Below are 60,948 nucleotides of genomic sequence, written 5' to 3'. Positions count from 1 at the left end.
AAAGCTCACAAGGACAGGCAACGTTTGCCTGATGGTGCTAGCATGTGTCTGTGTCTTTCTTCCCTTCGTTCTTGTCTTTTTGACCCCCGTAAAGCTTGGCCAAAGAGCAACAACAACCGAAGCCTGTTTCGCCGACTGTAGGCACAGGAAGTCAACACTCGCGGGTCACGAACAACAAGAAATACCGCGCGGTAATGCCGTGAACGAGCAGCACGAGTCATAACCAGTCATAACTGCTCATTTCCCTCCATGCCAGTCAAACTTATCCACTTATCCTTGCTGCTGCTGATAACGATGGAGCTTCGATGGACGTGGCTCTCAACAGGAACTGGCGAAAAAAAAAAAAAAAAAAGATTGACCTCCTTTTCTCACAACCTTATGACATTAAGCTTCTGAAGACCCCCCGCCCTACCCTCCACATCCACACACACAAAGCGCTTCTGATGTTATTTTTTTATTTTATTTTGATAAAAAAAATGTTTTCTTGCTCGCAGGTAGATGGTGAGTAAACTCATGTTCACATTGACCTGAGTCGACAGCTATTTTTCCTGTTTTTGTTGCGTATTTCAAAGACTCGGTGGTGTTGCGCGGCTCCGCCGATAGCAAGGCGCGCCAGCGTGTGGTTGCGTTTAATTATCGCCTACTATTTTAAATACGAAGCATTTCTTTGCGAGCCAAAGGCATTTTGACCGCTTCTTACTATTTTTCTATCTAGCCGCCTAGATTACGAACACTGATATAGCGAATTATCGGTTACGGCCAACTAAATACGACTAGCAGGTGCGCGCGTACGTCACTCTCTCCTTCACCCGCCGGAGCGCCGCAGCTGCCGGCTGCCTCCCGTGTCCGCGTTTCAAACAAACGTTTACACCAGTAAACGTTACACCGAGTTTCGCTTCAAACGAATCTTCCAGCGCTCACCGCAGCACCCGCGTTAGCGCCGTTCAACCCGTGACGCCACCCGTGCGCAACGCTGCTGCTTCGCATCCCATCAGCGTTCCCTTCGAGGAGATGGTCATATTTTTTTGCACATGCTTGATGTGGAAACTTGTGGATCACCCTGAAGTGATTGCATATTACATAATTGTTCTGATAAGTCTTAGGAGCCCTCACTTTTGGAACATATGTCTGCGCTTCGCGTGCAATTCAATGTGGGATGGGATCCACTGAAACTTTACATTAAACCTCTTGCCGATGAGGTGTTAAATGTGTGCCAGATTGCCATGTGAACTTTTCTTGAGGTGGGTTGCGGTGCAGACTTCTTAACACTGAGTCCATCAGCATTGCTACATCTTGTGCAGAACAGGATCGTAGTTTTCGCAAAGCTGCGGTGATTGCTGCACTTTGTATGTACCATTGTGGACGAAATGACAAGATCAAGGGCATGACACGCCAAGGCAGGGTATGCATGAAGCCGCTGCGCAGCTATTCATCTGTGTGCACGCCGATCCGTTCGTGTACACTTGTAGGTGGCTGCAGTACATGGTGCTCATGTGGTCCAGCACAAATGGTGCATTTCGCCGCTAGCTTGGGTACACTGAAGTTACAGGTAACATCCACAAAAGACCATGGCAGGTTGATAGGGCTCCAGTAAGGCAATATTTCAAGCCTAAATATCGAAATATGCTCAGCGCCACATAGAATTGTGAGCCAGTTCTTGCCCTTAGCCGCCGGAGAAGCACCGTGCCTGCAGAGGACCCACCCAGTCCTAATAGCTGCGTCACCAAGGCCCGAGATGCCAAAAGGCAGATCAGAAGAGGCTTCATTAGTGACCTTCTCATTTGTTTTTGTTTTACTTACAAATCTCAAAGGCTGTGTGTACATGTGTGCATTGCATAGCGTAGTGTAGTGCTACACTATTTCGAGGTGCGATGCACTGCAGGCACAATCTTATGTTCACTCAATGTGCATCGCCCACATAAATTTGACAGGTCAAGAAATGAAGTTATTGCCTGAAGGTAAAACACATCTTACATTTCATAAACACAGAACATTTGTAAAACTGCATTGTTGTTTCTTATAGTTCCTTATGCAGCGTTTTGCATACTACACCAGGAACTGTACCTTACACACATAACTAAGCACATCTGCCTTCAAGGAAAGAAGAAATTTCGTAACTTTCATTGGTTCAACCCACCAATCAAAAGAGTGTGACGTCACTGGATAAACCTGCCTTGCTTATTCTGTTCAAATGTTCTCCCTTTACATAACAAACAATTCATGCAATAAAGGAATTGTGAACTTGTTTCCATGTCGTGTTTGTTAGGATGTTCAGCTGCAGAAAAAAACGCTAGTTGCAGAGTACGTAAATATTGGTTATTGACAAGCACAGCTCATCATTAAAACCATCATATACGTTCTCGACATAACCATGTGAAAAAAGAATAATAAGATACAGTAATGAAAAACACTGACTCGCTCCAACATTGTTTATGCCACTTTTTAATTGATAATCACCACATTTTGGAATATGGACAGGTGCTGAAGCAAGTTTCTGGTGAGTACCAAAACGGCATAGGCAATTAATTGGAACAAGGAGAACAACATTTCCTACAGCATGGAACTCGATGCATTTCCATGCCAGAGGCCTGAACACACGGAAGGCAGAGCACTTTTCACTGTATGGCATTTGAAAAACTTGTTGTGCAAATCAGTTGTGGGCCAGGTGATTAATTGGAACCTCGTGGCTTCGTGCTACAAATGGGTGTTTGTCATTTTCCCTATCTGAAACACTTGTTGACATGCTACTGCCATTGGCTTTTCGAAAAAAAAAAAAACACGAAGGAGCTTATTTTTTAGTGCAGTACAATGCTACACATCAGTGAAACAGCATTTCACAAGAGACTTTATTCAATACAACTTTGGCATATACTACATAAACACATGGATATCAGTACATCACTTGCACATAACATACACACAGCCAGCTGGTATACTTCATTAGAAACAGTGAGACTTTGTGCCTTGCTTGCGGTTGTCCAAGGACCATCCATGTCCTCGCTGTTGTTAAAGTGGCTCAGGGTCAGATTTCACAGGGGCATAGACCAACTTTTAGCCACTGTAGCTCAGCACCTGAAGCCACAGAATGAGATGCACGTATCATATGCTTTCTCAATGTTCGCTGTCATAGTTTAATCATCAGGCAAAAAGTTTCTGCTCTTGTGAGTACACAAATGGCGGATAAGGGTGGCCTTCTGCACAAACTCCATGGGGCACAGGTGGCACTGGTAAGGCTTGTCGCCGGTGTGGATGCGAACGTGCGTGGACAAGTTGCCCTTACGGTTGAAGGCCTTGCCGCAGTATCCGCATTTAAACGGACACTCGCCCGTGTGTATTCTTCGGTGTTTTGACATGTTAGAGGTGTGACTTGTAGTGTAGCCACACACAAGGCACTTCCACACACGCTTTTCTCTTGGTGAGCCGAGATGAGGTGACTGGCCAGGGTGATGGCATAAGGCAACCAAGTCTGCGCAAGTTAAAATGGCGTATGTTAAGCAAAAGACGAGTGTAATGCTGGATACTTCATTGTCTGAAGTATCCACTTGTTCGGAGGCAATTATCAAGAGCCTTGAGACAAGAAATCACGCAACAGGTGGCATAGAGTGCTTTCTAAAATTGCACATGCTTTCTTCAAATGTTCTACGCATCTACGCAGTAGCATAACGGCCCAATGTGACTTCACAAAACTACAGCGGCCCCTTTCTGTTAAGGAATAGCACCGATGAGCTGTGACCAGAGGCTTGACTCCATGAAAGAGGCCTCTAACTGAGACTATAACACTAATTATTATTTTCTCTTCGTTGTTTTTCTCAAGGCTATCATAATCTGTACCATTAATATCCATGCAATCGTGTACCTTTTATGAAGGAATAATAACCGTTAAGTACAAGACAATGAACAGTAATCTAAATAAAGTAGAAGTTCAGGGAAAGATGGAATCTTGAAGCAATGAAAAATCCTTGAAACATGGACTGTCGTTAGAGCCAACATTTATACAAGCGGACTTGTCTTTTTCGAGGAAGTTGGGTCTTCTTGGGCAGTTGCAGCCTTGAATAAGACAAGTCCACTCGTCAAAACGGCTCCAGCGACACTCCATGTTCCAACAATTTTTCTTCGCTTCAATGAACAGTAGTATAACGGGAAGCGATAATTCTCCCTACAACTTTGGCATAAACTGGCACCTACGAGACAGTAGCATGAAACTGTCAGCAGTGTGCCCATCTTTTTTTAAAGCCTCCTCTCACCACGTGAGATAACGCAGAACATATTTGGCAATATCAGCATGCAGCAGTTGTCAGCGTATGGCAAGCACGAGATATATTTCAGGCATTCATGAATCGTATGCGACGTAAATTTAACAAGGTATAGCTGCATTTCTATACGCTAGGTAGTAACAGCAGTACAATTTTAGATCTTTGTACAGGCAGGGTAGAGTTCACAGAATGCAGGTGACACAATGAAGAGTCAAATATCAGCCTCATTTTGCTGGCCAGGCATTACAAATCTACAGCATGATATTGGTCGCATACTCTAGTACTGGTAGGGCCACAGAAAGGCAGGCTGTATGCCAAAACTGCACAGCATTGTGGGTGGGACGAGAAGTAAAATGTACAAGAAAAAGGAAAGGAGAGGCCACCTTCTTGAGATATGAGAATACTCATTACTAAGTGCCAAGTCAAGCTCCTATTGCTATTGGAAGAACAGTAGGTGCATAGTGGCACTGGGAATCGAACCCAGTACCTCTCACATTTGAGATGGACACCCTACCACTTGACCAGCACTGTGGTGCGACACAATGTTTGTGTCCAGCACCGGCGTACTGCATGTGACAAATACGTTAAAATATTCTTATGAGGTGCTACAATGTCTTTACCAGCACACTCAATGTGAAGTGAATAAATTTATTATGAAAGTTCAGCGAAAGCGTCCATGTAATCATCACCATCAATGATCATCTCAAAGGGGGACCCTCAACAGAACAAAGAAATCTGTAACCGCATCCAAGTGTAACAGCAGTAGACATTTCAACTTTGTTACATCACGTCAGTATACATGACAAGAACACCTTCTTTCCCTGCACTTCGTGAATATACAGCAAAAAAAATAAAACAAGTATTAATCGGTGTTTTCAAAAGACATTGCTGCTGACAAGCTTGAAATAGGGACATTTGAGTATAGTTTATCATCAGTAAAGCCTGCCTCATTTATTACATTTTCCCTTCAAGATTCTCAGAGATGCCAGAGTGTGAATGCTACACAGGCACAACATGCACATATCAAGTTTAGAGGCACATGAAGAACAATATCGCGTCACCTTAGGAACTAACCCCCCTCAAAAAACTCTGTGACGTTCTTTGAAAGCGGTTAATGAAATATCTGCTTATCTTGCAGTAGTACGGGGACGAAAACATTTGTTCGGATATTGCTGTGCCCACTGACTCGACAAGGAACCACAAATTTCACTAAAAGGTTGCCCATCGTTTCATAAGCATATTTAAGCGGCTCTACTTCACTAATGACAACCTAACATCCTGTAAAATGATATTAATTGTCCACATCCTGGAACATCACAAACAAGAAGTCTGACAGCAAGTAAAATGGCGAAATAAAGAACCGCAGTCACAGTGCACTCTAAATGACCAACTGACTCTAGTGACCGATTTTTCTTGGCTCAAGAGTTAACAAACCCCTGTGCATTCTAAATGCAGATCATGAGCGACCAAGTGTGACCGGAAAAAGTTGTGCGAACAAATACTAGCTGCGACCAAGTAGTGCCGTCATTGGAGCCAGTTGATCCTACCTAAACACGAAATACAGGTATAAAATGTCCAGAAGCAGGTGGGAATGTGGCGGTTGTAATTTTACTATGTAGCAATCGCTGCAACAGTACCCCCCCCCCACCACCATGGCATTTCACTGCCTTCGTTTGCACTTGCGATGGGCTATTACACTGATGCGCTTCTTGCTTACTAGCTGACGGTATGTGTACTTTTCTACCATTAGAAAAATGAATAAGACATGCAACGATGACAATAACAACAACAACTTGCCGAACATATCGTAACTGGCACGAAGCTGGAAACATGAAAAAGGGCCGGAGGAAAGAGGCAGAAGAGCGCCAATTAAAAAACTAAGGCACACACTCGCCCAAAAACAAGTTCTAGAATAACAATAACACATGTAATAGGAGAGAAAGAAAAAAGAGAGCACACCGTTTCATAATAAAATAGGACATGGGTGCCACTTTTTCCTAATCACCTCAGAAGCAGAGCTGTTCTGAACATGAACGCTAATGGTGTTAAAATATTTTGAAAGCTTCAACAGTATTGTCTTGTTAACCCTGTGAGGTACTTCGTATGCAATTGTGTACACATGTTTCTACCAGTTGTGTTGACTAGTTGCTATGAAAGAGCAAGATACATTGAGGTTTGAATTAATGGAACCTTCTGCGTAATAAATGTGTCTTCATTTAACTCAATTTTTCCGTGTTGCATATGATCATTTTGCTGAAGGCACTGCCATATTCGATGAGTCGTTTGACGCACCACCCTCCGCGAGCCAGGTCAAAGGTGTAATTTTTCTCTGCTTGGAATAAATGCAACTGGAAACGAAATAGCACTGTCTTTCTAAGAAAGCCTGAGATTTTATTCTATTTACACAAAAGCAGAACATGAATGACTTCAAGATAAATAGATATTTAATTACAAGTTAAGACTGATTATTATAAAACACATGAATCAAGGTATTATGACATTATTTTTGTTGCAATTTAATATTGAGTGCCTTGGAATAATGTTGTGTAAATTTGATGCCTTTACTGACAGTTCTTTACAGGCCACACTTCAAAGGGCTAATCAAGGTGACAGTGCTCACGGACTGAAATGCGACATCCAAACCTTTAGTATAATGACCAGTATGTGCAATTGTACGAATTAGGCACATCATGCCGGAAAGAATCTGGCAGCTAGAGGCAAAGAAAACGCACATGAAAAACACATGAAACACACACATGAAAACCTTCAGGAAGCCACTCAATAGCACAGAAAAAAAGTTAATTACAGCATGTGTCTTTTCCTTAAAGACACCATAACTAAACTCACTGCTACAGGGAAGTGATCATAGAAAAAGACTTTGTGGTTCAGATTGAATATTCAGGCTGGTCTGTCACACAGAGCTGATATAAGTGGAAAACGGTAGGCGCTGACTTCTGCTATAAAACACGAAGTGGCTTATTCCCAGACAATGACACTGACACAGTCCTATAAACATCGGCGAACCAGTACATCACAAATTACTTCATTCACTACACGTTTGGGACTTGCACAAACACATGGATAAAAGTACATATAATAACTTGCACACACTACACACTTGCATAACTACACGAGAACAGCCTTTAACATTCATCATAACATCCAATGTTTTGTGTCCTGTGTGTACTTGTCCTTGTTTCTTGCAGGTTCTTCACATCGCTGAAGCAGCTCAGGTGAAGATTTCACTCAGTCATGGACAAACTAGACCCGATTTTAGCCCAGCACTTGAAGTCGTTGAATGAGACGCAACATGACGTGACTTCTCAGTCTTTTCTGTAAAAGCTCACATAGGAGCGTCTTCAGGCAAATGTTGGCTGCGCTTGTGAGTTTTCAAGTGGCGCACAAGCTCATGCGTCCATGCAGAATTCCACGGACAGAGGTGGCACCGGTAAGGTCTCTCACCGGTGTGGACGCGAATGTGCCTGACCAAGTTGCACTTCTGATTGAAGGCTCTGGCACAGTAGTCGCACTTGTGTGGACGCTCGCCCGTGTGTATTCTTCGGTGTTTTGACATGTCAGAGCTGTGACTTGTAGTATAGCCACACACAAAGCACTTCCACACACGCTTTTCTCTTGGTGAGCCGAGATGGGGTGGCTGGCCAGGGTGATGGCATAAGGCAACCAAGTCTGCGCAAGTTAAAATGGCGTATGTTAAGCAAAAGATGAGTTTAATGCTGGATACTTCATTGTCTGAAGTATCCACTGGTTCGGAGGCAATTATTAAGAGCCTTGAGACAAGAAATTACGCAACATTGACGCAGACTGCTTTCTAACATTGCACATGCTTTCTTCAATTGAATGTTCTATGCATCTATGCAGTAACGAAGCATTAAAGGGACTGTCTACCGCTCGGAAAAAATTTTCTGATTGTGGTGAAAATGAGAAGATTGTTCGTCACATCGGCAGCAATGAGCATGCTTTTGCCCCATAAAAAAAGGAATTACATTTTTAATTTGATGTTGAAAATCGTTAAAGAATGACCGCTAGCGTCAACCAACAGCGATGTGGTCAATCTACTGGTAGGACAAGAAATCTTCGCACATAGACTCGTTTTGCTTAAAAACAAACATGTATAACTTGAAATTGTATTTTACGCACTTGTGGCAGCTTTTGGTTGCGTCAGAGAGTAATTTTTTGCCTTTTTTTTATCACGCATCCAAAAAGGCGCCCGGTGGCGCTGCTTGCAGCGCCGTCTTCGATTTCGTCTGATTCAACTCCTGCGCTATGCCACGCGGCCCTCCACGCTGGTCGTACTGTGCCGCTGTATTGTTGTTAGGATGTCTCACATGTGATGCGCTGTGAAGGCGTGCATTCATAGTCTCTTTTTGATGAATCAACTTGGCTTGGATTGCGGCAGTAGTGCTAAAATAAACGCATAGACTGCGATTACAGCAAAACAAGTGTACTGTAATCATATAATAAGGTTTCATTTAACTGCTAGCGCGCTGAGAACCACTGTTACATTCATTACATTAGTGTTCAGGAAAAATTAAGTAATTCTACAGAAATCGCATGTGCTTTTGGTTTTATTTTTTGCCTGCACTACAATCATCATTGCGTCCACCAACCAGTGTCATGGGCATGTTTTAAGCCAATGGAAGAAGACCGAACGCAGATAGAAAAATTCTGTTTTAAAGGTTACTATCCAAAGAAACCGCTGCAAGTTTGGACACTTCAGACGGTACGCTTTCTATTGTGGTACAAAACAGAAAAGTGATGAAGGACGGTAGACAGTCCCTTTAAGGCCCACTGTAACTTCACAAACTACAGTGGCCCCTTTCTGTTAAGGATAGCACCGATGAGCTGTGACCAGAGGCTTGACTCCACTAAAGAGGCCTCTAATTGGGACTAAGACTGCTTAACATTTTCTCTTTGTTGTTGTTCTCAGGGCTATCGGTAATCTGTACCATTAATATCCAAGCAATCATGTGCCCCTTATGAAGGGACAATAACCGTTACGTACAATACAATGAACAGCAATCGAAATAAGGCAGAATTTCAGGGAAAGATGGAATCATGAAACAATGGAAAATCCTTAGAACATGGGGTGTCGCTAGAGCCAACGTTTCAGCAAGCGGACTTGTATTCTTCAAGGCAGTTGGGTCTTCTTCTTGAGCAGCTGCGGCCTTGAAGAAGCCAAGTCCGCTTGTCGAAATGTGGCTGCAGTGACACTCCATGTTCCAAGGATTTTTAATCATCTCAATGAACAGTAGTAATATAATGAAAAATGATAATCCTCTCTACAACTTTGGCATAAACTGGCATCTGGGAGACAGTAGCATGAAACTGTCAGCAGTATGGCCTTCTTTTCAAAACCTCCTCTCACCACGCGAGCTAACGCAGAACATATTTGGCAATATCAGCACGCAGAAGTTGTCACCTTATGGCAAGCATCAGATAGAGTGCAGGCATTCATGCATAAGATGTGACCTGAATATAACAAGGTATAACTGTATTTCTATATGCTAGGCAGTAATAGCTGTACAATTTTAGAACTTTGTACAGACAGGGTAGAGCTTACAAAATGCAGGTAACACAAAGAAAAGTCAAATATCGGCCTATTTTTACTGGGCAGACATTACAAATCTAAAGCATTATATTGGTCGCATACTTTAGTACAGGTAGGGCCACTGCCAGGCAGGCTGCATGCCGGCACTGCGCACGGATGACATTGCGCCAAAACTGTGCAATGTTGTCACGGTCCATCACAAAACGGGTATGCGCCACAAAAATTAGGTAAATCCCACTACTCGCCACTGGTCCACTAAAAATGAAGAACAGCGACAGTCAGCCCAACAAATAGCCAACGACGTTAGTGGAGCTGAAACACCCTTGTCTAGATGCCGTAGGGAACTGAAACTGGGCGTGTAGGGAAAAAGAAGCACCATCTTAGGGATGTACAAATAATTATTGCACTTGTTCTTTTATATGTTTGCTTGTCTTTTGTCTTTAAACATTACTTATAAACAACCATATTTAAAACTTCATATCAACAATTCTTGACCAATCTCCCAGTGTGGGTATGAGCCATGTGTAGAGGCACATCATCATCATCATCATAAGCTGCATTCCGACACTGTTCTCCGACGACGTTAGTGAAGCACGAACACCGCTTCCCTACATGCCCGATTTCAGGCTTGGCACCACTAGTGCCTTATCAAAGAAATCTCTCTCCAAACACTGCATGCTTCACACCTCCCCAGTTTTTTTTTTGTTAAGCTTTTGAGGTGCTTTGGACGCGATAGTGTACACAAATTTGTTTCTACTAGTTGTGCCAACTAATTGCAATGATAGTGCAGGATACATTGAGGTTTGAATCAATGGAACCTCTTGCTTAATAAATGTCTTTATGTAATTCAATTTTGCTGCGTTGTATATGATCATTTTGCTGAAGGCACTACCATGTTCGATGAGTCACTTGATGTGCCACCCTCCGCGAGCCAGGTCAAAAGTATAATTTTTCTTTGCTCAAAATGAATACAACTGGAAACGAAATAGCACTATATTTCTAGCCTGAGATTTGATTCTATTTATAAGAAAGCAGAACACGAATGACTTCAGGATAAATAGATATTTAATTACAAATTAAGATTGATTAATCTAAACCACACAAATCAAAGTTATGACATTATTTTTGTTGCAACTGAATATCGCGTGCCTTGAAATAATGTTGGGTAAATTTGACTAATTTACTGATCGTTCTTTGTGGGCCGTGCCGGAAAGGCCAATCTAGGTGTACAGTGCTCACGGACTGAAATGCGACATCAGAGCTCTTAGTATAGTGACCACATCATGCCGGAATTAATCCGGCAGCTAGAAGTAACAAAAACAAACATGAAAAACACATGAAACACACACATAAAAACCTTGAGGAAGCCACTCGATAGCACAAAACAAAGTTATTAACAGCATGTGTCCACTTCTTAAAGACACCATAACTAAATTCACCGCTATAGGGAAGAGATCATAAAAAAAAACAGACTTTGTGCCTCTTCATTAAAAAAATCATATTCATTAAAAAAAACAGACTTTGTGCCTCTTAATGAATATTCAAGCTAGTCTGTCACACAGAGCATATATAACTGGAAAATGATAGACACTGGCTTTTTTTGTGATAAAACATGAAGTGGCTTATTCTCAAAGCGCAGCACTGATGCAGCCCTTAAACATTGGCGAACCAGTACATCACAAATTACTTCATTAACTACACCTTTGGGACTTGCACAAACACACACTTAGTCAAATGCATAACTACACGAGATCAGTCTTTAACATTCATCATAACATCCAATGTTTTGTGTCCTGTGTGTACGTTTCCTGGTCTCTCGCAGGTTCTTCACATCGCTGAAGCAGCTCAGTGGAGGATTTCACTCAGTCATGGACAAACTAGACCCAATTTTAGCCCAGCACATGAAGCCGTTGAATGAGACGCAACATGATGTGACTTCTCAGTCTTTTCTGTGAAAGCTCACATAGGAGCGTCTTCAGGCAAATGTTGGCTGCGCTTGTGAGTTTTCAAGTGGCGCACAAGCTCATGCGTCCACGCAGAATTCCACGGACACAGGTGGCACTGGTAAGGTCTCTCGCCGGTGTGGACGCGAATATGCCTGATCAAGTTGCTCTTGTTATTGAAGGCTCTGGCACAGTAGTTGCACTTGTGTGGACGCTCGCCCGTGTGTATTAGCTTGTGATTCGATATGTAAGACTTGTTTGTTGTAGCGAAGTCACACAGAGGACATTTCCACACGTGCTTTCCGCTCGGAGAGCCCAGAAGACGCGACCGGCCAGAGTGAGAGCACACATCGACCATGTCTGCAAAAGTCAAAAACGATGCATCTTTAGCAGAGGACAAAGTTAATATTGGAGGTCAAGATAGGAAGGCTGGCGAGCATGACTGCTACTCATTGGGTGAAAACGTGGAACTGAAAGCACAACACCTATAATGGCAATACACGCGTGAGAAAGTACAGTAGGGGTGCATTCAACGCTCTTCATAAATGTCCGCACATGGGGTCCTCTGATGGGGTCAATTCTAAAATATTCAGTACGGTGAAAATTGTTGACATGATACCCCAGTATGCTCCACAAACACGAGCGCACACGTGCAAGTTTGGAGGCATAAAGCATGGAATATCGCTTCATCTTGTTTAGTAGCTTGCTGTCGAAAGACTCAGCTGCAATATTCTTCGGAAAGAGTAGACGAAATCCAATGCTTATTGTCTAGCATGCAGAGAACAAGTTTTCTTCAGATATTCCTGAACCAATACAAATGGGCAGGGAATCGTACAAAGATTGCCCACCTTTCCTCAAGCGTTATTTAAAGGGAAACTAAAGTGAAACAATGAGTCGGTCTAGATTGATAAATTGTACTCGGAGAACTCCAATGTCGTTAATTTCACCATCATATGATTATTGATAAAGAAGAAGTTCAAGGTCAAAGTATCGTTTTAAAATTTTGCGCCGAAATCTCCATGGGTGACGTCACGGATTTCAAATTGTATTTTTTGTATTTTGGAACAATGACTCAACAAAATTTCCTGAAACTTGGTATGTTATGTCTATGCCCCCCTCAGAGGACAATGTACTTCATTTTTACCAATTAGGAACTGCAGAGGACCTAGTACACGCTGTCAAAATCTATGATGTCACGGCGTTTGGTGCGGGAGCTTCAAGGTGGCGTCGCCATCCACATTTTCATTTTGCGCGTTTTCTCACTTACCAAGCATCTTAGCCTCTGGTATTTCTTCTTTTTCAGTACTCAAAAAAAGAGTATAAAAAATATATAAAAATACCACTTCTCGCGGCAAGCGTGGCGATTTTGAAGTTGTGAAAGAGTAATTTACTAATACGAGAAAAATCGTTTCTCTCTTTAGTGCCCCTTTAATCAGCCATTATTTCCTGTCAAGAGTGTTGCATCAGAGAAAATTTGGCACAGTCTACAACCTCGAAAACATGACAAAATAAGATTCATGGCAGCAAGCAAAATGGTGGAAAAAGAAAACGAGAGGTAGAACAACACGATGAGCATTGCACATTTCTGGTTGATCCCAATGGGTTTGAGTGACAAGAAAGTGTTTTGTACACAAGGGCCTCATCAGCAAAGATTCAGTGCTCTTTATATATGGCATTCTCAGTAAGCATCGGTTGCACGAGTCCTCATCAAACAATGAAGGCCAGAGGAAACTCGCATCTTAAGTGACACAATGTGACAAGCTCTGTTCACATAACTAGCTGTGACCAACTACAGCTGCGATTGGGGCCAGGCATTTAGAGGTGTCTAGATAACCAAACTGTTAATTAATAGAAACAAATGGGACAGGGCACACCACACAATTTTTGAACTGGCAACTCATTACTCAAAACAGCGTTCAAACTCCATGTGGTGTGCCTTGACATGTTTTGCCTCTGTATATAACAGTGCCACTCGCCTAAAAAGAACAAACGGTGACCATTTCAGATGCCGTGCAAGGATAAGGGATAGTAATTAACTGTACAGCGTGGAGTACAACATTCGAACAGGTAGAGAAGGAACACAGACATTGTGCACATTTGTCCAACTGTGTCCCTGTGCCATAACATTGCGTGTTGCCCCCTCTGGTGTTTCATCTGGCATTTTCCACGCTGTAGAGTGAGCCATGCCCCATAAACATATCCAAACGTATACATTAGAGGAAAGGGCAAGAATGCATGCAACACGAGTTACAAAACTGCACAGGTCTTGATGCGCCAACAAAATATCGCTACGTGAATGTCAAAAGTTGTGCCACAAAGCAGGTGAACTGTTAAACAATTTTAACATGGGTCCAGGTATGGCCAGTGAGAAAGCTGTCAACCATGCAACCACTAGAAGGTTTGGAGTGGACTGCAATATGGCAGTCTTGTGTGTCGAGGTTCTCCATGCGAATTTCGCCAAGTACACTTAACATTTTTTTTCCCCCTACCGTGATTACCTACAACTGACAGACAAACTAAATGTACTGATTTCAGTGCCTTGGCAAGAATGAGTAACAAGGCCACAGGAGAAACTGCGGTGATGCAATTTAAGTGGACATGTTCATTGGCACTAAGGTCTAAAGCTTTTCACATATTGACTGCATTGCTTGTTTCATTCTGTCTTCCATCTGATGGTCAGTGGAACAGTTGAGGCATCTGCACAGAATGAGTGCACAGCATATGTAAAGATTTCAGCGGAATAAAACTAACATGAAAATGTACATCACATGCGAGAATAGATATTACAGCATTCTGAATGAATCAACATGTCAAGCATATTATTAAACAGCATATTATTAAACATCTCCCGTTTATTGTGCCTGCAATGGCGGCTACGGTTCTCTGCTGCTCAGCTAGGAGTTCATTGCCCCATTCCAATAACCTTAAAACCCAAATATGTTTGTGTAATTAGATTTACATACATACATGTTAAAGAAGTTCAGCATTATTAAACATAATCTACTCCCTATGATACTCCAGTGATATAGTAATCACAATGAATCCCAGTCCCACATTATGGCCCTTTCCAAAATAAATGCTTTAAGTTTGCAATTTGCCATACGCTTACATGCAACATCTATAGTTGAGAAAAACAACCTGCTCACGAAGCTTGTCTTCCTGATTTCCATGAAGCGATCAAAAGTTCTTGGAACACGAGGTGTCACTGGAGCCAATGTTTCAACAAACAGACTTGTCATCTTCAAGGCTGAAGAAGACAAGTCCACGTCGAAACATCGGCTCCAGCAACACACTGTGTTGCAAGGATTTTTCATCGCTTCAAGGTTCCATCTTCCCCTGAACTTTGACCTTATTTTGATTTCCCTGAAGTGGTGCAGAAGCTTCTTCTCGAAAAGAAACGTTCATCATTAACATAGACATGCAAATATTGAGTCTGAACGTTTGACAAAGAATTAAGTGCAAAACAGATATGAAGAAACCAACAGGATTAGTTAGGCCTTAACCAACTGCAGCTGCCAAAAGTAGCTGAAAACAGCCTTTCCAGTAGGCAGCCTTACGACTGTAAGGCTGCCAACTGGAACGACTGTTTATCTGAAAACCGAGACAGTTGTGAGATGAGGTTCTGTCCAGCTTCTTCCTCTGTTCTGCCTATTTCTCACATGAAGGAAAAGTAATACAACCCGAAGAATGAGCTATGAGCGCTAATCCTTGGTGATACATATATACATAACTTGCAAGTGACGTCAGTTCCTGTCTTCCGTCCGCCATCACCGAGCACATACGTCTCAGTGGCCGCGCTGTGTTTACGTTCGTGCGCGGATCGTTCGGCGTAGTACGCGTGTTTTGATTGTTTGCCTTGCGCTTATGACGAGCGAGAATCGTTCAGGACATTATGCAGCCTGCAGTGTCGTCAGTGGTGTCGCACGTAATGGTTGAAACAACTTCGCACGAATCACCTACAGCGGCGCTCTTCGCCGCCTGCATTTTGCGGCGCTCAAACTGCACAGATTTTGTCGCTGATTGCTGCATAAAACGATGGCCCAATAACATGTTTGGTGCCCAGTCGGGGTTCGTTTCACCGAAGAGCTAAAAGGGCCTCCCGAAAACCAAGGCGCGATCGCTGTGTCAAATTCGGCGGAAAGGTGAGGAGATTCGGAAGCATTACGTACTTGCCTGTTATGAAGTGACACCTGCACACACAAACGTTGTGCAACGTCTGAGGTCCTTCCTGTTTACGCGCGTAGTAAGCCATGTGCTCCGCTTCTCGGACAGCTCTTTCGTGCGGTCGCACGTGTTTGTGATCACGTTTGGCAAACAGTACGCCTCCGTGTCTGTTTCTTCTTATTATTATTATTGATTTACACTTCTCGTGCAGCAGCGAAATATCGCACAAATCGCCGTTGCGATGTGCAGCGTTGACGGGAAATGCGAAAGCCGCACAGCTTGAGTCGGTGTCGTCTGCTGCCATGTGCTCGGTAATGGCGGCGCATGCCACGGAATTGTATCCCAGAGTTCCGCGGTGTGACGTAGTTGCAAGTTATGTATATTTAGGATATCATGAGAGTTCGTGGTTAGGCTTTCACAATTAAAGCAAATTCGTAGCTCCAGCACAAAACTATATGGAAGTGTTAGTTGCATTTGCTTCTATCAAATTGTTACAGATGCTCAAATGAGACGCGCGTTCGGATTTTGCATGAGGTGAAGCGCAATTTCTGAATTTAACATCATCCATGTGTTGCACGAACATAAGACTCGCGTTGTGTGCTGCAGTCTGAAGCATCAAAGGCAAATGTTGCAGTGTGGCAGCAAGATTCTTCATGGCATTTCAAACATCTCAAAGATTCACATTAACATGACGGACGCAACGAAAGAGGTAAAACCGCGTCGCTGTCACATCGCAGTCCGTACGCACACCCAACAAACGCGTCCGATTTGCGTCGCAAAAGAGAATTAAATATAAATTTGTAAAGCACAGCACGATTCGCAAAGAAGGCGAGTTCCTACGCAGAGACGCGAGCAGAAAGAAAGAAAAGGGCAACGACAGCGCGCGAAACGAAAGCTCTATCAGACCACAACACAGGATTACTTCACAGCTGCAATCAGTCATGAACGAATAGCATCAACCACACTAGACCAGGCTCAGCCAACATTTCTTGCGCAATTCGGTGAGTCTTTCAAGTGATTTCTGTTCTCTTCTTGAAAGCTCGAAAGCCGATTGCACACCCTTGTGTTGTAGTTAGCACGCAGTCGTCCTGTGTTTTGATCCCGGTGAAGCTTGGACACACAACAACCAAAGGCTGTGTCGCTCACTGTAGGCACACAAAGTGAACACTTGCTGGTCAAGAACAACAGCAAAGACTGCGCGGTGCTCTTGTAAACCACCAGAACGTGCTGTCTTTCAAACGACTGCCGAATTCCCACCATGCCAGACCTGGCCAGACGCCAAACTCCACGCTGCTGCCAATAACGATGGAACTTTGATAGACGTGGCACAAAAGGTGACGGGAGAAATCTTTTAATTGCTTACGTTAGTTATTACAAACACTTTTTCTATTAGATCTTGATAACATTAACTTTTGGAGACCACGCGTAAAGTAATAAAGACCATCGTCCTGAAGATCATCGTAAAGTAATGAAGCTTTTAAAAAATTTATTGCAACAAAAAAAAGTTTGTTGCTAATAGGTAAACGGTGTCTAATTTGGCCTCAGGTTGACTCAGGCGGCACTTCTTTTTCTTTTGTTTTAGTTACCAATCTCAAAGGCTATGCATGTGTCGCAGTCGCATGTGTTGTGGAGCACTGATCTCCTAGTGGAGATCAGTGTTGTGGAGTAGTAGACGTGCGTACCAAGGTATGCATAGTGCAACCTCAGCAGTGTTGCGCGGCGCCGCCGCAAGCAGTGGTGTCGAGTGGCGCTGTCGTCGCACCAGGCTCCAACAGGGTGCCCTTAAAGGTGCTCTGAATCAAGTGTGTGGTCGCGTTGAGCATAGTTGAGTTGTCGGTCGGCACTGTTCTTGTGACGTTACCTCGTCACCCGCGCTGGCGGGAGTTTCACCTGCATATTCTTACTCGATGCTGCAGACGCAGCAAGGGACCACAAACCTCACCCAAAAGCTATTCATCATTATTCAGCCATAATTTCCCGTTGACAATGTGATATCACAGAGAATACTGTTTCTTGTCCGCATAATAGAAAGCAGCTCAAACAAGAGGCGTCACACTGTAGTCCGAATGACAAAATTACATTACCAAATGGCAGAGAGTTTACATATTGCTCTGCACGTTACGGGCTCTGGATTTGGAGCTCCTCATTCGTGCCATTCTGTTAGCCAGCCACTGCGTGATTCATCTTTACACGATGTAGGTCATGCGAAATTTGAATAAATAGTGATGACACATAACCAGACAACTAACGTGAACAAAGCTAGCTGTTACCAAGCAGGACTGTCATTGAGCCCGGTTGGTCACACCTAAACGTGGTTTTAAATACAGGGATAAAAGATTACGGAGCTCCACACACGGCACGAAATACGTAGCCCCTGTTTGTGCTTAAGTTGTTTTTTGTGCTTGTGCCTTATGTATGGTGCGCCTTGTCCAACTTTGATGGTGTACATATATAGTTCTGTTTGATTCGCCTGCAACACACTGAACTAGTTAAAAGGGGGGTATGAAAAGCTTTGAAATTGTTAAGTTCGACTTCAGCGGTACACGCATGCACAATGCAAAGCTAGAAGTCAATCTAAAGGCGCCAATACATTGCGGGCATAATGCTTTATCCGCTTAACGTGCATTTCTCGTGCAAGTTTGACAGGTCGTGAACCTAATATATGGTCAAAGTACGAACATTAATCCTTTCAGACGCCACCTATGAAGAACTGTCTGTAAATGCGTCAAATTGATACAATGTTATTTCAAGGCACTTGATATTGTATTGCAAAAAAAAATAATGTCGTAATACGTTAATTTATGCGTTATAGTAATAAGTCCTAATTACTTTGTAATTAAATATCTATTTATGCTGAAACTATTCATGCTCTGTTTTTGCATAAACAGAATGGAATCTCAGGTTGGAAATATATAGTGCAAACTTGTTTTCGGTTACGTCCATGTTGAGCAAAGAAAAAATGTACTTTTGATGTGGGTCGCGGGACGTGCCACGTCGAACGACTCGTCGAATATGGTAGCTCCTTCAGCAAAGTGGTTGTATGCAACAGTACGCTAAAAAATGAAGTTAAATGAAGACAAATTTATTATGCAGCAGGTTCAATTCATCCAAAGCACAATCTATCTTGCTCTTTTTTAGCCCCTAGTCGATAAAAATAGCAAATACAAGTGGTGTACACAATTGTGTACATAGCGTCTCAAAGGGTCAAACAAGTACCACATAGCATTAAGACAGCACTTACATGCAACTTTGTTGTCCCTTCCTGTTTTTCATGCATCATGTTGCACACTACAAATCTGGACTCACTTGGACTCAGACTAACTGAAATTTTTCTTAACCAGACTCACTTGGACTCAAGCTCGCGAAAATATTGCTTGCTCGGACTCACAGCTCACTCTGAGTCTGAGTGAGTCGACTGATGATTCAATTAGCGTATAATTAACTTTTTCGACTATAGTGTCACCAGCTCTTTAACATCAATATCTCATATAATTGGTTCTCTACTTGGCACGTTTTGATCTTGTACCTTCATTTACGAGTTATCAATGATTACAACCCAGTAAGGACATTTTTATTTAAAGAGATGACTCACACGAGATATTTTTATCAAAAACTTCCCGCGAAAGGTTTTGCTGGTTTTGCCCCCCTCCGTAACTCACGCCTCTGATCAATAAATATTGAAATGGTGTATGAACGCTAGTGCTTTTTGATGTATGTATGAGTAGATGCGAGTGTAAACGGGAGTCATCATAAGGATGATAGTAATGCTTAAGTTGAGTATGTAGCACCATAGGTCGGCAAAAAAATGTGGAGCTCACTCAGACTCAGACACACCAAAATTTTCCTCATCTGGACTCACTCCGACTCAGACTCACGAAATTATTACTCATCTTGACTCACTCAGGCTCAGACTCACGGCTCAATCTGAGTCTGAGTCAGTCGACTCATGAGTGAGTTTACAGACTTATGGTTAATTAAGCAACACGAAAAGGCAGTTGCATTCGCTGGGACTGTCTTCTGTCACAGCTTGAAAACCACCACAAAAAAGGCATACCCATGCAAAAAACAGCAATAAAAAACATTCACTCACTCTATAATGTTGTTTATACCAATTTTTAATTCATAATCACCACACTCCAGAATACAAACAGCTGCTGAAGCAAGTTTCTGGTGAGTACCAAAATGAAAGAGGCAATTAAATGAAATAAAAAGAAGAACATTTCCTACAGCATTGAACTCTGTGTTTCTTCACCAGAGGCTCCGACACATTGGGTGGTGTGCAATATCTGCAATGTGGCATTCCAGAAAATTGTCGATATCCCCACCTTCCGGCTTTTTGCGTGTTCCAAATTTTGCTCCTCAGATATCGCAAATTGAGTGGGTCTTGCATTTAAGGAAGCAGCTCGGGCGCTGTGGTCAACCAATGCAGTTAAGAGTTAAAGACTTCACATGCAACACAATCTTTCTTTTTGATTTTTTTTTTACTAATTGAAGGCATGTGGGTATGTGTACTACCCTCCAAGCACACAAATGGCACAAATGCACGACAATGAGAAAAAATATGCGCATGCCAGGATGGAAAGAAAGCACAGAAGGAGCGCACTGCTTCATCATAAAACAGGTGCAATGGCTTTCTCTGATGGGTTTCTATGCTAGCTTTCTCTCAATATCAAAAGGAACAGTGCCAAAATATTTTTATAAGCCTCAAAGGTGTTTTGTTAATCTAATAGTATGTGGCCGTCAGGGTGATACATAGAGAAACAGTGACCACAAATTCAAAGTTGGTTGTGAAACAAGAATGTATCAATTCACCTTAACAAAACCAGGCAGTGCCTAAATCCCGTATATACAAAGTTAGGGAGTGTGTGACATGGACAACAGCAACTGGTGTATGAAATTATCAATTTGTGGAACACGCACTCTTTCTTTCTGTATAATGCTATGCGTGTTTGCAGACCCCAGAATCAGCGCTTTACTTGCCTATTCTTATCTCCTGTGTCGTCCTTGTCTCTGATTTGAGCTTCCATAAGCTATCCTTGTCAAGGATGTGTTCAAGGTGTATCCTTATCAAGGAATAAATATAAGGCAGGCATCAGATGCTGAAAGTCTTCGAAGGTACTCTATCACACAGGAAAAAAGAAAAATGAAAAGCTACATGTGTCCACTCTTGAACGAAATCATAGATAAACTCAATGCTACGAAGAAGGAAGGGATCAGATAAAGACCAAGGGCTCTAGCTCTCAAATGAAATCGTAAAACCACTCATTCACACAGGAAAAGTATAACTGAAGAATCATATGCAACTTCTCAACTGAAACATAACTTGGCCTGTTTTTAACTGGATGTGCTGAAGCAACCATAGGTGTGCGCAGGGGGGGGGCAATGGGGGCGAGAAGGGGGGGTGCAAAGTCAGCCCTATACATTGTAGGGGGGGCGAGGAGAGGGGCGCAAAGGCAGCCGCATACATTGACATAATACGGAGGGGGGCGCTGCGACAAACCTTCGCCCCCCCCTGAAGGGGAACCCTGCGCACGCTTATGGAAGCAACCCAACACATATCAGTGAAACAATAGCACATGTGAGAACTGACAGAACCACGAAGTGCAGTAGAGGTTATCTGAACAAAAATAAGTGCCTCAGACAGGCCTGGCCAACGTTTCGATAGGTGCTCCTATCTTTTTCAAAGGCACCTCATCCTCCTTGGCATACTAGTTTTGAGAGGTTTAGTCAGTGATGTCACCTCATACAGTGTCAGAGTCTGTACTCGTCATCGAGTTAGTGAGTCACGTCGCATCACATGGTGATGTGATGTGACTTGCTAACCCTTTCAAAACAAACACGCTAAGAATGATGAGACGTCTTCAGCAAAGATAGTTCCACCTATCGAAATGTCGGCCAGCCTGTCTGAGGCACTTATTCCTGTTAAGACAATCTATACATCACATCAGGAAGACAGTACTACAGAAGTTGCTTCACTCGGTAAAACGTTCGAAGATGCATAAACACATGGATAAGAAAACATAATCACTTGCACATAATAAACACCTCAACCAATTGCATACAAGTTTCCGCATATAGGTTTCGTTACAAAATCCAAAAGTCTACACGTCTTGTCTGTGCTTGTCCAAACATCGCCTGGGCCCTTTCTGTTGTTGAAGTGGCTCTGTAGCAGATTTCACTGGAGCATGGACAAACTAGCCTCAACTATATCAACTTTAGAACAGCACTTGAAGCCACAGAATGATATTCACATAACTTCTTGGCCTCTTCCTGCTACAGTTGAGCACTCCTGCTAGTGTCGAGTGCAGTTGAGTGCAACTGCGAGTGCAGTTGAGTTTCTACTACGTGTGAGCACCATCAGGTATAAGCTCACAACTCTTGTGTTTTTTCAAGTGGCGCACGAGGTCTTTGTGCTGCACGAAGTCCAAGGGACAGAGTTGGCAATGGTAGGGTCTCTCACCAGTGTGAATGCGCATGTGCGTGACCATGTTGCACTTTTGATTGAAGGCTTTGTCGCAGAATTCGCACTTGTATGGGCGCTCGCCCGTATGTGTTCTTTGGTGTTTTTGCACATCGGAGCAGTTCTTTGTAGTGTAGCCACACACAAGACACTTCCAGACGCTCCTTCCCCTTGGATGGGCAGGGGGACGGCGCACAACGAGCACCCCTGCGAAAAAGTCAAAATGATGCATTTCCAGCAATGAACAGAGTTGAAGGGACACGGCAGAGAAAAACGATTTTTCTCGTATTAGTAACCCTTTCACAATACAAAAATCACCGCACTTGCCACAAGACAACGCTTGGAAAGCGAGAACACGCACGAAAAGAAAATGATGGTGGTGACGCCACCTTAACATTGCCGCACCAACCGCTGTGATGTCATAGATTTTGACGGTGTCTGCATGGGCCTACGTAGTTCCTGATCGGTAGAAATGAAGTACGTTGTCCATTGAGGGGGCCAGAAACTTAACATACCAAGTTTCAGAAAATTTCGTTGAGCCACTGTCGCCAAAATACGAAAAATACACTCTGAAATCCGTGAAGTCATGCAAGCAGATTTTGGCACGAAATTTAAAAGTGAAACTTTGACCTTGATTTTCTCATCTATAATTGAACCTGTGATTAACTGTGATGAACCTGTGAACGTCATTAGAGTTTTCAGAGCACAATTTATCAATCCAAACCGATTCACCGCCTTAGTATAGTGTCCCTTTAATATTGGAGGGTAAAATAGGCAAGCTAGCCAGTACAACTACTCTGCAGTGGCATGAAAGGGTAGCGACAGTAAAAAGTGAAGAAAAACAAAATTATGAAATGAACACCCACCTAAATGTTAGAAAAAGCACAACTCTTATAACCAGAATTACTGTTTACATGTGAGAAAGAACAGTAGGGAAACACTGAAATTTTCCTTATAAATATGCCTCCACAAGTGCATCAGAATCATTTCCGTCGATGGGGTCAGTTCTAAAATACTCAAAGTTATTAACAATGCATCTTTGCACACTTTTGTAAGGTGGTTGTTGCAGTGTTGTATCGTTTGTTCATGCACATTTATGTTGCTTCCAATGATTACTTCATTGTCTTCTTACACAATGCCCCTCCTGCATGGGTCTTTCACTGCAGTATTTCTGTAAATAAATAATAAATACACGCATAAATAAATTATACTCCAAGGCGTGAGGCACTTATATGCTACTTATATGTGCCTGGTTTGTGACTTAAGAGAAATCAGAAATGTGATTGAAAGGTAGCCAGTGTTCCTTGAACAAGTGCAGGAGATTTGAAAGCTTCACCTATCCTTGTGCATACTTGTCAGGCTGTCCACGTGTCAAAGCAAGTACCCATCTTTTTCTTTGTTATTTCAGAGCAGAAAGACAATTAGGTGGTTTTTAATAAAAATGCTTTTTTATTAATACTAGTGCTTACCGTTCAGCATCACACACTACATTTGTGAAGCGGCTAACCTCAATAAATACTGTCTGTGACACCTAACGGCAGGATTTCACAGCACTGACATCAGACGGAAAATGGTCCAGTATCGGTGCATAACATGACTCCAGCTAGACGATTGTATATATACATAGATGCATTATTAACACATGGTTGTTAGGAACAAGAGTCTTTCTTTAAGTGTCTGTTTGCACTTCGTTTAGTATATAAAGGACTAGATAACACTCCAGAGCAACAATACACACGAACGCTGAGGCCGATCTTTCTCACCTGCTCATCCACAATGCCGCTACACTAACACGGGTTCGGATAAAGCTAACGTAGAAGCATCAAATGTCCGTTGCACATTGCATAACGGGTAACCTCACACAAGAGAACTGCAAAAGCATGGTAATTACAATGCGGTGATATTACAGAGTGCCTTGATCCTCAGTGAGGATGTCGTCAAAATGCTATGACAGTTGAATCTCCTCTGACATTCTTTCAATTTTTATATTCTTAAGGAAACACCCTTTCCAACTATCCGCTGGTAATAATGAATAATAAATAATAATAATGCAGTTTTTCACTGAGCCATTCTACATTCAATTAATTCCTGCCAATGACCGCATAATTTGCCACAAAGAAGATATAAATATTCATCAGACTGATGTTTACTGGTGCAATGCGTGGTCCAATGACGTTACGTATATAAGTGCAAGCATATGATCAAATGAAGATGAGGCACTGCTCCCACTTTCATAAATAACGATCCTCTTGAGTATGCAGCTTTACATAGATACCTTAACATTCCCGGGACATTTACATATCTTGCGTAATTAGCATCACTAATAGAATGCTAGGATGTCTCTGTCAAAACATTTCGTAAGTATCACACACAGATTTGCAATGTACACAAGAATGGTTCATGCAAAACATCACTCCTTATCAACTGATTAAATATGGTCCTAAATAACATTGTTTGCTTCGCGCCCGGCAACTACAACCAGCCAGCCGACAAAACTGAGACGACAAAAAGCCTCGATGTGCCACATGTACCATCCCTTCACAAGACATTTCCTTTAACTGTGCACCACTTCACAATGCACACCAGTGATTTCCACATAAGTTGTTGCCACGTTTCATTTCGAATTAAAGAGACCCTCATCAAAAAGGCACACAATTGGGCAAAACCAGGCAACTTCTTGTGCACTGCTTTATCCCATGTCACAACACCTTGTTTTGTTGCCTCTGGTTTTTCATACAATGTTCTCCAAAATGTATAATGAATTGTGCCTTACAAACATACCTAAGCATCGGCTTTCATGCAAACGGAAAGAAGACATCTTGTATCTTTGATTGGGTCAACTAATAAAGTAGGGTGTGTGACATAGTGAAGAAAATCAGCCCTGTTAATTTTGTTTGCATGTTACCCTGCCTTGCTTCTTGGGGTGTTAAGCAAAAGGAATAGGTATTTGCATTGGCCTGGTGTAGCTTTTGTCATGGCTTCTGAATAGGCTACCATGAAAAAGATATAACAAGACAGGGCATGCAAAAATGGACACAAGAAAGAATTCCAGCATAGAAATATCCTGTGCGACATAGAATATAGCAACTGGTGCATGAAATTTACACGTAATGTAATAAATACACTTTCGTTTCACACACACACACAAAAACAGGCATGCTGACAGCAACATAGTAAAAGTGGGTCTAAGGAACACCCTTATCGAAGAATGGAAAGAAGCCTGGCATCACGTATGAAGATCTCCTGGAAGCGACCAGATGGTACAGAAGAAAGTTAATAACAGCATGTGTCCCCTCTTTAAGGACAGCATAATTAAACACACTGCTACAAGGAAGGGATCACAGAAAAACCAAGGGAATGTGTGTTGAAATAAATAAGGCCAGTCAGTCACAAGGAGCAGGTATTACTGAAGAACAATATGTACTGGCTATTACAAAAAAAACTAAACACAGAATGGCTTATTCTCAAAGTGCAGTAGTACTGACGAAATAATAATGTCAGTGAACCACTACTTCACAAATTACTTCATTCAATACAGCTTTTGTATAGGAATGAACACACGGATACGAGTACATGATCCCTAGCAAATACCACACACTTGGTCACAGCCTACGACATTCATTATAACATCAATAAGTTTTGTTTCCTATTTTTAGATGTGCTGGAGCCATGTTCTCTATGTCTTTGCAGTGTAATAGATTTCAATCAATCATGTACAAACTAGCCCCGACATCAGTTCTTCTAGTCCAGCACTTGAAAGCCCAAAATGAGATGCACACATCACATGCCTTCTCGGCCTTTCCAGTCAGAACTCATATAGGAGCACCATCAGGAAAATGTTCACTGTGCTTGTGAGCTTTCAAGTGACGCGTAAGCTCGGGCTTCCACGCAGAGCTCCAGGGACAGAGGTGGCACTGGTAAGGCTTCTCGCCGGTGTGGATGCGAATATGCCTGATCAAGTTGCTTTTGTTATTGAAGGCTCTGGCGCAGTGGTCGCACTTGTACGGACGCTCGCCCGTGTGGGTTCTTTGGTGTTTTGCCATATCGGAGCTGTTACTTGTAGTATAGCCACACACGAGGCACTTCCGCACGTTCTTGGCCGTGACGAAGGCAGGGCGACGGCATACGACGACCATGTCTGCAAAAGTCAAAACCGTGCATTTTCAGCAAACGACGGAGTTAATATTGGTGGACAGCATAGGTAGTCTCGCAAGTACGACTACACCACACTGGGGGTGAGAGCGTGGCGTCAGTGAAAAGTGAGGAAAGATGGAATTATGAAAAGAACACACGCGTAAATGTTAGAAAAAGCACAACTTGCAAATAGTATCACATTTTCGACTTCGAAGCGAATTCAAACAATGAAGACCAAGTGCGAATGGAATCGTATATTTGTCGAATATTCTCAAATACAAATAGCACAACTAGTGGCTATCGCAAAAAATAAAAGAAAACAAGAAAAAAAATTTTTTTTTCACCAACCAGACATGAAAAAGCTTGCTGTAAAGCAAATGATATACAGGAAATATATGCATTGTACAACACTATCATCTGAAAGTGCACATATGTAGTTATATAATGGTATCATGAAGGATGGATAGCTGCTTGGTATATTCTGGAAGCAGCGACACCGTTGTGCATGTCACTATTCCTCCAGACAACAAAAATACCCTCTCAATAGACACAGCATGAACCAGTCTAGTGGGTACCCGTCAGACTGCCCATGCATCAAAACAAGTGCCTCTTTGTTCATTTGCAATTTTAGAGCCGAAAGACTATGCGGGGATATTAATACAAATGCTGTTTGTCAGTACTTGTGCACATTGTTCAGCACCATCACACACTGCTAGTGTGACGTTGCAAATCACAATCAGTACAGTCCATGACACCTGACAGCAGGCTTTGGTAGGACTGACAGAGATAAAGAATGCTGTAGTATTGGTATACTGCACACACACACACACACACACACACAAGAATGTCAGTGTGAAAGCACTTCTAGCCATCTACCAGTTGAGATTTCGCGGATGTCAGGAAGGAACCCGAGGCTTCAGCTAAACTTATCAATAATGGACAGGCTTGGCAGCGGCAACAAAATTAAAAGGAATTCAAGATCTTTTAACAGTTCAAGCAATCAATGAAGGAACGTGACATAACTGAGAAAACCAGCCTTGCTTATTTATTTTGCTTATTTCCCTGCCTAGTTCGTTAAAGGTGTTAAGAAAAATGGAAAAGTATTTGCATTTGCTGGGTGTAGCTTCTCTAAAGCTTGTTAATAGCCACCACAAAATTACAATGCCATGTGATAAACAAGCGACAAAAAACACTGACTCACTCTTTAACATTGTTTGTGCAACTTATAATTCTGAACTGCCCAACTCCAAGAATTTGTATCAATCCCTGAAGTGTCCTCCAGACCAATAGTGGAACGGCAGAGCCAATTAAATGTAGGTTAAATTGTAGAACTTGCGCCCCTCCCGACAATGCAATAAGGCCTCAGCAGTTTGCTGTCGGGCACCACACGCTGCCCAGATATCGCTGAAAGAGTTAGGCACAATATCAACTGCAAAAATAAACAACCGATGAGTTTTTTTTTCCACAGTTGTTTTTCTTTTGCAGTGCTCAAAAACGGGCAAAATATTTTCGGATCATATTGCAAATCAGTTCTGCGGAATCCCCCAAGGTGGCGGAAGGGTTTAGAAAGGGGGGAAAAAAGGGGGAAAATTTTTTCTCCTTTTTTTCGCTTTCTTAACTCTACCGCCACCTTGCGGGATTCCGCAGAACTGATTTGCAATGTCTCCAGTTGCTTCGAGTTGTTGATGAATTCGCCCTCGCGCTGCCAATCGCTAGCTTCCTGGTTAGCTCAATTGGCAGAGCGACCGCCTCGGAAAGGCGTTGGTCCCGGGTTCAAAAACCCGGACCAGGATGAATTTTTCGGCAACTAGGAGGCTTTATTTCTGAGAAATCCGTATGGATTTCCTTGTGGCTTCTTGCTACAAATGGGTGGTTGTCTTTTTAACTTTCTTATTTTCGGACCAGAACGGCCAGAAAGTGGGTAAAGGTTTCAGATCACAAAGGTTTAATGGTCTGGGGAGCACCTTTGTTCTCAACATCAACAAGAATGGTATCAAAATATTTTTAGAAGCTTCAAGAGACCAATTGTTAATTCAAGATTACATGATGTGGGACTGTGAGTACGCGCAGAGTAGAGAAACGACTCGACGGCGTGGAGCCCAACCGTCAAGTGAACATTTATCTTTTTCTTCAGCCTCTTCGCCCTTCCCCTCTCATCACCCCAGGTGGAATGGGAAGATGGCGAAGAGAAACTGGTTCCACAGAGCGCTCGAATCCCACTACTGCCTGCGGATGATGGCCTACTCGCGGCCGCTGCAATGGTAACGGTAGTATCATGCCGAGTAACTACGGCTACAACACTCGATGTTACCTTAGCCTGCAACAGGTGGAGCTTTGCATGGCTTGTGAAAATGTTGTCACTTGTCCATCATAACATGAAACCAGGTAGCTATTCAATCCCAGCGTAGATAGCATGTGCGTGACATGGGCGCACAAAATTTACACAAAATGTAATACGTTCACTTTCATTTCATGTGCGAATACGTATGCTGACAGTCGCCTAGTGAAGGAAGGACCAAGGAGCATCTTTATCAAAGTACAGAAAGAAGCTTTGCATCACACATCAAAACGTCCTGGCATTAAGCCACTCCATGGCGCAGAAGAATGTTTATAATGTGTGCTGACAGTCACTGAGGACACATGCTGTTTATAACAGCATGTGTCCCCTCTTTAAGGACAGCGTAGCTAAACTCAACGTCACAGGGAAAGAATTCTAAAAAACAGAGCATTCCTTTCTTGAAACATATGATGAGGCCAGTGAGCCACACGGAGCAGGTGTTAACCTTAGATGATATCCACTGACTAGTGCAAAAAGAGACCAAGTGGCTTATTCTCAAAGCGAAACACTGATGCAATTCAAAACATCAGCAAACCAGAGTATCATAAATTACTTCGTTCAATACAGATTTGGGACGTGCATGAACGCAAAAATAAGAGTACACAATTATTTGCAAATACCACAAACTTATTCGAATGCGTACCAACAGGAGCACAGCCTACGGAACATTCAAGATAACATCCAATAAGTTTCGAGCCCTGTTTAACCTTGTCCTGTAGTCACGTATGTTCTTTATGTTGTTGATGTGGCTCGGTGGCACATTTTACTGGCATGGACAAACTTGCTGCAACCTTGGTTCGTGCCAGCTCTTGAAGCCGCTGAATCAGATGCACACATGACATGCCTTTTCAGTCTTTTCGTATGTGGTTCACGTAGCCAAACCATTGGGCAAATGTTGCCCGCCATGGTGATTGTTCAAGTGACGGTCAAGCTCAGTCTTTCGTGCACAATCCCAGGGACAAAGGTGGCACTGGAAAGGCTTCTCGCCGGTGTGGATGCGAATGTGCGTGACTAAATTGCTCTTGTTATTGAAGGCTTTGCCGCAGTAGTCGCATTTGTACGGGCATTCGCCCGTGTGTATTCTTCGGTGCTTCGACATGTTAGAGCTGTGACTCGTAGTATAGCCGCACTCGAGACATTTCCGTATGGGGTTTCCCCTTGGCCGGCCAATGCAGCGGCGTACAGCGACCAACTCTGCACAATTCAAAACGGCGTGGTTTCAGCGAAGGACAGAATTAATATTGGAAGGCAAGGTAGGGAGGCTAGGGAGTACTACTTCTACACAATGGCGTGAATGGGTGGTGGCAGTGAGAAATTAAGAGAGATGAACTATGAAAAGAACATGCATGAAAATGCGAGAAAGAGCTCTACACTTACAACCTGTGATTGCAACACACATGTGAGAGAGAGAACAGCAGGGGCGCATTCAAAATTCCTTATAAATGCCTGAACATTTGTAACATAAATGTTTCGATCGATTGGGTCAATTCTAGAATGTTCACTAGGATTAACATTGCGTGTTTGCGCACTATCGTGAGGGCAGCCACACAGGGTGTTACCCAACTTGCTCCTTCATGTGATAATAATAATTTCTGGGGTTTTACGTGCCAAACCCATGATATGATTATGAGGCATGCCGTAGGGGAGGGCTTTGGAAATTTTGGCCACCTGAGGTCCTTTAATGTGGACCTAAATCTAAGCACACGGGCATCTAGCACTTAGCCTCAATCGAAATGTGAGCACCGTGGCCAGGATTGAACAAACGACTTTCAGGTCCGCAGTCAAGAAGTGTAACCCCTGTCTCACCGTGGCGGCCATGTCAAGTTTCTCAAAAGCGACTCATACAGAGCAAATGCCAGTCAAGGAGTGTTGGCACACTAACTCAAGGCATACAGCTGTATCATAGTCTGCAGATGCCATTGCATGTATGCCACACAAACACATGCAAACACGCAAGTTTTGAAGCATAAAGGTTACAATATCACTTCATCTTATCGGCTACTTTTCTCTCAAATGAGTCTGCAGCATTCTTTGAAAAGGGTAAATAAAATCTGACATCCAGTGGTTAGTGTGAACAGTACATGTTTAGTTCGATTATTTCTGTGCCCATACAAATGGGCATAGGACCAGAAAACTGGTACAAAAGTTGCCCACCCTTCCTTAAGCACTATTTAATCAGCTATTATTTCCTGTAGAGAGTGTTATATCACAGAAAGTTTCTTGTAGTCCACAACCTCAAGAGCATGACAAAAAGAGAAGAGCCATCGCAGCAAGCAAAATGGTGGAAAAAAACAACAACATAAGGTACAGCCACATTATGACCATTTCACATTTCTGACCAATCAGGATGTGGCTGAGCAATACAAGCTGCCTTGTATGCAAGGAACTCATCAACATAGATTCAGTGCTCACCACACGTGGGATTCTCTGTAAGTATAGATAATACAAGTTATCTTAAAACAATGGTAACCAGAAGAAATCGCATCATAAGTGTCACGATATGACAAGCTGTGTCCACAAATCTAGCTGTGAACGAATACAGCAACTATTGGAACCAGGCATTTAGACATGTTTAAATAACGACAATGTTAATTAACAAGAAAGAAAGTGGACAAGCCACACCACACAATGTTCACACTGGCAACCCATTAATAACAAACTGTGGCTAAGCAGTTGCTAGTGCAAACGCTGCTGTGGTGTGCTTTGCCCACTTTTGCCTCTGTATGTAACAGTGCCATTTGTCTAAACAAGAAACTGTGACCATTTTAGATGCACTTCAGGGTTTATAACTGACTGCACAGCATGGAACACAATAGTCGAACATGCAGAGAAGGAACACAGACATCGCGACACTTGCCTAACTGCGTCAATGTGTCATAACATCGTCTCATTTTCATCCAGTGCCCTCCACACTATACATTGAGCCATACAGTAGAAACATATCTACACGTTTGCATTCGAGGGAAAGGCAAGGGTGCATAAAACATACGGCATTAAAAAACTGCACTGCTCTTGACACACCATTAGAATTCGACTGCTATCCATACACTGAGAATGGCAAAGGTAGTTGTGCCTCGCAGTGCAGGTGTACAACTATTTTTACACGAGTGTCCTTCAAAATCCAGGTACAACCTGTTAGAGAGCAATAAACCATGCAACTACGAAAATATTTGTAGAGGTTTGCAATATGGCAGTCTCGAGATTCTCCGTCCCAATTTTGGGCAAACAGACTCAAGAACATTTTTTCCCCCCACCACGATGCCTGCATTTCACTGCACAGCTGAGCGCGCCGATTTCAGCGCCACGGCAAAAATGTATAACCAGGCCGTGGGGGAACTGCAGCGCTGCAATGTAAGTGGACTTGTTTGTCAAGACGCCGAGATGGAAAGTTTTTGCTGTGTTTGATCTCTTTGCTCCTCTTATACTGTCTTCCATTTGCTGGCCAGTAGAATGGTCGAGGCATCTGTAAAAATGAGAGTGCACAGCATATATAGATTAAAGCTGAATAAAACTGAAATGGAAATTAGGAGAACGTGCGATAAGAGACATTATAACATGCTTTATGCATGAGGAGAGGCCTGAGCTGATAACATGCTTTATGCAGTAACATGTCAGGCATATGACTAAAATGTGCACCTAATCCTCTCTCGAAACCTGCAATGGCAGCTATGGTTCTCTACTACTCAGCGCGAGGTCAGGAGTTCCTTGGCAGTACCATCCCAATAGGGTGAAAACACAAAGATGCTTGCGTATTAGATTTAAATACATGATAATGAAATCCCACATAGTTAAGCTTAATACTTTGATCTCAGTGATGTATCAACCACATTAAATTGCAGCGATACATTATGACCCTTTCTGAAATAAAACACTTGTAGTTTTCAACTGTGCCGTATGGTTATACACAATATGTCTACTTGAAGAAAGCATCTTGTGTTCACAGTTTGTCTTCCATATTTCCCTGAAGTACTACAGAAACTTGTTTTGTAAAAAAAAAATTTGCTCCTCAATTGACACACGTATGCAGATCTCGAGCCTGCGAACAAGTGACAAGAAATTAAGTACAAAATAGGAGTGATCAAATAGGCGGGATTGGTGGGGCCCAAATTAAATGCAACTGCCAAAATTATCTGAGCACAGTCTGCATCCAGTAAGTAGCCTCACAGCACGATATCTTTTTCTTAGAAATGAGTTAGTTGCGAGATGGGGCCTTGCCCCGCTACCCGTTTCATCAGGTCTGTTCTGCATCTTTGTGACAAAGTGAAAGACAGGCAGAAAAACCTAAAACATGAGCTACAAGCTCTAATCTTTTTTGATACTTATACATTTAAGATATAAAAACTTATAGCATGGGAGTTCATGGTTAAGCTTTCACATTCAGAGCTAATTCATGGCTCCTGCATCACGGAAACATTTACTCGCGCTACCTTACCACAAAGCATTGAAAATGGTCAAACGAGAAGTGCATTCAGATTCTCCAAGAGGCTTCAGAGGCGGGAAGCAGTTCCTGAATTTGCATTTCCTCATGCATCCGTGTGGCATGCATACAGACTCATGTAGCGTGCTGCACAATCTGAAGCAGCATAAGAGGCAAATACTGCTCTGTGTGACACGACACGTTGCTTGTTGGATTTCTGGCATTTCAAATATCTCACAGATTCACACCAACACGAGGGAGGTAATGGAAAAGGTAAAAACCTGCATCGCTCCATTCCATTTCTACGCTGTGTATTATTACAGTTTCTTTTTTCTAGAAGTCGAGAAGCTGCCCAGGTCAAGTTTCAGTTCAATGCAGCGCAGGTGTTTATCCTGCATTTCGATCTTGAGGGGGGGGGTAGAGTTATAAATCCCTGCAGCAAAAGGGCAGCTGCTTCCGACAAGAGCTTATCCGGTCCTAACTAATACCGGTATCATGCGGGCACTTTTCATTGCAATCAGGGCTGATCGGGATCGGATTTTTTAATTACGATCTACAATGGTTGCTGCTGAACGGTTCAAAACTAATAGGAATGGAGTTCAGGGCATATACTTTGGCCAAATCATGATCTTTGAGCCCGACTACGATTAAGTGACCGTGCTACAGCAACTGATCCGAATCGAGCCTAATCGGTATCGGCCCTGATAGAGATAAAAAAAACGCCGGGGTTTTGTGACCCCGGCATAAACAACGCGCAAGTGTCACATCACAATCCGTATGCACGCCCGATGACTACGTGCGATTTGCTTCAAAAACGGAGCCAAATACAACTTTGTAAAACGCAGTAATCGCGAAGAAGGAGAGTTCCTAGGTAGCGCACTTAAGTGTCATGCACTTCACGCGAGCAAAAAATTCGCCGATGACAGTGCGCGAAACAATCAGACCACGACACAGGGCTACTTCGAAAGGGGAATCAGTCATGGAAGAAAACCGCGGTAGACCAAGCCCCAGTCAACATGTCCTGCACCATTCGGCGAGTGGTGTAGTTAGCACGCAGTCCACGCAGTCGTCGAGTGTTTTGATCCTTGTAAAGCCTGGGCACACAGCAACAACAACCGAAGGCACCCACTGAAGGAACACGAAGTGAACACACACTGAACAAATCTGAACACTCTTCAGCCTCAGGTCGAGAACAGCATGGACTGCACTTGGCACGGTACGATTGTCGATGTTATCCTCCGAGCACGGCTCATACCCAATGCAGGGGATAGGTCGATAGGCCGAGTAGTGGGTGAACTTTCCCATTATTTTCTGTAGTGTGTCACTCCTAGATGCTACACTTCACACTGATTTGAAGTGTAATCTATCAGCGAGTGTCATCTTTCAAACGACTGCCAATTTCCCTCCAAGCCAAACTTATCCTTGATCATCCTTGATGCTGCTGAGTGTTAAAACGATGGAGCTTTGATAGACATGACACTAAACGTAAATTGAGAAAAATAATTGAATTTCTTACGTTAGTTATTATAAATGGAAACTCACGCCGCAGGTTGACCTTAGCCGGCAGTTTTGTTTCTTCAAGTTTGCCCGCCGACGCCAGCGCTTGCCATTCCCCTGCCGGAAAAAGCGTACACTAGTAGCGTGTTACTATGGCCTCCGAGATGGCGAGCGCCCGCCATCTCGGAGGCCATGGTGTTACGACACTTCCACTCGCTTTGGCTCCCACGCATTTGCGAAGCGCGCGCTGCACGTGAAACGCCCCTCGTTCCGCGATGTCACCCCGACAGAAAGGGGGGAACTATTTCTGCGTCGTCAACTGTCACACTGCCCATGCAAACACGAAGGGGTCGGCTCCACCAGTGAAATTCTACCGATTCCCAAACAGATGGCGCGAAAAAAGCAGACGACAGGCACGGATGCGAAGCTCACGTACGCTTGAATGGGCACGACCACGACAACTACGAAAAAAGAAAAAAAAAGCATTAGTCGTTGTTGCACGTCCATTGGTTTTTTTTGCAGATACAGTGAACTAGTTGTTACTGAGTGCGCAGGTACAGCCCGTACAACACGGTGCACTTACGATAGTGACCAAGATAAAATGCCTTGACAGCAATTGGCTCTTCCCCCGCAGATTGCACACAAAAAAAGTTTTTCTGAAAGCTGGGCGCTCGTCATTTCCCTATTAATAATGCTATGCCATGTTGATAGTACACACACTGTTCGTGAACTCGGAGTACCGGCTATGAGAACGGCAATGATGCAAGGAAGGACACGCGAGGTAGATGTCTGTCTTTGTTGCGGGAAAGAAAGAAGCCCAAAATAGACCATTTATTTTTTGGAGTGTTGCGTACCGCGCAATAACTCGAATGGTTGCTAGTAAATTAAGGTATCCCAACTAACAGCAGTCACAGCGCCACGGCCGCATAACCTAAAGCATGAGAAGCGGTCTTACCCATGCATCCAGTAACAAACACAGAGAGTGCGTAGTACACACAGCAAACCAAATAAAACAGGTATATAATTATGAACGTACAGAACATTGTGCTAACCCCACGTCATAAACAGCGTCGTCCTTCACTTGCGAAATGCACATCGCTCTGACGAGGACGGCGTTGTCTGCTATCATTTGCTCCGCATCTGCTAGATGGCTGTGCAGACGCTGACCTTTCACCAAGTTGCTGCCACGCGGACAGAAGCGTGTACATCCTAACTACACGTGACGCGAAATTCTCAAGAACACGTGCAGAACGCGTGCAGCATGCCAGCAAAGCAATGCGTTTTCAAGGCAGCTTGAAGGGGACAGCGGAGGGGTCAACACTCGAGTAACGAGTTTTCTCCCCACATTGACTGACAGCGCCCGGCACCGCAGAGCCTCCCACGGCGTGGGTCTCCCCTATGGCTGTGCATGCGTGCAATGCGTGTGTAGTGCTGTAGTAGTGCTGTAAGTTTCAATTTGAGAACTCGGCAGTGTTGCGCGCCGATGCTGCAACTCGTGGCGCTGTCGTCGCACCATGCTCTAGCAAGGTGCGCCGTATCGAGCGTGCAGTAGTGTTGTGTTGCTGGTCGTCGGCGTTTACCATTTCTTGTGAAGTTATCTGGTCTCCCGTGCTGGCGGGAGTTTCACCTCCCGTATGTTCTTGCTTCATGCTGTAGAGGCACAAAATGACCACAAATCTCACTCAAAAGTTCTCCATTTTTTCAGCATTGTGAATTGGCTATCATTTTACTCGACAATGTGACATCATTCAGAATGCTGTATGTTGTCCACATCATGGAAAATATCACGAACCAGAGCTGTCACAGCTAGAAAAATGGTGAAATAAGTGATTACAGACAGACTCTCACCAGGGGCGGTGCCTGTGGCGGATACGGAGAGGGGGCAGCCGCCCCCCAGAATTTGCGCCTGCCCCTCCTTCGCACCCCCCCCGCCCCTTCCAAAGTAGACATGGTCAAAACACAAGGAATGATTTCTCCGCCTCCGTGCGCCCCCTCCACTCCTCACACAAAGGAAGACACTTGACGTGGGTGCCCCCCCCCCCCAGTAAAAAAATCCTAGCGCCACCCCTGACTCGCACCAGGGTCTTAAAGACCAATTCACACTACCGACTAATTGTGACTTTGCTCAGAGTTTACTAGCTGCTCTGTGCATTATGGGCTTTGTAGGTATGGATTTGAATCTCCTAATTCGTGCCATATCGGTCAGTCAGCAACTGCGTAAATCATCTTTAAACAATGTGGGTTATGCCAAGTTCGGATCACGAGTGACAACACGTGACCAGAAAACATGCATCGACAATCCTAGCTGTCATATCCAGGCCAGTTGGTCACACACAGCGCACTTTTAAATATAGGGTTAAAAGACTACAGGGCTCTCGATCCACAGCACGAAATAAGATACTGCACGTGTTTACGACATAGTTGCTAAACCACTGCATGCTTGTGCCTTATTCGTGGCGCACCTATAGTCCAGTTTTGTCACGGTAAATAGTTCTATTCGGTTCGTTTACAACACTCGCAACCACTTAAATGCGAGGTATGAAATGTTTTAAAATTTTTAAGCTCAGCTTCAGCGGTACGTGCATGCACCAATACCACACTAGAAGTCAATCCCAAGGTGCTGACGCACTGCAGGCACAATGTTTTGTCTGCTTAATGTGCATTGTCCACATAAGTTTGACAGGTCGTGAATCTGAGGTATAGCGTGAAGGTTATATTTCAAAAACGAAGAATATTTGTGGAAATGCACTGTAGTTCCTTCTAGTTTTTCATGCAGCATTTTCCATACTGTACCTGTGCCTTACAAACATACCTTAACATATCTGCCTTTAAGGAAATGGAAAGAAGACATTTCATATGTTTGATCGGTTCAACCCACCAATCAAAGACTGTGATGTAACTGAGGAAACCTGCCTGTTCTCATGCTGTATTCATTAGGGTGTTGAGCAACAGCAAAAGTGCTATTAGTTACATTTGCTGAGAGTAAAATCTGTCACAGCCGGTCAATAAACCACCATGCACGTTCTCGACATAACCATGCAAAAAAGTACAAAAAAAAACGCTGACTTACTCTAATGCTGTTTACTCCAATTTTTAACTGATAATTTCCACACTCCAGAATTTGCATAGCTGCTGAAGCAAGGTTCTGATAAATACCAAAATCATTATCAATAGCAGAAAACACAAGATCATTTTGTACAGCATAAAACTCACTGTATTTCCACACCAGGGGCTCCAACACGAACGGCATTTCAAAAAATTTTTCACATTCTACCGCCACTGGCTTTTGCAAAAAAAAAAAAAGCAAGAAGAAGCTTATTTTTCAAGTGCAGTGCAATGCTACACATCAGCGAACCAGCACTTCGCAATTGACTTCATTCACTACAGCTTTGGGATAAGCATAAACACATCGATATGAGTACATATCCACTTGCACATAACACACACTTACACTCAAACCTCGTTATAACGAACACGGATATAACGAATTATCAGTTATAACGAAGTAAATGAATAATAGTTTTGTCATAGCTACAGTGTTACAAATAAACGTTTATAACAAATTTTCGGATATAACGAAGTTGTTTTCGTGGCAGATGCTACTTTGTTATAATGAGGTTTGAGTGTAGTCGACTGCTAGGCTTCGGTAGAAGCACCAAGATTTTATCCCTTGCCTGCAGTTGTCCGAGTATTGTTGCCCACCACCTGAAGCCACAGAATGAGACGCACACGTCACATGCTTTCTCAACCTTCCCTGTCATAGTTTAAAAGTGAACATCATCAGGCAGAAACTGCCTGCTTTTGTGAGTATACCAATGGGACATAACGGTCGGCTTCTGCCAAAATTCATGGGGCACAGGTGGCACTGGAAAGGCTTCTCGCCGGGCAGCATAACTAAACTCACAACTACCGGGAAGGGATCATAAAAACAAACAAGAAGGTTGTCTCTTGAAACAACAAAGGCCAGCCTCTCACAAAGAGCAGCTACCAATGAAAAACAATATATATATCGGCTATTGTAAAACACACATGGTGTGGCTTATCCTCAAAGTGCAGGACTGACATAATCTTACATAACATCAGTGCACCAGTACTTCACAAATTACTTAATTCAATATAGCTTTGGAACATGCATGAACGTATGAATAAGAGCACTATCGGCGTCAAATGAAATGGTATAGTCCGCGCCGTCCAGTCATCACCATTGACAGGCGTGCAGCACTCCGGTTTGGCAGCACTGTGCATACCATGGTGATGACTGGACGGCATGCACTATACCATTGCTAATGCTTGCCGCTGTTCGCGTTTCATTTTGACGCCGATAGTACATAGTCATTAGCACATCACACACACTTGATGAATGCATATCTACATAGAGCACAGCCTATGACATTCATTATAACATCCATTAGGTTTTGTGTCCCATTTGTACATGTGCTGGAGTCATGCATATTTTCTGTGTTGTTGCAGCGGCTCAGCGGAGGGTCTCACTGAGGCACGGACAAACCAGCACCGACCTTAGTTCTTCTAGTTGAGCACTTGATTTCATTTTAGCAGCGCAAAAGACAGGTGGGACAAAGGAAGAGAAGCTACAGGACAAGCATTTCTCTGCTTATGTCCCATCCTTTTTTTGCGCTGTTAAGACCAACACATACCAACTAGTCGCACCTCAACGCTTCTCTAGCACTTGAAGCCACAGAATGAGACACACGCATCACACACCTCCTCAGCCTTTTCTCTTGCGGTTCACGTACGTGCACCCTCAGACAAATGTTGCCTGCGCTTGTGAGCTTTCAAGTGACGTGTAAGCTCGGTTTTCCACGCCGAGTTCCAGGGACAAAGGTGGCACTGGAAAGGTCTCTCGCCGGTGTGGACGCGTATGTGTGTGATCAAGTTGGACTTCTGATTGAAGGTTTTGGCGCAGTAGTCGCATTTGTACGGACGCTCGCCTGTGTGTATTCTCTGGTGTTTCGACATGTGAGAGCTGTAAGATGTGGTGTAGTCGCACAAGGCGCACTTCTGCAGATGCTTCTCCGTGGGGGAGATCGGACGACGCGGCCGTCCCGGACGGCGCGGCTCGCCCGGGTAACGGCAAACAACGACCACGTCTGCAAAAGTCAAAACCACGCATTTTCAACAAACGACAGAGTTAATATCAGGGGACAACAAATGGGGTCTCGCAAGTACAACTACACTTCACTGTGGTGAGACAGCGGTGTCAGTGAAAACCAAGAAAGGACAGAATTACGAAAACAACGGCACTTATACCCTGTGCTGCAGTCTACATGTTGGAAAAACAGGAGAAATGCATTCATATAGTGTTAGTGCGCCTGCACAAGTGTTATTCCGGTCGATGGAGTCACTTCGAAAATGTTTAGGACGATTAACATTGTGTTTTTACACACTGCTGCAAAAGCAGCCACAAACAATAACAATGTTTTGTTAACCTGAGATCCCATGGTAACAGTAATATTCGGCCAAAAACTACAACACCCAAGGCTACAAAACCCAAAGTTAGTTTAGCCTGCAATCAGTAGACCTCGGCATGGCTCGTGAAAACGGTCCTCACTTCTCCATCATAACACAAAATCAAGAGGTGATTCCATCCTAGGATAGAGATAGCACGTGCGTGACATGGGTGCACAAAATTTACACATAATGTAATATGTCCTCTTGCATTTCACATAACAGGCATGTTGACAGTCATCTAGTAATGGAGGGTACAAGGAACACCCTTGTTAAGGAATGGAAAGAAGCCTGGCATCACACATCAAAATGTTCTGGAATTAAGCCACTTGACAGCACAGAAGAAAGTTAACAACAGCATGCATCCACTCTTTATGGACAGCATAACTAAACTCATTTCTACAGGGAAGGGATCATAGGAAAACAGAGGAGTTGTTGCTTGAATTAAAAAGAAAGGTAAGTCTATAACAAAAAGGAGGTATTAGTGAAGAACGATGTGCACTGGATTTAAAAAAGAAGCCCGAAGCGGCTTATTCTCAAAGCACAGTACTGACGTAATCCGAAACATCAGCCAACCAGTACTTCACAAAGCACATCATGCCATACAACTTTGGGAGGTGCACAAACAAATGGACACGAGTAAATTATCACTTGCACATAGCACAAACTTGGTTAAATGCATATCGACATGAGAACAGCCTTCAACATTCATTGTAACATCCAATGAGCTTGGTGTCCCACTTGTCCTAATGAAATGCATGTCCTTTCTGAAATTAAAGTGGCCAATTACACTGGGGCAAGGGCAAACTAGCCACAACCATGACCCTTCTATAGTCGCATACAACTTTAGAAGTCCGCAGCATTTCCTCCTCAAAGGCGGATGCACAGAAGCCTCCACCAATGGGCGTGCACTCCAGACTGACGTCATGAGCGGGACAGCCGGTGACACCACCTTCGGAGGACACTGCCGAGTTCATGGGCAGGAGTATTTCATTGGCCGCGGAAATGATAGGTTACTGCATTTCGGTCGTCTGGGCAGGGCCTCCCTGACTTCTTAAGTTGTATACGACTATGGTCATTGACTTTAAGGCACAAAATGAGCCGCACACCATCACACGCCTTCTCAGTCTTTTCTGTCAAAGCTTGCATACAAACACCCATCAGGAAAATGTTGTCTGCATTTCTGAGTCTTTGAGCGGCGCATAAGTTTGTGCTTCCTCGCACAATCGCAGGGACAGAGATGGCACTGGAAAGGTCACTCGCAGGCGTGGGTGCGAAGGTGCGTGACCAAGTTGCACTTCTGATTGAAGGCTTTGTCGCAGTAACTGCACTTGTAAGGCCGCTCGCCCGTGTGTATTATTTGGTGTTTCTGCATCTCGGAGGTGTGACTTGTAGTATAGCCACACACAGCACACATCAGCACACGCTTTCCCTTCAGGGGTCTCTGGTGACGCGGCCGACCACGGACACAGGGAACGGCAACCAAACCTGCAATAGTCGAAATGTTGAATCTTCAGCAAACGACAGAATTGATGGGACTGACAAGTGATCAGGAGGTGTGATTAGATCGTGGTGGAAATGAAAAGACTGAATTATAGTGACGGATTCAAGCATCCTTTTCGCAATCTTAGTAGGATTTATGGTTTTAAATCGTGATGAAAAGTCACTAAAAATGGTATGTTGCACAGCCTAGCAGAAGAGCCTTGAAGCTAGATGACAGGTACCATAAAATGTGGTTGTCGGTCCCTTTAACATGGGAGGGCAAGATAAAAAAGCCAGCAATTACTACACTACACTGGGGCAAAAGTGTGTTTGACAGTTAAAAATGAGGAAAGATGCAATTATGAAAAGAACATGCACATTGACGTCAGAAAAAGCACAGCACCGACAAAATAGATGCCACAAAAAGCACAGCGCTGATAACATACAGATAAAAAAAATAGCATCACTGATAACATAAACATCAGAAAAAGCACAGCACTGATAACAGAGATGCCAGAAAAAGCATAGCACTGATAACATACACACCAGAAAAAGCACAGCACAGATAACACAGATGCCAGAACAAGCATAGCACTGATAATATAGATGCCAGAAAAAGCACAGCACTGATAACTTGTGATGCTGTCCACACACGAGAAAGAACACAAGGGATGCATTTAAATTTTTTTTATAAATGCCTCCACAACTGCACCAAAATTATTTTCATCAATGTGGTCAATTCCAATACGTTTAGGACAATTAACTATACATTTTTGCACACTATCCTAAGGGCAGCTATGCAGGATGTTGCCCAACTTTCTCTTTCATGCCATGTTTCTCATAAGCAACTCATACAGAGCACATGCCAGTAAATGAGTGTTAGCATGATACCCCAAAGCATTCGGATGCATAAAGGGAATAAAGATGCCAGCGAATGTATGCCACGCAAATTCAAGTTTAGAGGCAAAGATGGTATGATGTCACTTCGTCTTGTCCGCTAGTTAGCTATCAAAAGAGGCGTTTTTCGAAAAGAGTAAGTGAAATCTGATACTGATTGGCTAGCATTCAGAGAATGAGTTTCGTTCACACACTGGTGAGCCCATACACATGTGCAGGGAACCAGAAATCCCGTACAAAAAGTTGCCCACCCTTTCCCAAGCAATATTTACTCTGCTGTTATTTTCTGCTGACAGCAGAACATTGCAGAAAGTTTGGTGCGGTCCACAACGTGATCAACGTGAAAAATAAGGAGCCACCACAGGAAGCAAAACGGTGGGAAAAGAGAACAACTAGAGTTGGAGCCACACGATGCCACTTCACATTTCTGACCGGTCACAATGTGGTTGAGCAATAACAAACTGCGTCGTGTGCAAGGAACTCATTGACAGAGATTCGTTAAAGAGTATAATTTCGTTAATCTAAGAGTACATGGTAATGGTAATAATAATACGCCAAGAAACAATGGCTACAACAGTCATGGCTTAGTCTGCCATCTGTGGGTCATGGCAAGGTTCAAGAAAACGACCCACACATAACAGAAAACCAGGTGGCAATCCAATTCCGGCATAGAGATAGCATGTCTGTGGTATGTAGAAATGCTACATGGAATGCTACAGTGAATGTAACAGCAGGTGCTCAAAATTTACACATTATGCAATACATTCTTTATATAACAACAGGTGTGCCAACATTCGCTTAGTAAAGGTGCGACCAAGGAACGGGAAGATACCAGCCATAACACATCAAAACATCCTGGAAGCCACTCTGCGGCACAACAGAAAGTTAATAACAGCATGTCAACTCTTTAACCATTTCAGGCGCGACATATGTAAAAGTGTTTGTATGTGAGCCAAATTTACACATTATTTTAGAGCACTCGATCGATATCGTCTTGCAGAAATATAATGTCATAATACGTCGACTTTTGTGTTTTACAGCAATTAATCTGAATTAAATTGTAATCAAATATCTACTTATCCTGAGTTCATTGATGTTCTGTTTTTCCATAAATAGCATAAAATCTAGATAGAAATATAGTCCAATGTCATTTTTGCTTATATTCATCTTGAGCAAAGAAAAATTACACTTTTGACATGTCTCCTGGAAAGCAGCACGTTGAATGACTTGTCGAACATGGAGTGCCCTCAGCAAAGTGATCATATGCAACAGTACACTGCAAAATGAAGATAAATGAAGACACATTTATAACGCAGCAGGTTCAATTCATCCACACCTCAATGTATCTCGCTCTTTGTTGGCCAATAGTTGACACAACTAGCACAAACATGTTGCGAAAACAATTGTATACAAAGGGTCTCAAAGGTTTAAATACAATGACACTAATCTCACTGCTACAGAGAAGGGATCCTAGGAAAACTGAGATTTTGTCTCTTGAAAATAAATAAGGCAGGGCAGGTATAAGTCCAGAAGGATATACATTGGCTTTTGCAGAAATGAAACAAAAAGTGGCTCGCTTTTAATGTGCAGTAATGATGCATTTGTAAACATCAGGAAACCAGTACCTCACAAATAGCTTCATTCAGTACAACTTTGGCACATGAATAAACACATGGATGAGAATACGCAATCAGTTGCTCAGACAACACATAGTCATTATCATACCAAGAGGCATGCAGAAAAAGAAAAGCCAGGCGGAAACACAGAGTATTGAGCAACACGAAATTCTCTCCACATACTCTCCCCATGACACCCTTGCACGTTTCTGCCTTGAGCAGTGGATGGCTCATGTTGTGCTAGTAAAAAAAAAAAAGAGAGAGAGAGAGGCAGGTAATATCAATGTAACATCTGTTGTGCAATTTTAAGAAAAATTCATTTCCTCAAAATGCGAAGGCATTTGTTATCAGTGATAATTTGTGTCACAGTGGCACTCTTCAACGTGGCACTGCAGTATTGCCTGCTGCAGTAGTCGACGGAAAAGTGAAAACGCTCACTTTTGTGTCCTTCTGTGCAGTAAGGTTGCTTATTGCGCTGCGCACTGCAGTTAGGCTTTTTGGCACGTCGACGTGATTGAACGAAAAGTTCACGACGCTTTCCATGGCCCCCAGCAACCTGTAACATGTTTTGGAACTCGCGTCATCAGTTGGCGGTTGTGCGCTGACAAAAAATGAACAAGTGTGCTGAAAATGCGACAAGCGTTTGACGCTATCGAGCGATAACGCTAACTCGTTTTGAAAGTGCGCATTGATCGCACGTTTCAAAACGCCTGGCAACATATAACGGGTCGATGTGGGAAAAAAAGTACCCTGTGCCTCGAAAAATCCTGCTACAGCTCAACGGAAAATGAGTGTTCCACCTACTCATTTATTTCGAACATTCGTCGAAAGTTTTTTGTCGTTCCCAGCATCCCTGTTCAGGTTGTGCATCGTGCTTCATTGCGGATGCAGTAGCAAAATATTGTGTTCAGGAGCTGTCGACTGTCTGTGCTCATGGGTCTCAAAGAAGAGAGAATAAGGTCGGGTAATTGACCGCATTATATCATGATGATACAAATGGTGCTGTGTCTGATGCCACAACGCTCCCAACGCAATGTTTATAGAAGAAAACTGCGCTTGTTTGAAATCTTGGTCATTAAGCACTTGTGTCCCTTCGTGTCTTCTAGCTTTTCTACATGATCTAAATGTGAAAGCGACACATGCTTGTGATCAACATTTTTCAGTTGACACCAACCAATGAAGCTTTGCAATACAAGAGGGCTGCTTGCATTAACAAAATGCTGGCTGCGCACTTTGTTCTTGCTTTTTTAACCATGCAAAATAAATAGTTCTTTCATTCACAAGGTGTCTTGCATCTATTTTCTGGACTTACATACTGTATAGGGAGCAATTTCCATGGTGTTTTGTGTGTAGCGCTCACAATTTTGAGTATTTGCCGGTGAAAGAAAATTTCCGCACTTAATCTATAGAGAAATGAAACCCGGAGACCACACTGGTGAATGACTGTGGCTTTAACAAAAAGGAAAGCGCTCTGGAAAAATAAAAAAGACACAGCCTGGCACAGCACGCTCTAACTTTCAATTCATCGTGGAATAGCGCAAAGAAACAAAGGGACACAGGCTAGACTAGCTCGGCTTTCCTTACTACTAATTTTCAAACTGAGCAAGCACAAAACCAACTATTCCATAGCTCAGCATCTCGCTGCTTGGTGTGTTAAAGTGCATTTATTGCGAAAGGGAGGCTGACCCTTTGCTGCATTGCTCTATTTCAGTGTCCCTTCCTTCTGTTGGTTCCCTTTCACTTGAGCATAGACTGCAACATTCATAGTAAACATAAGGTTGTGTGTCGTGTATGTACTATCTGCGTCAAATGAAACCCGAACAGCGGCAAGCCTTCGCAATGGTATAGTGCGCGCCATCCTGTCATCACCATTGACAGGCGCGCGCATCTGGTTTGGCCGCGCTGCGCATATGCGCTCCCATCCATGGTGATTAATGGACGGCGCGCACTATACCATTGCGAAGGCTTGCCACTGTTCGGATTTCATTTGACGCAGATAGTACATGTCCTGTTGTCATGCATGTTCCTTCTGTCGTTGAAGTGGCTCAGTGGCAGGCTTCACCGGGGTGGGGACAAACCAGCCCCGACCTTAGTGAATCCAACCCAGCGCTCGAAGCCACAAAATGAGACGCACACGTAACGTGCCTTCTCAAGCCTTTTCTTTCACAGTTCACGCGCGAACGACACTAGTGCAGAAGATGTGCGCCCTTGTGAGTCTTCAAGTGGTCCGTAAGTTTGTGCTTCCTCGCTGAATTCCAGGGACAGAGGTGGCACTGGAAAGGTCTCTCGCCGGTGTGGATGCGTCTGTGAGTGGCCAAGTGCTGCTTCTGCCTAAAGGTCTTGCCGCAGTATTCGCACTTGTGCGGGCGCTCGCCCGTATGTATCTTTTGGTGGTCTCGCATGTTGAGGCTGTGACTTGTAGTATAGCCGCACACAAGACACTTCCGCAGTATCCTCCCCTCGGGACAGCGCTGGCGAGGCGGTCGGAGGGGGCTATGGCATTCATCGGACGAGCCTGCGCAGTTAAAAATAGTGCATTTTCAGCGTTGATACTGCAAATACTGCAGGGCAAGATAGGGAGGCTAACGGTGTACAACTACTCTACACTGGGGTGAGAGTGTGAAGAAAGTTAAATACGAGGAAAGATGAAACTATAAAATAATCAGGTGTATAAATGTCATAAAAAGTAGAACAATTCGATTGCAGTACACTTGAGCAAGAACAGCAGAGATGCAACAAAGGAGCCCTGCGACACTTTTCCAAGTAATCATTGAATGACCTCACCATGAGTTTACTGCCTCACGAACGTTTCCAGAATTTGTCAGGTACGAAGGAAGTTACAGAGATTTTCCACACTCTTTAGGTGCTTCCTCTCTCCTTTCGTCCCAGCGAGCACGCTGAAAACTACGCAGGAGGATATAACAAGAGGGCAAGAAGCTATGTTTGTACAGCAGCGCACGTCATGACCTCGATAACTTTCTTTTCTTTGAATGCGTGGCTCACTCTCAGTGTGATCATGAGCGTGCTTGTCTAATTCTACACTGTGTATTTCTAGCACTACAGAGTGCAGTGCGGCCACTTAATGGCGCACCACGGCAGCCACGGCAACTATGCAGCTCAAGATGCTCAATTCAGCCAATGGCCGTAAACCAAATTGATATCATACGCCAAACTGCACTTGTGGCATCATTTGTCAAGAGAAGGGCAAGAGATTTCTAGCCAATTTTGAAACCTAATCGTAAATTCGATGCCATGTGCTGCGCTATAATGTTTGGCTCACATGTTCATAGGAGCCTCGCTTACTGATCGGCAGCATTTTCTGATGATGTTCAAAGATTGTTGCAAGGCCCCTTTAAAATTTCCTCACTAGTGCCTTCACAAATGCACCGTAATAATTTCCGTTGATGGGCTCAATTCTAAAATATTCAGTGAGATTAACAAAGCATCTTTGCACAGTATAGTATGGGCAGTAACACAGGATGTTGCCAGAGTTTCACTTCTATCTCATGTTTATCAATAGCAACTCATCCAGAGCATACGTAAGTGAGTGTTGGCAAGGTACCTGAAGGCATTCAGCTGTATACATGAGATGAAGATGCCAGTGCATGTATTCCTTACAAACACATGCACACATGCAAGTTTGGAGGCATAAAGTTTACAGTATCACTTCATCCTATCTGCTACTTTTCTCTCAAACAAGTTTGCAGCATTCTTTAAAAGAGTAAATAAAATCTGACACCTATTGTTGGCGTGCAGAGTACAAGTTTTGTTCAGTTATTTCTGCCACCATACAAATGGGCAGCGAACCAGAAATGTCATGTGAAAGTTGGCCACGCATCCTCAAGCATTATTTAATTGGCCATTATTTCTCATCAATAGTATTACATCACAGAAAGTCTGGTGTAGTACACAACCTCAGAACCATGGTAAAAAATAGAGCCACCACAGAAAGCAAAATGGCAGGGAAAAAAACAACAACAGAAGGTAGAGTCACAAGATAACCCTATTTCCGACCGATGCTGATGAAGCTGAGTGGCAACAAACTGCGATGTGCGCAAGGGCCTCGTCGACATGGATTCAGTGCTCACCATACATGGAATTTTCAGTAAGCACCACTTGCACAAGTCCTACCACTGCCAAAAAGTTAAACTCACGTTACTAGCCAAGAAAGAAATGTCAGCCCCGCCTATAAAACCACAGAGCACCTGCCTTTCAGCAGTGAAGTACAGTCGTGCTAGCTGGTTTCCGCTCAAACCGCAAGTACTTTTTCGTGGCTAATGTAAATAATATGCACATGAAAAGGTAAAGGTTTGCCGTTACTGCCTAAAACATTATGTTTGGCTGAGTAGTGGTGCCAGAATCCCGGAAAAAATTCACCGGGACGTTAAAAGTTTCCAACCTAAAGCCTTAATGAAAACCAGCAGATAATGAAGCCAAGAAAGGTATAGGGGATAGTAATTGTACTGTTTCAAGTGTATCGTAGTAATGGTGATATAGATGTGACGAAAGTAAAGGGACAAAAACACAACTTGCCGCTGGCAGGGACTGAATCTTCAGATCGTGTGAAGAAAGTAAAGTGGATGAATTAAAAGACAACTTGCTGCCGGCAGGAACTGAACCTGCAACCTTCGGTTCATGTGAAGAAAGTAAAGCGGATGAAAAGACAACTTGCCGCCGGCAGGAACCGAACCTGCAATCTTCGGTTCATGTGAAGAAAGTGGATGAAAAGACAACTTGCCGCCGGCAGGAACTGAAACCTGCAATCTTCGGTTCATGTGAAGAAAGTAAAGTGGACGAAAAGGCAACTTGCCACCGGCAGGAACCGAACCTGCAATCTTCGGTTCACGTGAAGAAAGTGGATGAAAAGACAACTTGCCGCCAGCAGGGACTGAAACCTGCAATCTTCGGTTCATGTGAAGAAAGTAAAGTGGACGAATAGACAACTTGACGTCGACAGGGACCGAACCTGCAATCTTCGGTTCATATGAAGAAAGTGGATGAAAAGAGAACTTGCAGCCGGCAGGGACCGAACCTGCAAGCTTCGGTTCATGTGAAGAAAGTAAAGCGGATGAAAAGACAACTTGCCGCCGGCAGGAACCGAACCTGCAATCTTCGGTTCATGTGAAGAAAGTGGATGAAAAGACAACTTGCCGCCGGCAGGGACTGAAACCTGCAATCTTCGGTTCATGTGAAGAAAGTAAAGTGGACGAAAAGACAACTTGCCACCAGCAGGAACCGAACCTGCAATCTTCGGTTCACATGAAGAAAGTGGATGAAAAGACAACTTGCCGCCGGCAGGGACTGAAACCTACAATCTTCGGTTCATGTGAAGAAAGTAAAGTGGATGAAAAGACAAATTGCCGCTGGCAGGCACCGAATCGGCAACCTTCGGTTGTGAAGATTGCAGGTTCGGTCCCTGCCGGAGGCAGGTTGCCTTTTCGTGCACTTTACTTTCTTCACATCTCACAATTACTACGATGCACTTAAAACAGTACAATTAACATCCCCTACACCTTCCTTGGCTTCGTTATCTGCTGGTTTTCATTAAGGTTGTGTCAAACAACAAGAAACGAGCCCTTAAAGTTCCCTTCCTTCATTCAACCTAAGACCAGCGACATAAACATGGGTCTGTTGGGAAAGCCAACAATGTGAAACACTCGAGGAGTGCCCGATGTCATTGAACTGAGCTAGCGCTATCGGTCTTGGGCGAACCACTTATGCAAATTTTTTGTGGGAGGAGCTGACATTTTGCTTAGGCCATAACAGAGTGTAGTAGAGGGCCGGAATATGGTAATCACGTGTCTCGAGGTTCTCCGTGCTAATTTTGGCACTTATATCTAAGCACATTTTTTCCCCACCGTGATGCCTGCATTTCACTGAACAGCCGAGCGTGCCAATTTCATAGCCTCTGCAAAAATGTGTAACGCCGACGTAAGAGGAGCCACAGTGCAGCGATGACAGTGGAATTGTTCATTAAGATGCCAAGATCTGAAGTTGGTTTCAGTATTTGTTGGCTTTGCTCCTTTTATGCTGTCTTCGGTCTGCTAACCAGCAGAATGGTAGAAGCATCTGTAAAGAATGAGAGAGCACAGCACATACAGGTTGTCCCGCTTAACTTGGGTCCCCAAGAAAGAAAGATTAAAGGCACGTCGGAAGCAAACTGAACAGAGCGCATACTATTTGCACTGGCGTATAGTTACTCAGGCTATTTTTTATTTCCCCTTAACTAACTCATTATGCTTAATTACCAAACCTTCAATGATTGGCTGAGGACTCAAAGTATGAATGCATAGTTGTAGGGACCCTCCAGAAATCACTGAGTGAATTGTTTCCTGTGCAATACTCCCCATGTAGTCCTTTTTTCCATGTTGCAAAGAAAGCCCACTCATTTGCCGCGTTGCAAGAAAATTAGTTAAGAACAGATGGAAAAACTTTAATAAGGAGAATATAAAGAATAGCCTAAGTGAGCAACACTCCCCACATAGTCCTTTCTTCCACATCGCAAAGCCCACTTATTTTCCACATTGCAAGAAAATTAGTTGAGAATGGATGGAAAAACTTTATTAAGGAGGAAAAAAACAGCCTGAGTGTTCGGTTTAATTCGCTTCCGATGCGGCTTTAATGTTTTAAGTTTTGGCCCACGTTACGTCGGACAGCCTGTATAGAGATTTCAGCTGAATAAAACTGAAATGGAAGTGTCGAGCACATGCGAGAATATATATTACAGCATGCTTTATGCGCCAATATGTCAAGTACGTCATCAGAGCTTGTATGAGTCCTCTCACCCTGCTCCCAAACATGCAATTGCAGCTACGATTGTCAGCAGCACTAATTGGTTGAAAATGCAAAGACGCTTGTGATTAGATTTACATATATGTTAAGGAAATTCCATGTTGTTAAACTTACTCTACTGCCTTTGATATCTCATTGATGTATCAGTCAGGTTAAATACTAGTCAAACATTATGGGTCTTCCGAATATAAAACGCTTAATATTTTCAATTTGCCGTACGCTTATATGCAATGCGCCTGCCAGAACAAGGAATCTTGCATTCAGAGTTTGGCTTCCTTATTTTCCTGAAGTACAAGATCTTGCTCCGTTTAAAAAAATGTCATCCTTGACACACATACGCTACTCGTGGGTCTCTGAACATTTGACAATTAAGTGACGGCCTTACAGTATGCAATCTTTCTTAGAAATAATCTGGTTGTGAGATGAGATCCTATTCCGCAACACCTTTCTCGCTCCACTTCTTCACACCAAGTAGGAGAAGCAAAAACAACCAGAAAAATGAGGGGCGAGCGCTTATCGTTGTTGATACTTGCACATTTGTGATGCGAAGAGCATAAATAGCGTGGGGGTTGGGGGTTAAGCTTTCACAATCGGAGCAAATTCACGGCTCCTCCACAAAACTCCGTGGATATGTAACCTGCCCTTGCTTCCCCACAAAGCCTTGTTTAAGGGCGATGCATTTGATACAAGCACGGGTAAAGACAGCGCGCGAATCAAAGGCTGTATCAGACCGCGACACAGGACCCACAAGGCTACTTCCAAACTGCATTATGAGTCAAACCAGAGTCCATTGATGGACTCTGGTCAAACCAAACTCAGTCAAGGTGTCCTACGCCATTCGGCGAGTTCAAAGGAGTTTTGTTCTTTTCATGAACGCTCGAAAGCCGAGGGCACATCCGTGTAGCACGCAGTCCTTGAGTCATCACTTCTGCTGATCCCCGCAAAGGTAGGGCACACAACAAGAACAATGTGAACACTCGCAGGTCAGGAACAACAAACACTGCACGGTGATGTTACAAAACACACGCACGTGTCATCTTTCAAATTACTATCTGCTATTCCCCTCCCTTCTTGCGGAAGTAGCGAAAGTTATCCTTGCTGCTGCTAATAACGATGGAGCTTTTATAGACATGGCGCTAATTGTGAAGTGGAAAAAATATTCCAATTGCTTACGCTAACTCTTACAAACGCTTTTTAAAATACGATAACATTGAACTTCTAAGCACAATACACCGATACGTGGCCTTTGAGGTTAGATACGACAAAGCGCCGGCGCGTTGCCGTAGCCAATCTCGGAGGCCACGTGCAATGCCTCTTTGGACCAAGTCGCATCCAACTGGTTCTATAAACGTTGGCCGCATCGACAGCGACGTCGTCACGCTGCCAGCCGCCATGATTGTTTTCGTCAACTTTGATAAGTGAGGTCGGTCTGGCGACACGCAGGCGCATTTCGTAGACCACTCGGACCTGTATTCGACGCAGCGGGCGAAGAAAAAAAACCACAGCCATGTATTGCCTGCAGTGGCTCATTCCCGTGCTGCTCATACCCAAGCCCATGAACCTGGCGTTGGTTCAGAATCACGTGATGTTCATGGTCCTCTACCTGACTGGATTCTTCCTGGAGCGCAAGCCGTGCACCATTTGCAGCCTGGTGTTCATCGCCGCCGTGTTCCTCATCTGCTACAGCGGCATGGGGAACTGCATCTTCTCGCTATTCGTCAACTGCAATTCGGTGACCTGCGAGCCGGGCACGTAGCGTTTGCGTCGTGCCTGTTGTTTTTTTTTGTGTTCTTTTTTTCTTCGCCTGCCTGACCTCCCCCCCACCCCTTCCCGTTTACCTCGCCACATCGAGGGTATTCGTCGTGTCGCCGTCGACTTTTCTGCACCTGTGGAAAATGAAAACTGCGATCTAGAAATGGTGGATGACCTTACTGCTACTACGACGCATTCACGGGACTGCCTGAAGAGCCGCCCACCTCCCCACCCCCCTTAAAAAAAAGAAAAAAAAATATCGCACGCGTTATGGCGCCCATACTGCGGTTGTTGGACTCTGAGCGCTTGCGTAGTTTGTGGACGGATGAGTCTTTCGCGATTGCCGAGCGAAGGAAAAGGACAGAAAGAAAACCTTCCAGTCTTCCCCGTGTGTAGTGTGTGGACTCTTCTTTGCGAAGTCTTTCTGCGGCGGCCTGCCTTCTGTACGCTTTGGATACACCCCAAACACAACACAGCGCGTCGTAATGCCTGGCTGCAAGTAGCCTGGAAGACTTTCAGCTGGCCTATGCGTACCCCCGTTTCCCGAACCTTACTCGTTCAAGCAAACACGCACTACCATGTTCCGCGTCGCAGTTTCTCGCAACGACTTTTTTGTTGTTGTTCTGACTTTCCTCCGTCCTTTACTTTTTCGCCGTTTCTTTCCTTTGTCTCTCTTGATTACTATAAGTGAACGGGGACTCTGAAAACTACAGCTGTGGCTATCGTGGTCCGTTTTTTTTTTTTTTTCGCATTTTGTCGTGGACAGTCGCGTTGCTCTCTAAATAAAGGAGTGGTGTGGCAGATTGCTGCAGATTTCTGTCGTGCGTTCCGGCCCGACGTTGCAAACCCGTGCGGGTTTTTGGAATGGCTCACAACGTTGGCCTCTCGCTCTGGGCCCTGCGAATCGTACGTGTTTTTTCGGTTTTGTTTTTCTTTCTGAACAGCTATGTGCGGTGGCCGTGACTATGATTGGCACTACTGTGCGTTGTTTGGCTCGCTCGAATGCACACTCGTTCAATGTGGCTTGACTGCGCTTAGAGCTGTTGTAGCCAGCTGGTCTGGCAACTGCACTGTGCAATTTATCACCCGATGTACTAGTAGCGCAAAATTTTGGCTTCACATAATTTCGGAAGCTTAGTTCCCCCCCCCCCCCCCCCCATATCACTTTGGTATCTGAAACAGCCTTGATTATAAGTTCTCAATCATGCAGGTACACACAGCTATCAAAACTCCATACTATCACAACTGCTGAACATTGTGCCACAAGATAGTCTTCTGTTTGGATTCAAACCACACTGCTTGCATCCCATCAGCCCCGGAGCCTTGTGGCATTTAAATAAGGCTGTGTGCTACATGTTTTACTAGTTCACTTGCAAGGTTAGACACATTTGTAGTAGGAATTGATTTTAGTGCACAGTACTTGTCAAACGAGGTCTTCTAGCAGTAGCAACAAGGAGTTGTGTTTCGCAACTGCTTACTGGTATATATAAGATGCGACGACTCATGTTGAGCCTCTGTGGACTTCTAGGTTGCTTGCTAACTAGCGAAATTGTCAATGTTGAAGTCAAGTACACGTCCTCAACATCGTTGACTGATAACACGCTAGGATCTGAAGCCATGCACACTTCATAATCTGTAGAGACCTGTGCGATGCATGTGCCACGTGTCGTGCTTCAATGCACTGTTCTCCATAATCAAGAAAGTTTCAGTTAAACGAAGACATGGTGGGTACGTGTTCCACTATTTTTCTTAGTGCTACAGCAAAACGTCGATGCCTGCCCCACATCAAGCTGCGAGTAATTGCAATTTTCCCCAAAAAGTGTTACTTGTGCATTGTGACATGATCACTGTTAAATGTTACGTTAACATTTACCATGTTCTGTTATTCTCTGTCACTTTGGTTTCAGTGACAACCAACCTCCCAGGCTACCAACGGCAGATTCAGGATGCAATACATAAGAAAATACGTAATGTTGTTCATAATGCAATAGGTTATGCCAACAAGCTCTATGGGGTTATGCATTTCAGTCCATCTAGGATATATTTGTTGCTCCTGTAATTAGAGCCAAGGTGAAACTTTAGGCTCTGCATAAACATTTAAGTTGGCTTGCTGCTGAACATTCAGCTTTCACAAATTCGCTGTTGCGCCCTTTTTAACTTCAACCTTTTACTGCCTTACATATGCATGAATCTTTCGGAAAAGAACAGAAGCGAAGCTTCTGATTGCACAAGCCACATTTCCACTTCAGATGCAGTTTGATGACCTGAAAAATGTTTGCAACACCGCAGACATTCTTCAGCTGCACTTGAAATTCACACAGATGGCCATGTAGGAAAAACCATTGTAAGGAACATTTATTAACATCCTTCTGGATTTTCAATATGCTGGGGTTTTCTTCGCAACAACGCCAAGCGCTTCGTTGAGAACCGCCAGTACACAGTTGCAATACTGCTGCGAGGGACTATTGTTTGGTTTTTTTTTTGCAGAGACGAGCCTCGGTGTGAAGCAGTGTGTCGCTTTTTTTTTTAAACCTAAGCCTACGCGAGCATATTCATCGAATGCAGTGCGGCGAGACCGTTCTCTCGGCCAGCCCTTCCGAATTTCACCCAATGCCCGTTGACTACCAGGGCTTCGGCAACTACGACGGTCGTGTGAGGTGCCAAAAAGACACAATCTCTGTAAAAGACTTGATCCTTTTACCTGCTTCACAGAGCAGGTCGTGGGCGTAACCGTAACTCAAAAAGTGGAAAGCTCATTGACCAGAGAAGAAAACAAGAACAAAAACAAAAAGGGAGGGGCCTCCAAATGGCGAGAAAATTGCAGTCGCTAGCTTCAGTGCCTTTCCCGATAATACGAACGTAATATCGCGACCATTCACGACTTATTTTCAGTCAGCGTTGATTGGGCACGAGCCCCCATCACATACTTGAAGCCATACATAGTGGAGGTGTCACGCCAGTTGGGTTGTGTTTTTTGGTTTCGGCTAATAAGCTATGGTGTGGTTATAAGTGGCATCGTGAGAAAAGAAGATGCGAATTCCAAGTTGTGGTTGGTCATCTGCTGTAGCCCTTTTTCTTTTTTACCATCGTCGAGATAAAACCATCCTAAACAGCGCCACCTATCAACTCGGCACTGCAGAAACTGTTTCTGGGTGGAGTCAACAACACTGTGGAGAGGTTACCTTGTCTCCATACGTACTTGTGCAACTCTGTTGTGGGCATATGGACAACAGAAGGTGCAATTGAAATTGACTAGAAGCTGTATGGAACCTGTAAGCAACGATAACCCCTTCATACACCCAGTACTTGAATGTCCGTTTAGGTAGAAATCCTTTGTTTTCAACCTCCACTGTTTAGGAAAAACACAAGTGGTGAGCAAATTGTATGACCGAGCAATAGCTTTTCACGGCAGCATCCTGTTGGACTAGCTGTTTGTGGTCCATGGTTAAACACTTGATGCGTCTTCTCACACTAAATGATTGCAATGCAGTGGCCTGCACACTCCACAAAGGCTTCTCGTGTTGTCACTAAGGCCTTTATGCAGGTGCTCGTCATTAGGCAACATTGGCGAGGCATAATACTAGCCTTATCAACATTTCATCAAAGGCTTATGCAATGGTGACGACATTTGCCTGAAGGCTTTTGAGAATTGTGCAGACCACTGTGCTTTGATTAAAGCAGCACAACGGGACACCATATTTCACTGTCCGTCGTTTCATTTGAGTGGTGTCCTCCAGTGTCTTGTCTAATCGAGGCAAAAGGCCTTAAATGTCTTGCATAGGTCTTTATACATGACCTGTGTGAAAGGCTTCGTGATGATTTTGCCCGCCGTTACATGCGTCATAGTTATGTAATGCAAATTTACGATGAAGTCCTGCAACTCCCTTCACCATTTGGAAGCCCCACGTGGTGACTAGACATCCTGAAAAAAAAAACAGCTTTCGTAAAAAGGTCCCTTGAAAGTTGGTTGTAACAGGAGCACATATAGGAGTTTATTCTGCACTGTGCCCGGCATAGCTAACCTATTGTAACATACCACTTTCGTGTCTGCATTGTTCAGTGTGCTCCCTGCATATTCTTATATATACAGTCTTGCTCTTTTGGTTATTTCTTTTTTTTTAAACACTAGCCTTGCAGTGTGAGAGAGACATTCACAAGCATGATACAAAGAAGCCCAAATTCTGGTCATACTGCACATTGCCAGAACATAACTGACACCCGATGCCATTGCTACACCAACAGCGGTGACACGAACATGGCATTTGGCATCGTGCATCGCAACAGTGATGGAACGAAACGGGAAACCCGGCACACATTTGGTAGCAGTCGTTCTGTAGACTCTTGAAACAGTGACGGCCGGGTTAACAGCTTGGTTCAAATGACGACCTCGAAAGTGATGGCCAGAGAAAAAGGAAATGAATGAAAACAAAGTAAGCCACGACATCTGTGCATACCAGAAGCGCTGAAATACGTTTGTCGGCGTGAAAGTCCGGCTTCAAAGTTGTACGAGCCACACTTGAGAACACAGTTTTAAGTAAAGGCCAATGTGCGCGCGTGACGAACAAAACAAACAAACATTTACAAGTCAGTTCCCATCTTTGTTACAGTGGGGAGGGGTTGGTGGAAGAGGTTGTGAAGTGCCTTGTGAACAAAATGAAGCCTTCGTGTCTTTGCACGGTGATTCCTTTGACTCGTTTCGCTTCCGGGAACTCGGAGGAATGTCACAGTTCACCTTGAAGGGTAAGAACGCTAGCACGGCAGTTGCTACGCGGGCGTATTGTTGCTTGACTAGAAGGTCCTACACTCGCGCGCAAAACAACGGAAGCCTACCGAGATAGTACCTGCATCACTTCGTAAGGAAAAAAAACAAACAATAAAAATCTTGCGTAACTAGCACCTCGCTAACTAACAAATAAAAATAAACAATAGCTCAAAGAAGGGCAATACTGGTTCATCAGGAAGTCGAGGAAATGACGATTATGTAACGTTCATGACAAGAGGAACAGGTGCTTTTCAGGAAGAGGAAACCAGGCGAGCCAACAGTTGTGCAAGAATTGTTGTGTGTGTGAATTGTTACGAAAGTATGCACATGAATAGCATGCAGTTGACTCTAAATTTAAGCTCCCAGGGACCACAGGCGAAGAAGCGAGGCTTGAATTATTTGAAGTTGAATGAAGTATTGTCCAGAACACAACTAAGTTCGTGCTTTTGCGAGCATGTGTGCAAGTTAAGATCGTTTTATGTGTCGTCATGCAGATCTCTAAGCGAGAACATTGGACAAAAAGCTAATGGACAGCTTGCGAGAAAAAAAAAAAGAATTGAGAAAGCCCATGAAAATGCTTACTGTGAATACCAGTGGCACAAATGAGCATTCGGTTTCTTGGCGTCGTCTCATAGTGGCACCCGTGAGCCTATGCTAAGGCTTGGAAATCAAACATGGGTGCATTGCTTTCACCGTTAGCACTTCCGAACGTCATTTGATCGGCCACTTGGGACCATGCAGAATTGCTTGTAGATGCCCTAATATTTGAATTAATGGAAGTCTTGCCTCAACTAAGCTCCACCGAAGTGCACAGAAGACACAGCACACGAAGCAATATATTTTGACTTTGCCGACTTCACTGCAAATTCGTATTGTTGCGAGTCCATAGCGTTTCATCAAACAAAAGTTTTATCTAAGGGCCGCACGCATTTGGCCAAAAAAGAAGTGCTTCCACGAAACAAAGCAGAGCTCTGCACAGCAAAAGCCTTGAATTTCTATTATTTTCCAGTCCCTCCTCAAATGGCCATTGAAAGCAACTGACACAACCAGGTAGAAGAAAACTTCTGCTGCAAGTGTGAATGTTGAGCTGTTGAAACGCAAGGCCAAATGTTGGCATGACACCACGTTTTGTAAATGTAAATTCCTGAAATTCGTTATGCAGGCCTCCTGTAAGAAATTTATCAGCTTTCCCTTACGCTAGGCATTTGCACAACGTGTGCGAAAATTTTTCTAGCAGTGATGCTACTTCCAACTAAAATTAAGTGTAATAGAAGCATATTTGGAAAGCTTTGCATGGAAAGTTCAAGTAAGCAGGCTTAGAACATATAAGCTCGAGGCAACAGTTCCACGCTCTTAACAGATTATAGTCAACTGTGGTGTGTTTTGAAATGTGCACGCTTCAGCACAGACCCTGCATAAAAGACAGAGCTCGGGAGTCGGGGGGTGGGAACGATTTGTAAAAAGTCTCACAACCACTCGAAAGCTGTGAGTTTTGTTCCGGGGGCTTTGTTTTCTGTCAATGGATTTGTGTTTTGGTGGTTCACATGGTCATTACTGATCTCGATCCTAAAGCGACCAGTAACAAAAGAGCTTCACACTCAGAAAGGTTAGCTTTCAAGACTACCAGCCAAGTTTTCTTGCAATGTAAATTGTGTTTTAAAGAACAGAGAGCAAACTACAATATAGCTCAAGGTAACTAAGATCGTTTCTTAAAAGAAAGATTGGTGAAGTTTGGAAGGCACAACAATCTTCAAAATAAAATTGTTGTCTATAACTTGAAAAACTATGAACTTTTGAGAACGTGCTGGAATCTCATTGCACTGTAGGTTCCAGCAAAACAAAGGAAACCTGGGCATGTGCATTCAGTAATGCGGGGACTTGTTTTGACGTTTTCCTCTCGAAGTGATCAAACAATCTACGGGCTCGTATACTTCTATTGCACCAACCTGCATGCCGAAAAATGACAACATAAATGAAGCAACAAAGTGAAGCACTTTGTTCATCGAAGACCCAGCACTCCTGCCATGAGCGGAGAAAACCGGATGCCCCTGCATCTGCTTTTCGGGTGCCTATGCGAGAAAACGTAAGACGCCGAGGGCACGTGCTTTAGAGTGGCGACGCAGTGAGTGCTGTGATGAACGTGAATCGCAACAAGACACGCGCCTATCGACTCAACTTACTTCCAGGTGTGGAAAGGATTAGAGCCGAATGAGCAGTTAGATGTCATCCTCTGTACGCGCGTGCGTGCCAAGTCTTACTTCGGGATAAGTATTGGAGGCATGGCACTTGGTGGTATGACAGATTTGCAGGTTTACAGCCACAGCACTGCTGAGCTGCGCAGAACACAAATGCTAGCCTCATTTGATGGTTCACTGGCAATGGCCATATAAACATCAACGCATGCGGAGACGATACTCGAAGCAATTATGATGCTCAATATATGTATGCATGTACACACACACACATTCCCATTACCGATAAACTATTTGTTGAAGTCAGCACTTATGTTGAGTCCTTTCTGTCTGTCCCTACACTCGTGAAAAACTGCTCATTAACTGTCCCCAGTAATAAATGTATTTTGGCATGCACATGAGCACTTTGTCGACGTGAAAGGGCGTGTACACAAGTATTGTTTGAAACTGGTACTTTCCTTGTGTATGCTTGCAACAGGGAAAAACTCCATGAGTGGGACTCTTCAAGAGAAGAGCGGTATAACAGATAGCAGTGAGTGAGGTTCTGACTAGGTGCTCTTGAAAGAATTGTTGCGTCGAAGGACACAAAGCGTTTCGTTTCAATACTGACAGAGATTGCACAGAGAGAATGAAGCGTGCCAATATCCCCTGGCCTGAAGTCTTCCACTTCCGAAAGTGAACTTGGTCGACAGGCACCGCCTTGCATTGTTTTGTGGTAAAGCTCCACCACCGTGTCATCTGAGGTGTACGACTAATTAAGACGTAGCATCACCTACTAGCCTTACTTGTCGCTCAGCTAGAAAAAGGGCCGCAAATTTTTTCCTCCTCTACAAAACCATTAAAACAAACGGAGAGACTGAAGAGAGCCAAGAGCCACGCAACTTGCAGGTCTATCAATCCTCATCATAAATTGGTCGTTTGGGTGAAGGAAGGTGGGAGGTGGAAAGCCTGAGCAAAGTGTGGGAGGAAGGGGGCAGTGTACAATGTTCGAAATACTTCAATGTGAACTGGGTTGCAGGATAGGGTGGGTCGGGAGCTGAGCCTGGGTTCACTGAGCCCTGTCGAGTCCTTCCTCGTCAAATCGTCGAGCAATACAGAAAGGTCTGCTTACAACATGCCCCGCATTGAAACATTTCTTCCCCCCCTAACGCGCCCCCCCCCCACCAGATGCACACGAGAGAGAGCCCGCCGGAGAGTTCCTAGCGCACAAAAAG

At 43.8% G+C, this 60,948-nt stretch overlaps 3 protein-coding genes across 4 annotated transcripts in view; 1 reads left to right on the top strand and 2 right to left on the bottom strand.

The window, feature by feature from the left end:
* Positions 1–2,865: 2,865 nt before the first annotated feature.
* On the bottom strand, positions 2,866–40,017 carry LOC125760256 (zinc finger protein 813-like). Its single transcript, XM_049420104.1, has 3 exons — positions 39,523–40,017; positions 4,768–4,819; positions 2,866–3,572 (listed from the first exon to the last, which is right to left on the bottom strand). The coding sequence occupies exons 1-3, from the start codon at positions 39,750–39,752 to the stop codon at positions 3,132–3,134; spliced, it is 723 nt and encodes a 240-aa protein (XP_049276061.1). The 5' UTR covers positions 39,753–40,017; the 3' UTR covers positions 2,866–3,131.
* A 12,385-nt stretch (positions 40,018–52,402) lies between these two features.
* Positions 52,403–53,576, top strand: LOC119372038 (bladder cancer-associated protein). Its single transcript, XM_037642480.2, has one exon. The coding sequence runs from the start codon at positions 52,536–52,538 to the stop codon at positions 52,782–52,784; it is 249 nt and encodes an 82-aa protein (XP_037498408.1). The 5' UTR covers positions 52,403–52,535; the 3' UTR covers positions 52,785–53,576.
* Positions 53,577–55,110: 1,534 nt separating this feature from the next.
* Positions 55,111–60,948, bottom strand: part of LOC119372037 (regulator of G-protein signaling 19) — a 160,616-nt gene continuing 154,778 nt past the window's right edge. For both annotated transcript variants that reach the window (XM_049419930.1, XM_037642479.2), the window contains exon 8: positions 55,111–60,948. This exon is cut by the window's right edge and continues 1,726 nt beyond it. The gene's annotated coding sequence lies outside the window, so the exon portion shown is untranslated.

The sequence above is a fragment of the Rhipicephalus sanguineus genome, chromosome 10 (assembly GCF_013339695.2).
Source record: "Rhipicephalus sanguineus isolate Rsan-2018 chromosome 10, BIME_Rsan_1.4, whole genome shotgun sequence".
Classification (NCBI taxonomy): domain Eukaryota; kingdom Metazoa; phylum Arthropoda; class Arachnida; order Ixodida; family Ixodidae; genus Rhipicephalus; species Rhipicephalus sanguineus.
This window is presented reverse-complemented; position numbering and strand designations above follow the sequence as displayed.

Excerpts from the sequence above, each read along its gene's own strand:
- LOC125760256 (XM_049420104.1), bottom strand. The coding sequence starts at position 39,752 with ATGTCGAAACACCAGAGAATACACACAGGCGAGCGTCCGTACAAATGC. Across the intron at positions 4,820-39,522 it reads TCTGAGGGTGCACGTACGTG|TACGCCGGTGCTGGACACAA; the intron begins AACCGCAAGAGA and ends TGTCACATGCAG. Across the intron at positions 3,573-4,767 it reads ACCACAGTGCTGGTCAAGTG|TCAAGGCTCTTGATAATTGC; the intron begins GTAGGGTGTCCA and ends TGATTTCTTGTC.
- LOC119372038 (XM_037642480.2), top strand. The coding sequence starts at position 52,536 with ATGTATTGCCTGCAGTGGCTCATTCCCGTGCTGCTCATACCCAAGCCC.